Source organism: Falco cherrug, chromosome 3 (assembly GCF_023634085.1).
Source record: "Falco cherrug isolate bFalChe1 chromosome 3, bFalChe1.pri, whole genome shotgun sequence".
Taxonomy (NCBI): domain Eukaryota; kingdom Metazoa; phylum Chordata; class Aves; order Falconiformes; family Falconidae; genus Falco; species Falco cherrug.
The window spans coordinates 121,099,582-121,168,575 of NC_073699.1; the positions used below are offsets into that span (position 1 = coordinate 121,099,582).

General features: G+C 59.7%; 2 protein-coding genes across 2 annotated transcripts; both read left to right on the top strand.

Moving 5' to 3' along the window:
- Positions 1-2,927: 2,927 nt before the first annotated feature.
- LOC129735630 (translation initiation factor IF-2-like) lies at positions 2,928-4,928 on the top strand. The gene is made up of 3 exons (XM_055704888.1): positions 2,928-3,066; positions 3,829-4,227; positions 4,379-4,928. Exons 1-3 carry the CDS (start codon positions 2,928-2,930, stop codon positions 4,708-4,710), a joined length of 870 nt encoding a protein of 289 aa, XP_055560863.1. The 3' UTR covers positions 4,711-4,928.
- Positions 4,929-5,002: 74 nt separating this feature from the next.
- FOXO6 (forkhead box O6) lies at positions 5,003-43,866 on the top strand. The gene is made up of 2 exons (XM_055706176.1): positions 5,003-5,437; positions 38,931-43,866. Exons 1-2 carry the CDS (start codon positions 5,003-5,005, stop codon positions 40,341-40,343), a joined length of 1,848 nt encoding a protein of 615 aa, XP_055562151.1. The 3' UTR covers positions 40,344-43,866.
- Positions 43,867-68,994: the final 25,128 nt, after the last annotated feature.

Below are 68,994 nucleotides of genomic sequence, written 5' to 3' on the forward strand. Positions count from 1 at the left end.
TTAATACCTATAGCATACCACGAAGATCGGTCAGAAATTTTCCACCTGAGTCGTATCACATAAGAAATGGAGCTGTCAGCTACATGGGCCTATTCCTAAAGTGTCTGCTGGGGTTTTCAGCAAAACTACATCCTTCTGGACACAATGATTTTGGTTTTCAACTAAAAACACTCATTCTTGAAATTTCTCCAAATAAAAGTATGAAAATTTAGTCCCGCTGTAATGCACTTGGTTTGACATGATGTGAGTGTGAACATGGACATGAAGGAGGGGACAAGCCCTGCTGCTGTTGGACTGCCTGTGCCCCTTTCACAGACTAAGGATTCAGCACGAGACACTGGAGAATCCAACCCTGCGGCATGCAGGGGTGCGTCCGCCCCCCCTTCCCCAGGCAGGACGACGGCAGCTTTCCCTGCCCACTGCAGCTCTGGGAAATGACTCGGGTGCCTGGCAAGCTGGTGACCCGGGGATCTCCTGGAAACCTGCCCTCTGCACAGGGCTGAAGGAGAATGTTGCCTGGAATGGTTTTCCATCAGGGAACAGGGTTTTATTGGAATCAGATCTTTCCCTGGGAACTTGTCAATTTTGCTGCCATTTTCTCCAGGAAGAAGTCTAGCAGAATCACTTTGACTTTCTTGTTTCAGCAGTGTCAAAATGTTTATTCCGATCATGTCAAAACACCAAGTTCATTTCAGGAAAGTAAAAATATTTCATTTTGACTTTATCATTTCATTCGCTTACTTCCACTTTATGTTCCATGAAAGTATTTTTTAATACGTGCCGCTTGAGATCCTTTTGCGCTGCGACATCCAGGCACTCTGCGAGGAGACAACGCTGGATCATCACACGCGGTGTTTCAAAGGCCTGAATTAGCATTCGGGCGAATTTTCATTTCACAGGACATGCTGCACGTGTGGCTTTGCCTCCCAACGCGGAGCAGACACTGTGCCCGCTGCTGGGGTTTGCTTGGTACTTGCCCCCTCAGCTCTGTGCAGACATCTGTGGGAGAACCTGTCTGCTGATTCCTGTTGGGATCAGGGGGCTGGTGGGGTGGCCTGAGGTGAGGGTGATGGGCCGTGGGGTGAGATGGGCACCCAGGATGTGCTCCCCTCCTCCTGGCTGCTGCCCGCTCCCCTCTCACCCTGCCAGGCTGCAGTGCCAGGGGAGCTCCCTTGCAGCAGGGTACTCCATGTTGTGATGCTGAAAACTGGATTTTTCCTTGGTGGCAAGACAAATCAGTCACAAATGCAGTCCTTGGAGCCTGCCACTGATTTTTTGCATGGGCAGGTAGCCCCGTCTGCCTCCAGCGTGGTCCCTCCTCTGCTCCTGCAGCCCCATCACCACCCACGGGGCTCTGCTCTGGACCCCGGTGCTGCTGGGCACCCCCAAGCAGGGATGGTGAAGGAGATGGGGGCTTCAAAACAGCCCATGCAGTGTGGCGAGTGCCTGGCACCTGGGTTGGGGCATCTGGGACAAGGGAGCGCTCCGGGGTGTGCGGGAGAGACGTGGCAGCCCGGTGCCCGCCAGCTCTGCTCCTGAGACTTACCATAAAGCGGTGGATGAGCAGCAGGGCCTGCTGCTTAACAGGGACGGTGGCAGCGTGCAGCTGGCTTAATAGAGATGCTCCTGCCTGGTGCCAGGCAGTTAAGTGATAATTAACCAGGTGCTTGGGAAGGTGATGCTGGAAGCCAGCCCCACGCTGCTGCTGCTGCGGGGTAGAGAGCTGAACCCCCACCTCTGTGCACCCCAGCCCTGCGGGTGCCTGTGCTGAGGCCACGTGCACCCAGAAACTTGCTGCTCTGCACCCTCGGGGCTGGGCAAGGAAGCCAGGGATGAGACCCTGGGCAAGGCAGGGATGGGAGTGCCAGGCAGCTCTGGTCACTGTCAGGTGTGAGGAGCCATGAAGCCATCCACTGCCTGCCTGTGACCTTTGCCACCAGCAGCCACCCCTGTCTGCAAAGGTAAATGCTGCTTTACAGGTGGGGAAACTGAGGTGGCAGGTGAGCAAGACCAGCACGTTTCTGCAGCGTTATTGATCAAGCACTGGGGAGACCTGGCAGCGTGGGCAGGGAGGTCTCAGTGCCATTGCCCAAGGGATGAGGTGGCTTAGGGTGACCGTAGGGCGATGCATCTGCTGCAGTGGAGGAGAAGAAATGCTGCGGGAGAAACTGAGCAGCACCGGGCAGGGAGAGGCACCGGCAGGAGCAGTATGGGCAGGGCTGTGCGGGCTGGGACCCTCCTGCTCGGCTTGGCACTGGGGAGCTGAGCCTGGGCTGGAAAATCAAGGCTTGGAGGAGCAGGTAAGAAATGTGGGAGGGTTTCGGCTAATAAAGGCAAGAGCAAGGTAAGAAACTCCGCCAGGCTCCAAGTGGGCAAAAGGCTGCTGAGAGAGGCGGGAACGATCCTGCTTCTGGGCCCTCGCGGCAGGGGAAGGAGACTGTGGGTGTAAACCATAGCAAGGGAAATTTGGGAGAGATCCCAGGAGAAACGTTCCGGGAAGGAGGGAGGCAGAACGAGGTGTGGAGGCTCATGCACCCTGGGGTCTGTGGAGTCGGGGGTGCGTGGCCAGGTGGGCATGGCTGGGGCTGGCCCGGCTCAGCCCGCCTGCACCAGCTGAACCAGTCGCCACGGGGCTGGGTCAGCAGGTCCCCCGGTGTGGCCAGGGGTCAGGGAGCACAACACCCCAGCCCCCAGCCGGGGGGACAGCGGGGGCACCCAGAGACACCGCTGCCCCTTGGCCGGCAGTGCGGAACGGGGCACGTGTGCAGCCTCTCCTGGGTATTGTATCGTATTGACCCTGTCATTGTACCCTCGGGGTCCCTTCCACGCCGGACCACCGGACCAGAGCCTTGAGGCTAGCGGAGCTGCCTGCAGCCGCGCTGCCTGGGGAGCCTTGGCCCGGCCCCGGGCACCGCAGGGACAGCGCCATGTGTGACACTGGCACTGAAGACTCCATCAGAGGCATGGCTGGTGGCAGCAGGGTGACAAAGCCCCGGAGCGACCCAGGGCGCTGGGTGACAGCGTCCCCAGGGCCATTGGGGCAGGCGGGCAGTCGGAGTGGGCAGTGTGGGGCAGGCAGGCAGGCAGCAGCCCCTGGGGACACACAGGGGAGACAGGCTGCGTGGGGAGGGGGCAAGGGGGGACACAGCTGCTGACACCCCTGTCCCCGGTGGGTGCAGTGAGGCATGTGTCCCCAGTGGGTGCTGGGGTGGGTGTGCGTCCCGGGGGGATGCACGCCGAGGGGCAGGCGGCCAGGTGGGTGCAGGCAGGGGTCACGAGTGTGTCCCCAGCGGGTGCAGCGGCAGAGGCGGGTGCGAGGGCAGGAGCAGGGGGTGCCAGGGCACAGGCAGGGCAGCGGCCCGCGGGCGGGGTAAGGTGGGCTGCGGTGCCAGGGGCTGCCCCCTGCCCTGCTGGGCCTGGCGGGGAGCTGGGGGGGCGGCGGGGAGCTGGGGGGGCTGCGGGCCTCCACCCCGGCCCCGGGTGTGCTTCGTGGCTCTGACCTCATGGTCATCACATGCCCCCGCAGTGACGTCACGGGGAGTCACCGGCCCCGCCGGGACCAATGAAGGGGAGGGGCTCGGGGGCGTGCCTCCGAGGGCGTGGTCTGTCAGCGGGGGGCGTGGGATCGGGGGCGTGGCCCGTAGTAAAGGGGCGTGTTCCTCCGCGCGGCCGCGGCGGCGGCGTTGCCCGGGGTGACGCGCGGATGCAGCCGGCACCCCTGACGTCACCCGCCCTCCCCAATCCCCCCCCTCCGCCGAGCGTCCCGCCGGCGCCGCGCCAATAGGCGGGCGGGGGGGGCGTGTCCGCCGGGCACCTCCCGCCAATGAGGCGACGGCGGCGGCTCGGGGCAACAATGGGGGGCGCCCGGGGCGCACGTGGGGCCGGCGGCGGTGGCGGGGCCGGGGCGGGGGCCGGGGCTGGGGCTCCCCCGCTCCGCTCCGTCCCGCCCGGCGCCGGGGCACTCCCCTCCCCCGCCCTCCCCCGCCCCTCCGGGCCCTCCCCCTGTGTCACGGCGGCGGCCGCATTCGGGGCCGGGCACGGCGGAGGGAGGGAGGGAGCAAGCGAACGGCGGCCGCCCCGGCAATGTGGCCCGCCCGCGCCGTGGCGGCAGCGCGGCGGCGGCGGCGGCGGCGGGCAGGTGCGCGGCCGCTGAAACGGAGCGGGGGGGCGTAGGGGCGGGGAGCCGCCCGCCGCCCGCCCGCCGCCGCCCTCGCCCGGCGCTGTCAGGTGCGTGCCGCCCCGCCAGCATGGCTCCGCCGCGCCGCCGGACTTAGCGCCGGGCCGCCCGCCGCGGCCCCCAGCCGCCCCGGGGGGGAGGCTGCGCGGCCGCCGTGCCGGAGGCTCCCTGCCCACCTCCATCCCGCTTCTTCCCGCCCAGGTGCCCCGGCGCCGGAGCACGCCGGTCCCCCGGCCGAGGATGCCGCCCGCCGCCGGTCTCTCCGGTTCATCTGTTGCTGCCTGACCGCGCCGTCAGCCCGGTGCAGCCTCCGCCGATGGATGCGGCAGCCCCCGCGCCCTGCCCGCCCGCAGCCGCCCCGCTGGCCAACGTGCCGGGAACAACTCCGGAGCTCCGCGGCCGGTAAAACAAAAACAAAAACAAAACAAAACAAAAAACAAAAACCAAACCAAAATCCACCCCCCCCGTCTCGCCCGGGGCTTGAGAGGCGACCGACGAATATGCAGCATCCTCCCCGGCTCGTCTCCCGTTAGCCTCACGCTTCCCGGCGCGGAGCCGGGCACAGCCGCCTCCTAGAGCTCCGCCGGACTTCGGGCTGCGCCCGCCAGGACCCGGCGCACGGAGCGGCTCCTCCTCCCCTTCTCCCGCTCCATCCGAGCTTGGAGCCCTTCTTCGCACTCCTCTCCCTCTCGTGTTTTTGGTGGTTTTTTTTGTGGTTTTTTTTTTTTTCCTTTTCTTTTTTTGGGTGGAAACCGACCGTAACTCCGGGGAGGGGGTTGTCGGGGGGGGGGGGGGGGGGGGGGCGGGAGAGGCGGGGAGGGGACCATGGAAGAAAAGCTCCAGGCGCATCAGGTGGAGATCGACCCGGATTTCGAGCCGCAGAGCCGGCCCCGGTCCTGCACTTGGCCTCTCCCCCACCCCGACTTCGCGGCGGAGGAGGAGGATGGGGGCGCGGCGGGGGGACCCCCGGCGCTGGCGGCCGGCGGCGGGGAGGGAGCCGAGAACGCGGCGGCCCCGGCGGAGCGCAGACCCGCCGCCGCCCCCCTGCCGCCCCCCGGCGCGGACGTCGGGCAGCTCCGCAAGGCCAAGACCTCCCGGCGGAACGCCTGGGGCAACCTCTCCTATGCCGACCTCATCACCAAAGCCATCGAGAGCTCGCCGGAGAAGCGCCTCACCCTCTCGCAGATCTACGACTGGATGGTGCGATACGTCCCCTACTTTAAGGATAAAGGAGACAGCAACAGCTCGGCCGGCTGGAAGGTACCCGACCCCCCCGACGCGACCCCCCGGCTCAACTTCCCCCCCCCCCCGCCCCACTCCCGCAGGCGCACCGGGGCTTGGATGCTTCCCGTGGGCTGGGAGGTTTGGGGGATCCCCGCTTTCCTCACGGTCTAGGGGGTGTGTGGGGGGGTAAGGGCTCGGTTAAGTTTTGGGGTATTTGCCCGTTGGAAGCGGGGTGAGTGTGGCCTGCTGGCCGGGAGCAGAGCCTGGAGCACCATGCCGCCAGCCCCCCCGGCACGGCAGGGGCAGGGGGGTGGCAGCAGGCAAGGGGGTCGTGCCCGCTCTCCTCTGCCGCGTGAGCACCGGGGTATGGTGGTGACAACCTCGCTGCCACGGCCCTGCCTGCGGGGACCCCAGGCGTGCCAGGTCCCAGAGCAGCAGTGGTGTGCCTGGGGGGCGGCCCGAGGGAGGGCTGTCCCCCAAAACAGGTGTCTCCAGGCTGGCTTTTATCCAGCTTGGCTGCCCTGCCTTCCACAGGGCTGTGTCCCCCTCCCCGGGGGGCCACGCAGGCAGCATGCGGCCCCCAAGGTTCCACACCGGCATCCCTGGGCTCTGCTCCCGGGTGGCACTGTGGGCTTGTGAGAAATCCCTGGTGCGGGCAGTAATCCCCCCCACGCTTGGGGCGAGCAGGCGATACATCGTACCCACCTCCCCGGAGCACTGGGTGAGGGCACGGAGGGTGTCAGGTGCTTGGGGGGGGGGTCACACCAGCCCGTGCCCCTCCGGCTGACGCTCGGCTGGCTTTGCGCTGGGAAGGGGGAAGCAATTGCCTGTGTCCAGATGGTGTCAGTAAAAAGGAGACGGTTTCTCTTAAGCCCTCCCCTAAGCCCTGTCACCTCCAGTGTGATTAGTGTGTAACGAGGCTTCAGGGGCTCCGATACCAGCCTGCGGTCCTGGCAGGCATGCCCTGGCTCCGGCGGAGGCGGCCAGACTCTGGCCTGCCTTGGGGGGTCCTTTTGGGGTGCAGACGGGGCCCTTTTGGGGCAGGGAGGCCGGACTCTGTCTGTCTGTGGCACCTGTGGCCAGGCCGTGGGAGCTGGCGTTGTGTGGACGCTGGGCATCCTCTCCACCTTGCCTCACTTGGGAGGGGTGGGCAGGGGGCAGCCGGTGTCCCCCCATGGCAGACGTTCACTGGGGCATGGTGTCGGGGGCTGTGGAGGTGGCAGGAGGTGGCAGTTGCGTGGGGGTCTCTAAAACATCCACCTGGGGTGAGACCTGCATGGCTGTGGGTGTGCATGGGGGGAGAAGGGTCCCCCCAAGTCTTGCACCCAGCAGGGACAGCGGGCAGCACGCACTGATGGGGTCTGGGGACATGCTGGGGAGGTTTGATTTGGGCTCTGGACTGGTGGCCAGGAGGGCTGGGATGAGGAGTGAAGGGAGTCCCAGGCAGCTGTGCCTGTCACTGGGGTCTGGGATGTTTGGGGATCCCCCCAGGCGGGTGTCCCTGAAGGGCAGCCCGGGTGAGTGAGGGCGAGGGCATGGGGCCGTGAACAGGGTCTGTGTGCCCAGCTGCGGCCGGGCAGGACGGGGAAGGGGGCTGCTCGTGTCTCCCAGTGCTGGCACACGAGCCAAAGCCATGGAGCAAAGCCCTCCCTGGGCGGGAAGGACCCTGGCTGGGGACAGCGGGGACAGCAGCCATCCTTGTCGCGGCCTGTGCTGGGGGTTGATCCAGCCACGGCTTGCACGGGACAGAGGAGCGAGCCGTGTCCTCCCTGGGCGTGCCAGGGCTTGCACAGGGGACAGTGGCAATGCATGGGTGTGTCTGTGCGGGTGTGCAAGGTGGCACAGGCTTCCCGTCCCGCCTACACCAGCACCGGCTTTTGGCCCCTGGGCAAGGACAGGCTGTGACAGCAGCAGCATTGCGTGCCCGCATCAGCCCTGGAGAGGCAACCCTCGAGGGCATCCTCCCTGGAGAGCTGGAGTGGCCTTCCCCCGCGGCAGCTGTCACCCGGGGGTCCCGATGCGTCCCAGACCCACGGGAGGGCCAACACCTTCTCCTTGGCAGAGCCTCCACCAGGGAGCGTGTGGGAGCAACCTGTCCCTTGCCCCCCACGCTGTCCTGGTGTCCCCAGTTGTAGCAACAATGCCTGGTCTGCGTCCCCACACCGGCACTGCCTGAGGTGCCACCAATGGAGTCCCATCACCTGGTGCGGGGTTTGGTGGCTTTCTCGAGGGGGACTGCGTCCCTGGAGGCTTTGTGGTGTGTGATGTGCAAACAGGGAGGACAGCTTTGGTGTCGAGCTGCTGTTGGACCCGAAGGGGCATTGGCAGGGGCTGCTCACTCGGGTGGGTTTGCCTGGGTGCACCCTGGGGTGGGATGCTCTCTGCCCTCCTGGCCCGTCGCCGGTCGGAGCAGCTACGCCGTGGCTCTGCCTGTGTCCTCTGGGCTGCACTGCTGCTGCCTGCTCCCTCCTGGCAGCCCCTTGCCCCACATTGTCTGTGGCTTAAACCTCCCAGCCCAGCGCTCGGCTGGTCACAAGGCAGACGGGAGGGCTGGGGCTGCCCAGCAGAATGCCCTGCCTGCCCCGCCTACCCACTGGGGTGGGCGCCCTGGGGCCTTTCCTGGTGCTGCAGGTGCCTGATCCACAGCCTGGGCTGGCAGTACGAGGGCTGGCAAGAGCCCGGGGCAAGAAGATGCAGGGGTGTTCCCCCTTTGCTTGGTGGTCTTGTTCGACACCAGCATGTCAGGGTTTAAATGCCCTCCTGACAGCCCCATGTCTCTCCTGGCTGTCCCCTGTTCTGGACCCCTGGGTGACCCCTGTGCACCCCTCACCAGGGCAGGCTGGCAGCTGCTGGTGCTGAGGGAGCTCCCAGAGTGCTGGGCAGTCAATTTTGTGGTAACAAGCTGCTGGTGGCTTATGAAAGAGCCCCTGGAGATGCCACGTCCTTCCTGCCCCAGGCCTGGGAGAAGCGTGGTGGATTTAAAGCATTTCATTACCCAGCACAGCAGTGTGGAAGGGGGGTCTCGGGTAATGGACTGCTGCTCCTTTAATTAGCTCCTTCACAGCCTCCCCATGCCTCGGAGAGCGGGGATGATGGAGGTCTGGGAGGCCAGCCGAGGGCACGGCATCCCCACGGGCACAGGCTGTGCTGCTGCTGGTGTGGCAGGACCCTCCCTGCCCTGCTCCAGCACTGGGGGGACTTTCCTAGCAGGACCCCTTCCTGCATCCAGTGGCTGTGGGGGTGTTGCACCCGCACCTGGCTGCGGTGTCCAATGTGCCCATTGGTGATACGTTCCCCCAGGCTCGTTAGTTACCGCTCAGAGGGGAGGGATGCTGGCACGAGGTGCCTTCTGGGGTCAGGCCTCTGCTTCCTTGCCAAGCTGCCAGTTGCATCGCATGGTTTTATGGCGAGGTAGACTGAGGCACAGTATCTGAAAGCCTCAGCCGTGCTCGACCAGGACCCAGCTCTGTCTTAACGGGGAGGGGGGAATGCTGTGGCCGCTGGGATACCCATCCCTCTGTGCTCCTGTGCCGTGGTGGGCTGGGTCGGCATGTTGGACTCGTGCACTGGGAGCTGATGCTGATGCTTCCCGATGCAGGGCAGCAGGCACCCGTTGACTGACAGTTCTGCTTAATTAGGGAGTTGTTATTTTATCAATTCCAAAGCGCTTGAAGTTTTCTGCTCCAGCTCACGCTTTCCACTTGTTAATGGGAAACCAACACCCTTCGTCAAAAAGGCAGCAGCACTGATGCATTTTAAAGGTTTCTGCTTGCTCCGGTTTGACATCCAAAATATAACAATCAAGCAATCAGCTGGTGGATGCCTGTTTGATGTGGCTCTGACAGTGCTGAAAACCTTAATTTTCCAGCCCTCCCCTACACCTCCTCCTCCTTTATATTGCTGGGTCGGAAGCGTGGCGGCTGTTCCCAGCATGGGGGACCGGAGCTGCTGGCTCCTGCTGGCCTGTGGGAGCTGGGAGCACTGTGTGCTTGGTGCTGGGGGCTGCCATGCAGACACCCTGCCACCACCCCCAAGTGTCCTTGACCCCTTGCAGGGCAGGATGGAACTGAGCTAGGGAAAAAAAGGGGTGGAAAGAGTGTTTGGGTAGGAGCGTGGTCTGAGTGCCCTGCGCTGCCCAAGGGTTTGGTGTGTACTGGGGTGCTTCACCTCCTTGCTGGGCATGGAGACCCCAGGGGGGCAGAGCCATAGCTCTGTCCGGGAGCACGACCCCACAGGGCATGGCAAGAGCATCCTTCAGGGGAGCTGCTCCTGGCTGTGCGTGCTCTGTCCCTGCTGCCACCCCCTGCCCTTCCCCTCTTAGATGGTGGCTAATGCTTCTGCCTGGAATGTTGCCTGGTGTGGCTGGAGAGGCTCAAAACCAGCACCTGGGACTAATGGGGACAACTTCCCCCTTGCGGAGGGCAGCCCGGGTGCCAGCGGTGCCGCGGGGGGATGGCACAGCGGCGAAGGGGGCAGTTATGGGGCAGTTGGGGTCATGTGGCTCTGGGGGCACACAGCAGGCTTGCTCCTGGCCACACTGGGATGAGCAGCATGTGCCACCTAGCCCTGGGGGGTCTCGTGGGGGTCTGCATGGGGGCTGCCCAGCCAGGGCTCATTGTGGGGCGGTTTGGCTCGGCTCGTCATCCCCATCCTCTCCATATATGGAGATTTTTCCAGCAGCATGGAGAGCCCGATGCTCCCGGAGAGCTGCCCATGGCCCGGAGCAGAGGGGCTGGGAGAGCCCGGCCGTCCCAGGGGTGAGCAGGGCTGGGAGGAGCTGCTGGCTTCTTCACCTCAGGAGAAGCCCTCTGCTTCATCCCCCAAAGAGCCCCTGGATAAGCCACCCCGGCTCTCCAGTCCCCACAAGTGAGATGCCCCTGAAGGTCCCCCTGATGTAAGGGGACCCCTCCGGCCCTTTCCCACAGCACAGGCAGGGTGCCCCGGGATGCTCAGCTGGGGTACCCGACCCTTCAGCATCCCAGGGCTGGAGCAGGGGACTCCACACTTGTCTCCAGCTTTGCATAGGGACAGGGGAGCCCACTCACTCCCTGCTCCAAGCTGCTGTGATGTGCTCTGGTGCTGCTGGCGGCATGTCTGTGAGGAATCCCCCAGGCTCCTCTCCTCCTTCCTGCCTCATTTTTCTCTCTCCTTTTGGAGATTTTCATCTTCATTCTAATTCCCGCACCCCACACCCACCCCCCCCCCATTCTTCTGGAATCACTTTTCATGCAGCGCTAACTGCTGAAGTAACACAAACCTGCTAAATGGTCCGGCTTTATGATAGCATAAAAATGATACTACAGCAGTGAGTGGGGCTTTATTAAACCCAAGGGAAAGGCTCCAAATGAACAGCTTGCTCTGATCTTAGCTTTCCCCCCCACTCTCCCCCCTTTATTTTTAATAACTGCTGGAATATAAACTACAGTTAAGATCCTATGGACTAGAATAGCGCTCGCAGCCCGGCATTATCTCCGTCCGTCCCCACGCACAGCTCCCTGTGTGTATCCCTCCCTCCTGCTTGCTGGGTGCTGTGATGGGAGGACCAGCATCCTGGGCTGGGAAACGAATTTCCTGGTGTTTGGCATTGTGCTTAAAAAAACTCAAATATTTTGCAGGGGGGCTGTGCCCCCAGTGGGTCAGGCCAGGTGTGATACAGGAGTGAGCTGGAGATCCTTGGCCCGGCTTCCCATCCCGGTGGGATCCTCACCGGGATGCTGCCAGCTGTGGGAGGTCCCCTGGGCTTAGGGAGCGGGTTGGACACCTGTCACCACCGTGTCCTCGCAGAAGCACACTGGAGGGGGATGAATCTCTCCACTGCTGCAGCAGGGTCTGGGCACGGTCGGACTGCCAGCCACAGGCTGCCCCCTCCATCCCCGAGGTCCACCCCAAGCCCCACTGCCCCTGGGTCTCACGTGGGGATGCCCTGGAGCTGGGTGTGGGGTCTCCCCCTCGTCCTGCCACTCCACAGCCCTCCTGTGCCCATGGTGGTGGGCTCACCACTCCCCGATCGCATTACTTATAATTAGCCTGACACTTCCCGTTGGCTCCTCTCTCCTGCTGAAGGTGCCTGATTAGTGCCGAGGTGAAAGGCACTTTGGGTTACAGAAGGACACGCGGAAAGGCTCGCCTGTCTGCTGCTGAAGCTCATTTTGGACAGCATCTGTTCATTATTATGTGGTGCCTTGGCTGGGCGCCAGCCAGGAGAACTGAAAGCCCCAGCACAAAGCTTGCTTTCACCCGCTGCAGAGAGGAGGAGGGAGCCGATGTTGGGAGGGGGTATGGGGACCCCCCAAAGCAGGCTGGTCCCTTCCCTCCCAGTGATGGTGCTCCAGCATTCTGGAACATCCCTGAGCTGCTGTCTGCTATGGGACTGGCCATGGGGTGTCCAGCCCTGCCAGGACCACTGCTCTTCTGTGGGGTGGGGGGCTGCCCCAGGGGTGTTAGCAGCAGGATGGGGTGATGTTGGGGTGTGCATGGCTGATGCCTGCTTTTTCAAGAGTGGGCTTACCCTTCCCATCCCCAGCACCCCACTGGCACCCTGTGCGTCCAGCTGTGCCCATCGGGGCTATGCCCTGTGCCGGGGCTTGGCAGCAGGGAGGTTCCTGGGCTTTGTTGGCCCTCTGGACATGGGTGCCAGGCTTGAGAGCACTTTGCACCCAATGAGCCAGGGATGCAGCAGCAATGCAGCGTGGCTCACTGCTCTCCTGGAGCCTGGGGGGCAGAAGAGGTTTCCCAGACAGCCCTGGCTGCTGGCAATGGGGGTATGTGGGGCGATTGCTCCGCCACCTTGATACCCTGGTGCAGGCAAACCCTGCTCTGTGCCTGCCCACAGAGCAGGGCAGAGCACAGGGAGCTGCAGGCAGCAATGCCGCAGGGCATCCACTGCCTGTGCACATGTCTGAATTTGCCCGTGTTCCCTTGCACACTTGTGCGTGTGCATTTGGGGCAGGGCATGTGCACACATGACTCGTGTGCTGGGCTTGCCACGTGCACTGCTGTGTGTGCTCACACCTGCACGTTGTAGTCAGATGTGCATCAGGTGTGCAAGGGCAGTGTGGGGAAGGAGCCTTGAGCCCACCTTGGGCTGGCTTGCACCACTGCACGGCCCTACTGGGAGCATGGGCTGATGGCAGCATCCCCCTGTCCTTGGGGACCAGGGAGGGGTGACATGGCCTTGCCATGGGGCGGTGGGTACTGCAGGGGCTGGGTGCTTTGGAAAATATGACACTGGGTCAGTGTGTGGTGGGGAGCCTGAGCTGGGGTGCTGAGCAGCCACCTTGGATTTACTGGGAAGGGAGGGGGGGAAGCCAACCCCAAGAAAGAGAAGAAAGGCGAGGGTTGTTTGGAGCTGCCTGCCACCTGGCGCAGTGCCAGCCCAGGGACGCTCTGGAGCAGACATGCCAAGCTGTAATTGCAGACAGGCTCATTTCAAGAGACGAGACGGTTATTTTTAACTTGTGTTAAGGTAATGCACTGATCTCCTGCCTGCTGGTTCAAAAGTTCACATCCCCCTCACCCCAAACCCCGGTCTGCGCACCCACCCCATGGCGGTACCCCTCAGCTGGGCTCTGGGTGCCCCCCGGGGAGGAGCATCCCCTTGCCTGTGGCCTCATGACTGGGCAACTTGGCCCTGCCAGAGCTCTCGCCCTCCCCAGGGCAGCCTTTGTGTCTCCCGGGGAGTCTGGCTCTGCTCCTGTGGGACTGGGAGGAGGCTGCCGCAGGGGCCAGCACCGGGGTATGAAGCAGACAGGCGCTCACGAGGCTGTGGCAGCTCCGGGCCCAGCCTTTGCTCTGCTGAGGGCCCGGGGGGATGGTATCGGGGATGGGTGCTGCATGCCAGGGTGCCAGCTCCTGCTCAGAGCCAGCGGGAAAGCCTTGCAACGCTGAGCGGTGGCATTGCTCACGCTCCAAGGTCCCCAAGCACTCTGCAGCCACGGTCCCATGTGCTGGTGTCCACGCTGCCCCAGGGAGCGCTGGCATCTCCTTCAGCTGCAGGGGTGGCAGGGCAGTGCAGGGATAGTGGGATGCAGGTTCCCTCCTCCTTGGGCTCGCTGGGCATCCCCTCGGTGGAGGGCTGAGCCTCTGGGCCACCTGTCTGGGTAGACCAGCCAGGGAGCCTTGTGCTCCCAGTGCCGCTGCTTATTCCACGTGAAGGACTGTGCAGCTACCTCAGTCCTGGCTGCTGGCAGTGGGAGAGCCCAAAAGCCAGGTGCAGGGATGTGTCAGCTCTTTTTTTTCCGCCCTTAAAACATACCGGAAAGTACCAGGAGGGCTTGGGTGCCCTCCGCTCCTCGGGGAGCAGCTCTGCTACCCTGAGATGGGATGTCACTGGCTGCATGGGACCCAAACGAGGTCCCAAGCTAGGGAGCATGGGGACGAGCCTGGTACCTGCTCCCCCAACCCTCTGCCCAAACCATCTGAAGCAAAAGTGGAGCAGAAACGCTCCACACCATGTCAGGTTTGGACCTGTAATAACTGTAATTAATCCTTTGCACACACACACCCACACACACGCACACACCCCAGCCTCCCCCAGGAGTTCAGCAGCTGGGAGCCAGCAGGAGCAAAGCCCCAGGGAGCGTCCCCCTGTCCCCAAATGCCCTCTTGCCCTGGTTGGTGGCATCAGCAGTTTGCCAGATGGCCAGGAACTCCCTGCGTGGCTGAGATGTCTTTTGTCCTCGGCCATCGCATGGCCGGGACTGCGGCCGCAAGTGCTTCCCTGCTCCTTCCCGCTGCCATGGTTCAGCATTTTCCTCCCCTTGGATGTAGCTGCTTTCAGCAGGAGCACCGAGGTCTGGGGGCACCTGAGGGGACCTGAGAGCTGCTGGCCACGTTTCCTGGTGTTCCGCTGCACACCCAAGCTCATCGCTGGCCCCTGTGGCAGCGCATCATCTGCTGGAGCCAATAAATCAGGGGGAATAGCCCGGCTGCGTCAGCGGTGAATTGTGGAGCCGTTATCTGTAATGAGTTCAACAAGGGTGGCACGGCGGGAGCCGCGGGGGGAGCCTTGCCAGGGTTATCGCTGGACTGGAACCCTGGCAAAGCAGGGGACATCTCCTAGCCCACCGGGGTGGCTGGCTCCGCAGGGGGGTTTCATGGCCACGCACGTGGCTTTGCCGCTCCACTGGGGTGGACCTGTGGGGCGGGAAGGGCTGCCTGCCATCCCGTCTGCATGGGGGATGGGAACGGAGGCAGATGGGGGGACCCTGTGGGTACCATTGGCTCCATACTGGTGGCCTTTGGTGCTGGTGGCAGCGGGCACCGTGTCAGTGTGCACTGAAGTTTTGAGCATCCCTGGAGCCTTCCCTGGGCTCTTGGGTGTGTTTGGTAGCGTGGGATCGGAAATGCCTGGTGCGGCCTCTGAGGATGGGAGAGCTGGGATTACCGCAACTGGGACCATGCTGGGGGCCACGCTTGGGACAGCGCTGGCTTGGGACCATGCTTGTGTCCTCCCTCAGCAGCGGGTGCGCTGGCTCCTTCCCCGGCAGGTGCCAGGCACCAGGAGCCATCCCATCCCGCTGTGTGGCCGGTCGGCCCTTCGGAGGGCTGGCGGTTGCCAGGAGCAGGTCTAAGCAGGATGAAGGGCAAGTCCCCGGCTCCGCGATGGCCCACCGGCGGGTTCGGGCAGCCAGGCTGTGTCACCTCCTGCCTGCAACCTGCCTGTCCCGCAGCCGGCCTGTGCACCCTCCCTGCCCCAGGTGGAGGGCGCATGCAGAGATGCAGGGAAGGGATTAACAAGCGTGAGGAGCGACAGGCTCATAAATTTTGGCTTTTTTTTTTGAGACTGTCAAACCTATGCCTGTCCCAGGGATGTAAGACAGCATTTTATTGCTGCCTGCTTGATGGTTGTTCCCTTCTCCTCTGTGGCTGTGATTTATCTCTGCACTTTGCGCTGATTGGATTAGAAGTTTAAATGCTAAGGGTGCATAACAATATATTTTTCTTATTAATATTAAAAAATCATTATTGGATTTTTTATAGTTCTGTTTTGAATTGAATCCCCTTGCTTGATTTATTCTCTCTCCCAGAGTAGAATTTAATGCTAATAGGAACAATCATTGCTTTGTTTTGAATCTTTGACTGTTTGGAAAACTTTCCCTGCAAAGGGAAATTACAGCATTATTAAGAGTCCATTAAAAGAGGGTTTGCCCATTCCTGGGTATTACCTGCGAGCTGGAGAGAAAACAAAAAAGCAAAGACAAAGAGTCTCTTTTGCAGGGCTTTTTGCTTACACCCTTCCCTAGGTGTAACACAATTATTGTGCCAATTATTATAATCAACTCTATTGTATCACAGTTATTAATTGCAGGACCCGTCCGTTCAATTTCTTGCAGGATGCTGGGTGGTGAACGCGTGTGCGTGGCGGCTCAGCGCGACTCATCTGTGCTCACCTATGCATGGGCGAAAAGCAGGGCCTTGGCTGCCCACGATGGGGAGTGATGGGGACTGCGAGGCTCCTCCGCTTCTTGCTGGATTTCATATCTTTAAGGCAAATACAAGAATCACGATGGTGGTCCCCTGCTGATACCTTTCTTATCAGGGTACCAAGCGCGGGATGGAGGGTGCTGGATTTCCTCCCTGTGCTGCCCCTGGCCCTGGTGCGGATGCTGAATAGTGCCTCTGCCCACGCCTGGGGACCAGCCATCATCCACCCAGTGCCGTGCCAGCCCTGTGACCCAGCACATCGTTGCAGTTGTGCCTGGCGTGCCTTGCTTTTGGGCAGCTGCCTGCAGCCCGCCGGGCTCCAGCAGGCAGCGGGGCTGAACACGCCGCCCTGAGAGCAGAGGCAGGTGGGGCCAGGCAGGGGCTGGGGGAGGGCGTGATGCCAGGCAGCTGGAGACACGCCTGGGCTCCGCGCACGGCGCTGGGGTGGTGCAGCGGCGATGGGGAGTTGCGCCAGGCTTGGCACGTGGCCGGCAGGGTTGGCAGGGGGAACGCAGCCTGCCCAGGCACGGCTGGGGCAGGCCTGGTCAGCTGCGGCCCCGAGGAACGTCGAGGTGGGACAGGGAGGCTGGGGTGTGGGGTGCTGCTGGGTGTAGGTGGGAGCGGCAGGAATGTCAGCCTGAGGCATGCGGGATCAGCCTCCCTGCAGTGCTGCACCGTGCCAGGCCACCACCCGGCTCTCCGCACCCCAAAACCTGCAGCCTGCACCCCTCACTCTGCTCCCCAAAGCCTGCACCTGTATCCTGCACCCTGCTCCCCTCACTGCACACCCCGGATTCTGCCCCCCAAAGCCTGATCCTGCACCCTGTGCCCCGAACCCTGCACTCTGCACCCCAGAACCTGCACCCTCCACCCTCCATTGTGCTCCCCAAACTCATCTCCCTGTGTCCTGTACCTCATGCCCTGCATGCCCAACCCTGCACCCCGAAACCTGCACGCTGTACCTCACACCCTGCACCCCACCTGCCCAGACTCCCACCCAGACATTGCTTAACGCAAACCTGTACCCAGTCCCACTGTGCACCCCGTACCCTGAACCTGCACACCCAGAAACCCACCTGTGCTTGCTGGACACCCCATATCCACATCCCACTGCCCTCCTACTCCCACCCAGCCCACCCCATACCTGGAGCCCCCCTACCCACCCTGCTAACCTGGGGCTGCTGGGGCTGGGTGGGGGTGCAGGCAGGGGGGCTGCCCTCACACACTGCACCATGGGCTTGGCTTTCACCAGAGCTGTTGGCTCCCTGACCTCTGCCCCACACGTCTTGCCCTTAGTGGGGTCCACACCTTGGAGTCACAGCTTGGGCACTCTCACCTACTCTTCAGTGGGATTCCCAGTTGGCCCAGTGCACCCTGGGCACTGGGAAGCTCCATCTTGCTGGGCCACTGTGCATGGGTGACAATGCCCTCAAGCCCTGGTGTGCTCAGCTCTGCCTCCCCGACCCCTCTGTGCTCTGTGGGTTACGGGTGTCACTGCAAAGTGTGTCAGCTGAGGGGGTGACCCCTGTCCCCCCTCGCCCCATGGCACGCCAGCACAAGCAGTTTGGATCATGGGACTGGGAGTGCAGTGCCATCCCTTGGGCACCATTCTGCTGTGATGGGGTGGGGGTCCCTAGCACACCTCTGTGTCCTGGGGCACGCTGGTGTGATGGGTGTTTGGAGAGTGCTGCCACTCACCTGGCTTTCCCCCAAGTGCTGCCGAGCCTGCAAAATAGGTTTTTTGCCATCACTGACAATGCTGTGGCAAACGCATGCAGCAAGACAGCAGCCTCAGTGTAATGAGAAAATGCCAGACGGGTGCGTCAGCTGCCAGGCCGAGGGGAGTGAACCCAGCCGCACTGTGGGGTCTGGCTCACCTGGCGATGGGGTGAGGAGGTGCTGCCTCACACCCCTCTGGAGCTGCGGGCTGAGCCCTTCCTTGCATGCCGTGCAGGGGAGATGCTCATGCAGAGGTGGTCTGGCTACCTCCCCGCTGCTGCTGGGACAGCCCCACAAGGCACACACGTGCCCCCCTACCCCGCGCTGGCAGGTGGCACCGGGCACGGCCCCAGCGTGGCTACTGGTACCCGCACAGCATCCCCATCTTCCGAGCGGCATGTCCTTAGTTGTCCTCCATGCGTCAGGACCATCTGGCTGAGGTTTCCAGCACCCCATTCATGGGCAGGCAGTGCTGGGATCCCGGTGGTAGGATCTGCTCGCCCTCCATGCGTATTTTTTGGCTGACCCTCTCTTGTTTTCCCTCCATCCTGGAGCCTGAGTGCGCCAGCCAAGGAGCGGCTGTGCGGAGGCTGTCTGCCAGGCCCCCGAGCCGGCTGCGAGGCCGTGGGGTTTATGGCAGTGGCAGCCCTGCGCTTGGCTCGCGGTGGTGGCTGCGGGCTTTGAGGCGGGGACCTGGCATGGGGGGATGCGGGGGGAACCCCGGGATGCGTGGTGGGGCCCTGGCAGGTACCTCTGTGCCCGTCCTGCTGCCCATCCCCAGGAGGCAGGGACACGTCCTCATACCCGTGCAGGGTGCGGGGTGTGACCCCACAGCTGGGATTTGGGGGGTGAAGTGGGAAGACATGGGGTACAGTGCCGTGGAAAGGCTGAGATGCAGTGTGGGGAGATTTGGGGTGTGGGACTGTGCAATGTGGGGCGCAGGGCTGGGACACGTGGGGTGCTGCAGCTGCCACAGGGCAGCAAGAGGAGACATGGAGCAGCAAGGGGAGACACGGTGTGCGCAGTGCTTGCAGTGGGCCCATCCTGGCTTCCCAAAGCTCCCAGTTTAACCAGCAAGGCCCCAGCAAGGTACCCAGCTGTGGGGGTCTGGGGCAGGGCCCCATGGCCCCCCAGCCAAGACCTACAGGTGGCTCCTCAGCAGGGGGGCAGGATGCCCAGGGTCTTCTGCCTCGCTGGGGCACCCCCACAGTGGCACAGCCCCAGGGAGACGGGGCTGGCAATAGCCTTGGTCCCCAGGACTCCTCTCCTGCCCCAGCCCCTCTCCATGGCATGAATCCTGCTCCTGCCTGCAGAGAGCGAGTAGAACCAGGGGGCGCCTATAATTATCATCGCACTCTGAATAATTCACAGCAGCATTACTCCAACAAAGCTGCTCCCTGTCCCGGCTCCCTGCCACACCGCCTGGCAAGCAGTGGCTGGCTTTGGGGGTGCTATAAAGGGGGGGGGGGGGGGCAGGCTGGCCGGGGTGGGACAGAGGGGTGTCTGTCACCTGCCACCTGCTGCCAAGCGTTGGTGGGCAGCACAGGCAGGGTATGGAGGGGTGGGTTGGGGTGCATGGCCCTGGGGGCTTCACCATCTTCCGCACTGCTCCCCCATGCTGTGTGCCTCAGTTTCCTCCTTGTCACGGTGCCAGGGATGCTGGGGTGAGCTGGACTGGCCAGCAGTTTGTATCACTGCCTGGCTCAGGACACCCCCTCTTTTAAGGGGGGGTGTCTCTGCACAAGCACACAGCACCCTGATCCTTCCAGCCATTTCTGCGGGGCTGGATTTGCCCCAGGGGGGAGTCAAGACCCCATCCAGCCAGGATCTGGCTGTGGGTCCAGGAGCTCCTGGCCCTGGGTGGCTGCGAGTCCGGGAGCAGTGAGGGGTTAAATGCAATAAAGCTGATGTGAAACTTTTGGCTGGGGAGCTGCAGGCAGAAAGTGCATTTGTAGCCGCAAGTGGCCGCCTTGAAGACGATCCAGATTTGTCTGGGAGCCGTCTGCTGCTAAAACCCTTTGATCCACTTACTTCTCCCCGGGGAGCTCCCTGCAGCTCTGGTGCTAATGCCGCCGTGGCTACAGGGGCTTAGCTGCCAGACGGATGCAGGAAAGACCCCCCCTCCTGCTGCCAGGGAGGAAGGCAGCCACAAAAAAAGGGGACCAAAAAAAGAGGGGCTTTGGGTCACAGGAGCCATGCCACCAAGCTTAATCTGTGGGGTGCTGAGGGTGGGAGCACTGTTCCTAGGGTATGGGCAGGGATGGAGGGGTGGGGGGAGCATTGCTGGGTGATTGCCGTGATGCCAGGGCGTGTGGGGGGTGCTGTTATGGGGAGGGTTTGTATCGTTGATGGCTCCCCAGACCTGCAGGTCTGGGGGCTCCCAGCACAGTGGCGGACTGCACCAGTGCAGGGCCACACGTGCAGCTCCGTGTGAGGACATACCGCTCAGCAGCCAGGCCCACCGGTGATTTTGGGGGTGACAAGGGTCCAGAGTGGCTCTGCTTGGGCGAGTGTGTCCCTTCTGCCTCCCTGCCAAGCCCTGGGAGCAGGATGCACCCTCCCTGGGCTGGGAAGGTAGTGGTGGCACATGTGGCTGTAGGGATGCTCTTGGGGATGCGATTCCTATTCCTCTTCATCCTGCATGGCCCCATGGCCTGGGTTTGTGGGGCAGGAGGACCAGCCTCATGCCCAGCTGTGCCTGAGCATTTGGGCTTTATCTTGATGTGTACTTGTACCCGTTCCCAGCATGCGCGGTGCTGGGATCCCAGTGCCAGCCATGCTGTGCCAAGCCAGTGGGTGTGGGGATGGCTTTTGGGGTCAGTGAAGGTTTTGGGGGGTGGGGAGCTGGGTTTCATACCATTTGGGGTTGTTGGCTGGTGGGGATTTTTTCTTCGACAAAAGCATAGCAAATTTGGGTCAGCTGGCCCAGATAGCAAAATTGGCTGAAAGGGGAAGACAGGAGAACTGGCAGCGTTGGGCAGCCAGGAGCCAGATCCTCTGGGGGTTAAACAATATATTGGCAGTTCTGGTTCTTAGCAATTACTTTGCTTTTACTATAGGAAATGTTTAAAGACCAGGAAGCTGAAATAAGCTGCTGTACTGGACCTCAAATACCCATTTTCCAGTGGGTGTCAGGACTTGGAGGATGCGCTCGGCTCTCCTGCGTGGGCAGTCCTGTGTGCTGCCCTCACCAGCTGCCTGTTGTGTGTGGGTTTCTCCCCTGTGGCAGTGGGGATGGGGATCCTGCGGGGTCCCGGGAGGGCAGCAGTGCTGTAGAGCTGGGACAGCATCAGCATGGGGAGCAATAGGGCTGGCATGATGTGCTGAGCCCTGCAAGGGGGAGATGTCCTGTGGTCTGTACCCTGCACCCCATGGAACACACACGGGTGAGGTATAGATTGACCTGTTAACCACAGGCTGCAAGTCTGTGCACGCAGCAGGACGAGGCTGTGGGCAGGAGAAAGGGCACAATGTCCTCCTCCCTGTGGGGGGGTGGCATTTGGGAGTGGGTGATCTGGAGGGTGCCTGGCGCTGCCTGCGGTTTCACAGATGCTGGGCTGCCCTGCCAGCAGGACAGCATTGCCTCCACCGCTGCCAGCAGCCCTGGCCGCATTTGTGGGGAAGGAAAGGGCCATCAAAGTGGTGGTGGAGCCACGGGAGAGGCCAGGGGACGGTCACGGCTGGGGACAGTCATGGGGGGCTCACGGAGGGGCTGAAGGGGTGGGTAGGAGGTGTGAAGGCAGGCGAGCGGGGACCGAACAAAAGCTGCATTGAGTGACAGCGCCCGGCTGCCCCGCCGCCAGCAGAGCAGGAGCTTGGCCAGGAAAAACAGGGCCTGGAGTGGGAGCACATCGTGTCCCTGGCTGGGGCCGCCGGGGCTCGGTACATTCTGTAGCGGAGGAAGCTGGCGCGGGGACGGGCTGGCTCGGCTGCCGCGGCGCAGCTGACCCGGGCGGGGAGAGGCACGGGGGGCTCCCCCCTGCGGGCTGCACCCTGCGACCCCATCGCTCGCTGGGGCTAATTGTGTAACGAGCCCCGCTGAGGCCAGCCGGACCCCCGCTCCCCCCAGCTTGCTCGGGGGGACTGGAGGCTCCTCGGTTCTGGGTCAGTGCTGGGGGAGGAGGCGCTGGGGGGGTGCTGGCTTGCAGACAGCGATCGGGCGTCGTGCCCAGGAATTCGAGGATGGTTTGCAGGCTGTGCTGCCCAGGCAGCAGCGTCTAATTCAATTAAAGCTCAGTGTCACGAAGCTGGGAGGCCGGCAGCGCGTGGGAGCTGGGTGGGGGCCCCACGGGGAAGGCGCCCGTCTGAAGGGCTGCCAGGTCCCCCAGGAAACAGCCTGGGCGGCAGCGGGATGGGGATGTCCTGTCCCCCACAGCTTCCACTGGGAGAGGTGGCATGCTGGTCATGGGGTCCTACCCAGGCTGGCACTGCTGGCAGGTGCCCACAGCCCAGGGACCCCGTGGAGGTGTCACCCCCAATTAGGAGGTACTGAGCTGGGGCCACACAGACCCCTCAGAATGGGCTTCCAGGAGATGGGAGTCGGGAGTAGCCCAACTGCAGCGCCGTGTGGCTTCCTGTCGCTTCCACATCTCCTTGTGCCCCAGCATCCTCCACCCCCCTCCCAGGCACTGCACCCCAGTCCTGCTGCAGTCCCCATTCCCTCACCCCCGCAGGAGACACCTAAAATTAATGACCAGGTGGCTGTGGATGGGGTTCAGACCCCTGCAGTTCAGGTGCTGGGCATTGTCTCCCCACCTGGTGGTCTGGGCACGGGTTCCTCCTGCCCCTTTCTGGACATTTTGTGACACACACCCCCCAGACATCATTTTTTTGGTGGCTTTGTTTCCAAGTGTCTCATTTCTCCAACTGAAAGACAAGACCCTGATTGGCAGCATGGACCCGAGGAGGGTCCCAGGGCCACAAGAGCCTGCAGTGGTGGGCAGCAATTGTGCAGGCAGGGCAGGATTTCAGGGTCTCTTGCTCCGGAGAGACTCATCAGCGCTAGAAACCAGCCCCAAGGATGCTGCATGGCCTGACCTGGAGCGTTCCAGCCGCCTCCCAGCCCTGCTTGCAGCGCCCATCGCTCAGGGTCAGTGGCCCTGCGGGGCTCTGGCAGTGCTGGGGTGGATCCAGCTCCTCCCTCGAGCGGCACCGGGACCAGCTGCTCCGGCAGGCTCTGGCTGATGTAATTTTTACCATTACAGGTAAAACTGCTCTGCCTCGGGGGGCAAACTCCTCTGAGACAGACAGAAGGGGGATTGTTGTGATCCTGTTGCTTTGCAGCATCCTACAGGGAGCCCCGCTGCCTCCCCAGGTGTGTCTGCCTCCTGCTTGGGCTGTGTGTCATTGCTGATTCATTTTCAGAGCTGTGCTGGGGGGCCAGGGGCCACACTGTGCATTTTCCTCCCACCGGCAGCCCCCGTGGTGGCTCTGCTGACTTGTTACCCCTGGTCCTGCTGGTTTAGTACCTGGGCTGGAAGCATCCCTGCAGCCCACTGCTGCCTGTTGCCTACGGCCAGCGTGTGTGCAAGTGCAGCCCAGAGACCACCATGGTGGGCTGCGGCTGTGGCTTTCCTGCCACCCTGTGTGATCACGTAGGGCTTGGAGAGGGGGGCACCCTGCCCAGGGTAATGATGCATCCCCAGTGGGGGCAAGCAGCTGAGATTTACAGCCAGGAAAGTTTGGGGCATTGGAGGAAATCTTGGGGCGTTCCCCGTGCTTCTGAGGCATTGGAGAGAAAAACAGAGACTGTGATTAATCCAAAGGCAACCCGGGAGTGCTGTTGGATCCCTGGGGTGGGATTGCTGCCAGCCCCCTGGCAACCCCCTGAAGGATGGTCTGATGCTGGGGAGCTGCAGGCAGGGGAACATGTCCCTGGGCATTGCTGCAGGGGGACAAAGCAAGCAGGCAGCAGCAGGGGGAGGGTAGCAGGCAGCACAGTGCTCAGCCAGTGCTGGGGCACAGCAGCTCCTCTCTGCCTGCTGCCACCAGCCCAGCCCCAGCAGCCCCAGGTGAGGTGGCAATGTCCCCAGGGGGAAAATCCCTTCCTCATCACCCTGCCAAGTACCCCGGGGGGTGGCAAGGTGGGGATCAAGCCATTGCCCACCCCAGGGCATGTGCCTGTCTGGCACAGGGCAGGGACCCCCTTGGAGGAGGAGAAGGTAGATGAGGCTGTGGTGCATCACCCTAGCTTACCTGCGGGATGTCGCCCGCCGTTTCCCTGGCAACGGAGATGGCATCCCGAACACCTCAGGCAGAGTTTCCCTGCCTCCCCTGCGATGTCATCTGCGGTTTCCCGGGTAACCCAGCATCCGGGAGCTGGCTCCAGCAGGCAGGTAGAGGACCTCAGCCTAACCGTTGCCTTCTGCTGCACCCAGCTGTTTGCCACCCTAAAGCAGAGTGCTGGTGGAAGAGCCATGCCTGTGTGGTGGCCTGTGGTCGCCTTGGGTGGCTGTGGCTGGGTGGTGGGGACAGGCTGGCAGGCCCCAGGGTCGCTCTTTCCAGACCCAGGGATGGGAAGATAAGGCAAATGACCCAGCAGCTTTGGGGGAGCAGGCAGCCCTGCCTGTCAGGCACACAGCCCAGGCCATGCTTTGCTACCTGAAGATGCCTGATGGGTCTGCCTGGTGCTGGGGAGCCCCATGAATGGGCAGCTTTGGGGTGGGTGGAGAAGCACGGCTCAGGGAGGCTAGGGGCTGTGGCTAGGCTTGTGGAGAGTTGGTGTTCCCAAGGGAAGAACAGGCAAGAGAGGTTGGAAATTTTCCAAGACAGCCAGTAACTCCCTTTCCTGGTCACCTTTGAACAACTGGTCTTGGCAGGAGGTGTTAAACCTCCACGAGGGCACTGGTGAGGCATGTTGAGCATCCCACTGTGTGCTGGGGCTGTTTTCCTCCAGGTGATGCCCTTCATGCTGTGAGCTTGTCCTGGGGTGAACGTACTGAGCAGAAAGTGTCCTGGCAGCTGGCGTTGCCCCCCTGGCTCTATAAACAGCTTTGCTGCTCATCCCCGACGGCTTTGCTTCATCCCATCCCAAGTGGCAAATCCCCCTGCGCCCAGTTCAAGCCTCCAAGAGACCAGAAGAAGCCCGGCTAAACCCCATTGCAGCAGGTTTAAGCACTGGGTCCTGGAGCAGGGGAGGGGGGGAGCCCCCAGCTACTGGCTGGGAGAGCACCCTGGGATGGTGGCAGCCCCAGGTGCTTTCTCCAGCAGCAGATCAGGAGCCTAGAAATTCCCTTGCTGATGCAACGGTCCTCAGTCCCGGCTGGGCCAGCTGCAGGGGCCCCAGCCTGGGTGCTGAGGCTGCGGGGGGATTTTGTATTTGGATGAAATCGGAGCCTGCAGCGCAGCTGTCGCCAGGATTTCCCCATGGATCCTGTGCTTTTCCCCACTCACTGTGGCCGTGGAGGTGAGCACAAGCAGGGGCTGTTTGCTGGGTCTTTTTTTTGGGGAGCCACGGCCCTGCTGGCAGCCAGCTCCTCTCCTGCATGGCCCCTGCTTGGGTGCATCACCTCAGGCAGGACTGGCTCGCTGTGCCCTTGCCTGTGCTGCCCTGTCCTGCCGAGCCCTCAAAGCAGGGGGATGTCCCAAGGGGGTCCCCCCTTGCCAAACCCACCAGTGGGGCTGTGCTCACAGCAGGGTGCAAGCACATTGGCGCAACCCTGCATCGTGTCAGCGTGGGGTGATGCCAGGAGTGTGTAGGCTGCCCCGTGCCTTGCTCAGCTGTTGAGGGGCTGTGCAGGAAGCCCAGTGACCCGAAAAAGGGCTCAGCGGGCACCTGGAGGCTGCAGGATGCTGGCGCTGCCTCTGCACCCTGTGGGTGGGGAGCATCAGGCTGCCGGAGCCTCCCTCCCCGAAGGGTTTTACCCTGCCCTGCCATGAATGGCACAAGCCCCTGCACTTGCTGAGGCATGGCGGGGTTGCAAGCCCACCTGTGCACAAGCACACAAGCTGATGTGCGTGGGGGAGGCCTGCCCTCCTCCTGGCTCCCTGCGCTGTGAGTAAGTGCAGGCTGGCGAGACCCCGGCACGAGGAGCTGTGGGGGTGGGGGCGGGGAGGGGGGGCATAATTAGCAGGTGCAAAGCAAGCTGCTGCTGGTCGGGTCAGCTGAGTCACTGCACAGCCGGCATGCATGCCGGGACACGTGCCTGGGCGGGCGGGCATGGGTGCTGTGAGGCACCGGGTGGGTGCTGGGGCTGGGGGGCTGTGTGGTGGGTGCAAGGGGTGCGTGTGGTGGGGCTGGGGGTATACAAGTGCGAGGTGAGTGCATGCTGTACCCCTGTGTATGTGACTGAGAGAGGTGTGTGACACCCCGCTGCAGGCTGGTGACATCGTGGGCAGGGCTGTGCGACTGACTGGAGCTCCTCCAGCCCTCGGTCGGTGGCTGTCCTTTCAACTCCCCCCCCCCCCGGGAAATGAAGCTTTTTCCATCTCCCCTCTTGAGAGCACATTTGGTTTTGGCTCCTGTCCAGCATCAAGTGGGGGCTGGGAGCCCCGGGGGAGCTCGCTGGCTGCCACGGTGAGACACTGCAATGGGTGCTCCTCGGGGCTATGCAGGGCAGAGCAGGGATGGGACCCCCCCATCCATCTTCACCTCCAGGACCTTTTCTTGCTCAGGAGCCACCCCCAGCTCTGAGCCCCTTGCCCTACACGCTGTGACAGTGACCCATAAGAGCCTCCCCCTCGGGGAGACCCACAGGGCACCATCACCCCCTGGCCATCTCCGTGGGTTCTGCAAGCTGTGAGCAGGCGGCAGGGCATGAGGTCTGGGGAGGGCTGGGCTGGCCCTGGGGACAGCTGGGGCTCTGGGGCATAGCAGATGTCCGGGGAGGGCTGATGCCTGGAGCTCTGGCCATGGAGCAGCTCTGCCAGCAGCTCCCTCTGCCACAGCCCCCTCTGTGCCTCAGTTTCCCTTGACTGCAGGCAGTCCCGGGCTGTGTGGGTGGGGGCAGCATCCCTCTTCCCTGCAGCCAACGGGGGCTGGAGCTGCAGAAACGTCCCTGGGGGCTGTGGTGACCTTGCTCTGCTTGCATGACTTTGGCTTGCCGAGCGCGTGCTGGAGGGGCTTCAAGATGTGATGAGTGTGTTGTGCAGGATGCTCGGGGCAAGGGGTCCCTGGCTGCCCCCCCGGTGTCTCGCCGTCTCTCCCAACAGGGTCTGCGTGCAGCTGGGGACTGCGCAGTGCAGCCCCGGGCACAGGCCGGGGCTTTCGGCTGCCTGAGCGACACTGTGGGCACGGGGCTGAGCCCTGCCGGGAGCTCCTGTTCCGATGCCTCTCGCCCCGGGGTCCGCGTGTGCGTGCGTGAGTGTGAGCACACAGCGGGCAGGTGGCTGAGCCTCCCTGCCTGCGTGGGATGAGCAGGCAGCAGTTCGCCTGCTGTTGTTACCAGCGCCCACCTGCTGGTGCGACCTGGGGAACAGGGTGGCTTTCCAGGGGCTGTTTCAGAGGTGCTTGATGTCCCTCAGGTCCCGACAGCAGAGGGTACCACTCTCGGTGGTGTCTCAGCTGTGCTGGCATCTCCGGGCAGCCTTTCCCTTGGGGAGGATGTGGCGATGGATCAGGACCCAGTGCCTTTGGGCTTGCCTTGGCCAGGAGGGACATCAGCGTGAGGCCGTTTCCCACTGTGTTTCTGGCCGTGCAGGGGCATGGTGACAGCTGTGACTGTGGCTCGTGCCACTGCCTCCCTGTCCCCATTCTCACAGGGTGCCAGCTCCAGGCGTGGTGCATTCGCCCCTACTAGGTGGGCGACCACGGGGGCCTCTGCTTCCTGCAGTGGCCGGTTCCTGCCTGTCCTGGGTGGGCTGTGCTGGTGGCACGGGGCTTTGTGCCCCCTATCTCCTGTGCATGCACACAAAACAATTGAAGTTGAAAATAGAAAAAAAAGGGAGTTGTGTGGGTTTTGGAGGGTTTCTGTGCTGCAGTGTGCACTGGTGTGGGGTGCGTGGGCTGGAAGGGCTGGTGTGGGGCCAACTGGTGCTGGTGGAGGGGACGGGGCTGGACACAACCCCCAGCCAGCACCGGTGGTGCTGAGGGATGTGCAATCTCACAAGGCTGAATGAGGAGGGGTGGCTGGAGCCAGCCCATGGCAGGCATCGCTGTGGGCTGAGGTGTGGAGCAGCGTCCTGCAAGAGGGACAGCAGCCTGGGGACAGCAGGGATCACGTGGGAGCCGGCCAGGACAGGCAGGGGTGCCCTGTGCTCGACCAGAATAGGTGGACCCAACACTACTGTTGGCTGGAAATGGCTCATTATTTTCACAGGTGTGTTTTAAATAGTGCTGCTTGCAACATTTCTGCACTGTACAGCAGGTCCCCATGACGAATATTTTTGCCTCTCACCCAGAGGCATTGCATCACTGAACCCTTCCCTGCCCCACCTGTGGGACCTAAAACCCTAAAACCTGGAAACTAGTACAAATGCTTGTTTGCTTGAACAACTGGGATTTTTTTATCAGAATGAAACTGCTCTATGAAAAATCTTTCAGCCAAGAGCATTTGGTGGCAGGGATGTCCCCACTGTCCTGGCAACCCATCTGGTCCCCACCCACCTCGAGGTTGAGAGCCCCAGTGCTCCCAAGTCTTTGCCATCTGCGCTTGCTGGTGGCAGGATGAAATCCCTTGCAGGTATTTGAAAAGCAAACCTCACCTTTCCATGCACAACCAAACCAGCCCCTCATCTCCAGGGGCTGCCCTGGGATGCATCTCCATGCATCTGCCCAGGGTTTGCTGCCTTTGCCAGGGAGTTTGCAGACCACAGGGAGCCTGTCTCTGCTCTAGCAGCCAGCACAAACCTGCTGGGGTCCTGGATGGGACACAGCGTATTGGAAAGGGTTTGGCTTTGCTCCCTGGGCCCCTTGAAGGACCCATGGCCGGGGCTGGAGGGCACAGTACAGAGGGACTCACTGCTCCTCTGAGCGTCCCTGTGGAGCTGGTCCCCAGGGATGGCATGGGGCCACAGGGCAGGCGGGGAAGACCTGAAGCAGAGCAAGTCCTCGGGGGACACGTGTGCCCCCATGCATGGCTGCGTGCCCAGCTTTCTGTGCTTTTTTGGGTACAATCCAACTCTGATGTAGATCTCAGGCTGAAAAGCAGGGCAGCCTTGACCGAACAGATGGGAGAGGACAGGGCTGAATGCAAAACCCTCTGGGGTCTGGGGTTTCTGCTGCTGCTCAGGTCAGCGTGATGCTGCACGTGGTTGTACATTTGGACAGGACAGTGGTATGAGGGTGACGCATGGCTGGGACCCGCATCTCTCCCAGGCAGCCAAGTGACCTAAAGACAGCATTTCATGGTACCCCACAGGATAGTCATCTCCCACGGGTGCCCAAGCATCGCTGCGTGAAGCAGGATGGTACAGGCTGAGCCTCGCTGCTTCCCTCATCATCTTCCTGCAGGCTGCAGGTGATGAAAAGGAGGCAGGTGGTTTCTCTCCTGGGAATAGTCAGCTCCTTTGCCTGGTGGGGTTTGGACCCCCCCATGGGGGCTTGGCATCCTGCTTGGGGTGCCTTCTGCATCCCTCATGGGCGCTGGGTCTCCCCGGCGTCTCTTGATGTGGTTCGATCTGCCTTGCCTTTGGGTCTGGAGCAGCTCTGCTGTTGTGCTCTGGGTGTGCTCAGCGTGGGTGCAGGCAGGGCTGCCTGCAGGTGTTGGGGCACATGCTGTCCCCAGCCAGCCACAGTCCTGGTACTGGGCAGCGGCGGGGCAGCCAGCAGGGAGTTAAAGCGGTACCCGAGGAAAAGGGAGTGTGGCTGCTTTAATTATTTGGCTGCGGTGAGAACTTGGTGTGGAGGAAATTGAACCCAGGGGAAAAAATACTGTAATTTCATGCAAAAATTACATGGCAGCTCTGAGTGATTTACGGCAGCTATTTTGGTGGCCAACTCTGGGGTGTAATTAGAGTATTACTGGATAAGTGGCTGATGGTGGAGAGGGTCTTTCTGAGGCATATCACCTGGTCTCACATGTTGGAGAGGGGTCCAAGCGGGCTGGGACAGGAGCTGGGTGGGGGTGTGTTTTGTCCCAAAAGGCAAGGAGGCTTGATATCTCAGCTGGATGCAGGCACCTTGCATTGCAGCTTGCCGGCACCCTTGGGACCCTCGAGGGAGGCTCCAGGTCTTACCCAGCTCTGGGGTGGTTTGGCGGGGGGGGGGGGGGGGGGGGGGGGGGGGGGCAGGGGGAACAACAGCACAGCCATGCTGTGTGGGTCTCTTGGGCAAAGGGGTGTGCCAAAGGGGCTCAGTCTTGCTGGAAAACTGTGCTGGGGGGATTTCTCAGCACATGGCTTGGTGCCGTGGCGTTTTCTGGGAAGCTGGGAGAGGACGTGGCTTGCAGCTGTGAGCATTAGGTGCTGTGACCTGGGATGCTGGGGCTGGCTGGACACGGTGCTGGACTGGGAGGGCAGGTGCTGCCTGGAGCCCTCATGGGGTGCTGTGAAGGGGGCAGAGTCTGACCCCATGCTCACCAATCCCCTGCTACTGGGGCTGGGTATGAGCAGGGTGAGCAGCAGGGCCTGGCACTGGTCCCCTGAGCAGTGCCATGCCCAGCAGCACCGCAAGGTCCCCCTGCCATCTGGCCAGGGCAGGTGGCCCAGCAGCCTCCAGCTCTGCCGCAGCCTGAAGGCGTGAGGGTGGCCGTGCCAGGGCCAGCTGGCTCGGAGATGCACGACACATGGCCACGGCTCATCTGGTCCATAACCCCCCTTCCTTCTTTTGGCGTCCCATCACAGGACAGGGATACAGGGCACATGTGGGGCTGGGGGCAGCAGGCTCCTGGCTGTACCCTGCCTCCCCCCAGTCCCGCACTAGCACCGGTGTGCCGCCTGCAGGCCTGGACCCCATAGCCAGAGAGCATGTGGAGCCAGCCCATCACCTTGGCCTTGGGGCATGCTGCAGCACCAGCCAAGCTCTGCCTGGGCCATGTCCCTTGGTGGCACCTGGTGCTGAGGTGAGCCTGCAGCTGGGCTCCATGCACCCACTGCTGCATGATTGCACCCGTGCAACTCCTGCCTGCTTGCAGGGGGCTGGGAAAGGCTGGGCTCCCCCAAAATGTCCCTTGCTGGGCTCAGCCCTGTGCTCTGCACCCCAAAAGTGCAGCCTGTGCTGTTAGCAAGGAGGACTGCGGGGACAGTGACACCATGCCTGCTGAGCCCCCGGGCTCCCATAGGAGGATCCCCAAGCTCCCTGGCCCTGCCTGCTCTCTGCCTGCTCTCTGCCCGCTTCCCCAGGAGGTGAGCATGCCTGCTCGTTATCTTCAGCTACCCTGGTGTGATCTAATGAGCCCTTTGGGAAGCACGTAGGGCAGGACAGGCAGTGCTGGGGCTATTCATGGAGCCACAGAGGTGTCACTGTGTTACATATCACCCAGGGGCTCCTCCTTGGCCCCCGCACCCCACTGGCAAGGCCTGGTAGTGCTAAGGATGGAGGGTCCCAGGGCTGGGAAGGACCCCCTGGGGTGATGACTGGGGCTGCCTGGCAGGACAGGGCTTGGGACACACTGGAGTGAAGGGACCTCTCCCCCTCCAGCCATACTGGGGACCGGCTCTTCTGGCCCCTCCTGTCCTGAACCATCTTGGAAATGGCCATGGATGGAGGAGGAGGTGTCACACGGAGCCCAGCAAATTCACAGCAGGTTTTGGGGCTGTGATGGCCCCATCAGGGGAAGCCCAAGGCTTTGGCCAAGAGAGGAGCAAACCAAAGTGAGCAGTGTCTTTGAGCAGGCTGGGGGAGCTGAATTTACCATCCAAGTGTCCCTCCGGCACTGGAATCACCCAGTGCCAGTCCTGATGCTGTTCCCATATGCCCATTCCCTTCCCCCTGGGCCGGGGGGACCCATCCCCTGATCCACCTCACTGTGACCCTGTGGCTGAGCTGGTGTGAGCCCCACCAGCCATGGTGGGAAGTGGGGAAGGTGTAGGTGCTGTGTGTGTCCCCTCTCGACAGTGGGGAAAAGCTGTGCCACAGAGGATGGGTGTTATGGGTGCTCCTTGGGGTCTCAGCAAGTTGCCCGGGGATGGGGACAAGGGAGGACCCGCTGAGGCAGGGAGGATGCTCTCGGTTTTAAAGGGGACATGGCGGGGTGGCAGCTGGCTAAAATAAACCGGCTGCCATGGCAACGGCAACACTCCCATTGCAGAACTTGGTAGCAACCAGCTGTTTGGCAGCAGCAGTAACCAGGGCTGGGAGAGGGATGCTCGGCTGCGCCTGCCACCTCTGCTTCAGTGGCACTCCTGCCACCACTGGGATGGTTCCAGCCTAGGCATAAGGAGTCTCCTGATGTGACTGACCTGCCCTCTGCCAGCTCCATCCTGGCCGGGAGCTGTGCAGGGGGACTCACCCCTTTGTGCAGCCCTGGCGTGCAGAAAGGGCTGAGCCAAGCACCCACTGATGGCTTGGCACCCACCTGGGGCTCCCTGTGCTGAGCCAGGGCGCGTGGAGGCTGCAGAGTGGGGGTGTCCCCGTGGGCATCCCTGGCCAAGTAGAGCAAGTGCTGGGCATGGGGGGCTGCCTGGGGGGCATGGGGAGTGGTGTGTGGTTTGATTTGCATCAGTCACTTCTCCGGTGGGTTTGGGAATCACTTGCAGAGCTTGTGGTCAGGAAGGGGAGGGAGGCACTGTGCCAACTGTGAACACACTCAGCTGCCAAGTCCGCAGGGGTGGCGTGGGGCAGTGCTGTGCCGGCTGGTCTTTCTGGGGGGGCTGCACTGCGGGTCAGACCCGCTGTGAGACACAAGGTGTATAGCAGAGGTGGGCCAGGACTGGCACAGGGCCAGGCAGGGGATGGGCTTTGCCCTGAGGACCCATCCAGCCAGGTTCCTTATGGATTTGGGGGATTGGGATGGGGCTGGCAAGTCCTGGATCTTCTCCTTCAGGAGAGGTTGGTCTTAGTCACACCATCACCTGGCCCTGGGGAACGGCAGAGGGATGTGGGCAGGGGGGCAGGCAGGTGTCCGCCCCGGGCTGTCACAGCGTGGCCTCACAGCACAGGTTCTCAGCTACAGAGCACAAGCCTTACTGTGCCCCACAGCACCATGGATCTATGGGGCAGGGCATGGCTAGACCCCCCTGCCCAGTCCCTGCCAGGCTTTGCCCTTGCTCTGTCCCAGGGGGTGGCACAGAGAGGGGCCATGGGGGGCTATGCAGGGGGGGCTGTAACATGGGGTCCCCTGTAAGACCCAGCTGCCTCTCTCCCCACTACCCCAGCGCACGCCTAGGGGCTGATTAGCGTTCCTAATGAGATGCCGGCTGGTCTTTGAGCTGGCTGTGATGTGTGAGGAGGCGGGAGATGCTCTGGCCCTGCCATGCTGAGCAGCCTTCAGGCTCCTTGCGTGTCAGCCACCTGCGATGGAGGGCCCGGGATGGACATGGCCAGTCACGCCTCTAATGGGCATTTGGTTCAATTAGCAGCATGTCAGACCGGCTCTGCTCAGGCAACGCACTGACCCGAATACGCTTGCCTCCGCTCGGCAGCCGCTGGCGAGACCCCTGCGGCGGGGAGGCAGGCACCGTCCCTCTGCCCCCACCGTGCCCTTTCTGGGGGTGCCGCGCAGCCCATGTGGTCCCCCCTGCCCAGCTACAGCAGTGATGCCCCGGGGAAGGACAAGCTGGGGAGGGCGACAGCCCCAGGTCCCCAGCAGGGAGATGTCAGACAGGACCTGGGCAGCAGCTGGGGTGCAGCGAGCTGGCTGCATGGTGCCTGAGACAGTGCGAGGGGCTGGGGGGGTTATGGGGCATTGCAGGGGGGGCGGGCTGTAGGATGCTGCAGGGTGCTGCAGAGAGCTGGCTGTAGGACGCTATGGGGCACAGCGTGGGGCAGTGCAGGGAGCTGGCTGTGGGGCAGCTGTGTGGCTACAAGGCACTGTAGGGCTGCCTGGGGCAGGAGCAGGCAGTACAGGGGGATGCTATGGGGCGGTGATACTCTGGCGTGCTGTGGGGCAGTGCAGAGCGCAGGTGGTAGTTTTGGAGCAGACATCCCAGGCACGTGGCAGCTGCTGAAAACTGCCCCGCCGAGCCCTGCACTGTGGGTTGCTTCTTCCCAGCAAGCTGGCGTGTGCTGCCCCAGCCCCAGGGGCAGTGGGGAGATGGGGAGATCACGGGGGCTGCTCACAGCACAGAGGCCAGTGGGGATTCACAGCCCTCCTGAGCCCGGCATGCAGCTGGTGCCGGGCTGGTCCCCTCCTTGGGGAGCCCGATGCAAAGCTGGCAGAACCTTGTCGCACGTTAGGCTGGATTTACAGCCACCCAGTGCCCTGCCCCAGCTTTCTCCTCTGTGCCGCTTCCCCCTGCCTGGAGCCTGTGCTGGGTTCACCCGCCATGCACAAGGGCTGCTGTGAGGTGGGCTGGTGTGCCTGCAGCCATGGGAGGTGGTGGGGGGTCTCATCCTGCTCCCTGCCTTAGGCATGGCACGGGGGTCCGGCTGCTGTCAGCATGGGGTGTCTGTCCCCGTTGCGAGTATCTGGGGTGCCTGGCATCACTCTGGTGCGTGGGGCATGCTGCCATGGCGTGCCAGCTGCCATCTGCTCGCCAGGCAGGCGTGGGCCCTGCTCAGGATGCGGTGCTTCGGTGCCAGGGCTGGTGGGCTGCGCACAGCCACCAGCTGCTTCAGGCAGGACAGTGACACCAGTGGCAGGGAGCAGGGCTGGCCATCCCTGGGGGATCGTGCCAGGAGGCCACAGTGATGGCCATCGTGCACTTAGCTGCTGGTGCAGTGCCATTTCTTGGGTGAATAAGATGTCTTTGGGGGCGTGACCGGTCACTGTCCCATGCCACTGCCACCCCCTGCATGGCATCCCCTGGGATGTGGCACCATCGGGGCTGTTGGCAGCCTCTGCCCCCTGGAATATTTCCTCCAATGCTGGCAATTTTTATGTGTGAGAAGTAAATAAGCATCAATTAACCCCTGGAGCCATCCTCGTGCTGCTGGAGAGCAGCCGGCAGAGCGCTCGTTAGTGACCCTGTCACTGCTTCCTCCTGTTAACCAGCCTGCAAATCTCCGCCAGGTAACGGGCTCATTAGCTGCATGGACCGGCAGCTGATGGACCTGCACACCCTGTCGCACTCTGGCCATGGGGCTGGGGCTCGCTGGGAGCATGGGGGTCTCTGCGAGCACGGCTGGGCTGGGCTGCTGTTGGGAGGGGGAGGAGGCTGGGGTTTGGGGTTTTGCTCAGAAAAACCCCAGGTGATGTGGGAACAGCAGGGAGGGGTGGCAGCCCAGGGACAGCGATGGAAGACAGCAAATGGGCACAGGGGAAGTGGCAGGGACAGGGGGCTAGTCAGTGGGACCCCCTCATTTGCTCTGCCCAGCTCTGGCCAGGACCAGGCCTTGTTCAGTCCTGCTCTCGCTTAAATTGCACTCGTTTCCCCTACCCCATGCTCTCCTCAGGGCACACAGGTGGATGCCCAGCCCCCCCTTGCACCCCAAGACTCGTGGGCACCCCAAGGCTGGAGGAGTGACTCCCGGGCCATGCCACTGGGGTGCTGCTGCTGGTGGGTTTTGGCAGGGGGCTTGGGATGTTGCGAAGGGTATCGCTTTGCCCGGCATCGATGCCCATCTCGGGGGTCCACTGGTGCCCCGCCGGTGCTGGGCGCTGTGTCTGTCTGGTCAGGACAGGGGAACGCTCCTAGAAGCAGCAGCAGCCCTGCCAGATGCAAATTGATAGTCAAGTCACTCATCCAAACAATGGGGTCCGGCTAATCCTTTTACAATGGGACTAATTGCTAATCAGACCGATTTCACACTGGCTGTTCCCCTGACAATGAGGCTCCGTAGAGAAGGGCTCCTGGGGGGGTGAGGAGGCTCTGTCGGTGCCCCCAGCTCCCACGGGTGCCCCCATCCCTGTACCAGGCCCTGCAGCGGGGCCAGCCCCTAGCAGATGGGCACTGGGATGGCACCGGGGTCTTCCCAGTTGGCAAAGCCTCCAGCAACTGGTGGCCGGGTGTTGGCACAGGCTCCAGCCTCATCCTCCCTGGGTGTCAGCCAGGGCTGAGCAGGGCTTGGGTCCACCTGTGGCACCTGGCAGCCCTGGTGCCACCTCCAGCTCTCGCCTCTGCTACCCAGAGCATCCTCTGCCCCTCTGCAGAGCTGTGAGGATGAGGGCTGGTGCCTGAAATGGTGGATATCATCCCATGGCATGGTCTGGATGTGCGCTGGGGACTGATGCTCCTGGCTTTGCACTGTTTGGGTACTGCAGAGCTGCGGTGCTGCGTGAAGCCAGGATGCTGAGAGGGTCTCTGCTTTGGTGAGGGGCCTGAGCTGTTCAGAGCAGGGCAGTCCAAGGCAGGGGTGACATAGGGCAGATGGGCGTGGGGAGGGAGACACAGCGAGGGTGCAGGGCACGGCCAGCCCTGCAGAGCTGCAGGCTGCTGCAAGCAGTGGTGCTGGGCTTTGGGTCGCTGGGCAGAGCAGTGTCAGAGGTGTTGTGAGTACCCCAGGACTGGCCCCAGCCTTTGCCTGCTCTCCCTACACCCTACCAAAATCTGCCAGGCACTGGTGCACATCCCTGCCATGGCAGCTGCTGTCAGGGAGGTTTTGCCAGCCCTGATGTCCCCTGCACATCACCACACTGCCAAGGGCTGACCAGAAGCTGAGCCCCGCGTTGTGGGCCATACGATCGTGTGCTGCTTCCTGCCAGCTCAGGGCTGGGTGCTGTGAGATGCTGGGTGCTCGTGGGGCTGCGGGGATGGTGGCAGGTGAAGCAGGTCCCTGCCTTCGTGGTGATAACAAGCTCCTGGCCCGCCCCGTGCAGCCCGCTGCCCTGTGCCGTGCACCCCGAGCAGCGGCCAGCCGAGCACGTCAGGGTGCTAATGAGGAGAGAGCCAGGCTCCCTGCGCCTTACATTTAATTGCTGCTGTCTTTTGGCTCTTAATGAAGCTCCCATGCAGAAGGCGCAGCAGCCTCCCCTCCCCTCCTCTCCCTCGGGCAGCCTGACCCCGCCAACCTCCCCCCCCCCCCCGCCAGCCCTGTCCCCTGCTAGACACCAGCTTGGATCCGTGGGTGGTGCTGGGTGCCTGGGTGCCCTGTGCTGGGGCTGCAGAGTGGGAGGCAGGCAGCAGCAGAAGAGGAGGAGGAGGTTAGCATTGTGCTGAATGTCACCCCTGTCCAGCCATGGTGTTCCCCAAACCCCCAAACGCAGCCCCTCTCTCCGTACGCTGCACTGCAGCTCAGTCCCTGCTGCTGAGGGTGGTGGCATCTCCTGCCTCCTGGGCTGAGCAGAGCTGGGGAGCGCCGGCAGTGAGGGACTGGGCCGTGCAGGGGGTCCCCACTCCTGCGAGGGGCTCAGCAGCGGTTGGGCATCCCCAGCCCACTGGCACCTGTGTGTGTGTGCAGGGCAGCATCGCGGGCCTGAGCTGGCTGGTAGCTCTGGCTCTGCAAATGCGGTGATGGCCATGTGCTCTGCTTCTGTCCCCTGCCACTTGCACCGCAGCTCAGTCGCATGAATGGGAGCTTGGGTCATCCTGTGGCTCGAGGAGGGGGTGTTGAGGGGTCAGGGATAGCTCTCCCTGCCAGGCAGGCTGGCCCAGGGCTTGGCTTGCTCTACCTGAAGGTGATGAGCATTGCCATGGGCAGCCACCGCTGCGGAGGGCAGGGCGAGTTCCAACCTGTTCCCTGAGCTATGCTAGCCGTGGCCTGCCCCCCCTCCAGCTGTGCACAGGGATGTGCAGGAAGGGGTTAACGGCTAGCCCATACCTGCCGTTGCATTTTAAAGATGTGAAATTAAAGCCCGTAATTTATTCTCCCCACACACGAAGGAGCAATTAGTTCTAAACACGGCTTAATCAGTCAGCGCGAGATTGATTTCTGTAGACTTGGATTTGGTGGCTGCTGGCGAGGAGCCAGCCTGGGAGCAATCTCCAAATAAATGAAGTGCAGAGAAGTAAGCCATTACATAATATGATAGATGAGGCTGGAGCTCACTCGCCTCTTCATTAGTATTCCACTGTACGCCGGCAACAGCACCAAACTTTCTCCCTGGCACCTTGGTTTCTTCCCCCTCCCTGTCCCTCTGCCCCTCCTGCAGCTCAGCAGGGGCAGGAGGAGCTGCCTGCCTCCCGTCAGCAGCCCCTGCTGAGCCCTGAGCCCTGGAGTAAGGGTCTCTACACCGTGGACTGATGCTCTACCCTGGCCTCTGCGTCTTGCCTTTGTCCTCTGGACCCTGAGGAAACCAAGGCGCAGGGAGCTGAGTGGCATCCCATGAGCTGCAGAAGATCAGCAGCAAGAGGCAGATGTCCTCACCCCCTCTCTTCTCCTGGCTGGAGCTTTGAAGGCATCTCCCCAGGGTCACCCCAGACTGGCACCCCACGGGGCAGTGACAGCTGGGGATGCTTGCGCTGGGACGTGGCCCCTGGGCATCCCCACTCTGGCCAGCAAGCCGCTCAGAGCCACAGCGCCAGGCAAGAGCCAAGAGGGCAGGAGTATTGCTGTCCACACGAAAGCCCCTTGGGGCGCTGGAGCCAGAAGTATCTGGGGAGAAAACCATCCGCAACCAGACCTTGCATGGGCAATGGGGGTTGTAGTTTGGCTTGCAGCCCCCCCCGCGCTATGGTAGCTGAGCCTCTCAGGCAGGGTGCTTGCCTTCTGGGCCCTGCCACCAGGGCCAGCCTGCAGGGGATGACAGGCATTTTGGGGACAAGATCTGGCTTACATGGTGCTGGCACAGTGCTTTGAGCTGTGGCAGTGCTGATGCATGCTGCACAAGGCATGCTTCTGCCTCCCCAGTGGTGAGGGAGGAGGAGAGCAGTCACAGAATGATGCTGGGCAGGGAAAGTTGTTTGGAGCCAGCTCCAGAGGGTTGGGTGCCTGGCGGTGTGTGGGCAAAGGGGGTCCCTTTGCCTGTGGAGCTGGTGGGGTGGCTGGTGGTGGGGAGAGAGGGCTGGGATCTATGCAGAGGTGTGCGTGGGCAAGGCTGGGCTGGGAGCATCCTGGTGGGCTCTGCTGGGCATGTGGGTGGCTGGAGCTGGGAGGGGTGGAGAAGACTTGGACCTGTGCACAGCCCTGACTCCTGCCTCTTCTTCTGTTGCCTCCTCACCTTTTCCCTCCCCAGACTTCTTCCAGGGAAGAAGAGTCCCCTGGGACCTGGTGCAGGTCCCCGGAGCACATGCTAAAGACCCCGCCCCACTCCCTGCCATGACAGTAATTGCAGTAACGATAAATAGCTGACAGACGCAGCAAAGGGCCATGACCCATGGGCTCCTGGAGGTGAAATGCCCGGCAGTGCTGTGGGAGAGACCCTCCAGCTGAGCCCTGACTCCTCTGGCTCAGAAAGCCATGGAATCCTGGGGGGTGGAGCGCAGGTTCCCCTTGATACCCCTTGTACCCCCCAGCCCTGCAGGCATCCCCTTGTGCCTGGGGTGCTGGAGCCGCTGCTGACCGTCCCCTCTGTCCTTGCTGTCTCTGCAGAACTCTATCCGGCACAACCTCTCCCTGCACACCCGCTTCATCCGTGTGCAGAATGAGGGCACGGGCAAGAGCTCCTGGTGGATGCTGAACCCTGAGGGCGGCAAGACGGGGAAGACGCCCCGCCGGCGGGCGGTCTCCATGGACAACAACAGCAAGTTCCTGCGGATCAAGGGGAAGGCCAGCAAGAAGAAGCAGCTGCAGGTGACGCAGGAGCGCGGGGAGGACAGCCCTTCCTCCCAGCAAGCCAAGTGGTCGGAGAGCCCCACGTCGCACGCCAGCGATGAGTACGATGCCTGGGCTGACTTCAGGACGCGGGCCAACTCCACGGCCAGCACGCTGAGTGGGCGCCTCTCGCCCATCATGTCCAACCACGAGCCAGATGAGCTGGAGGAGGATGATGGTACCCCCTCCTCTCCGCTGATGTACCCCAGCCCCTCCAGCACCATGTCTCCTTCCCTCAACGCCCGCTGCTCCGTGGAGCTGCCTCGGCTGACTGACCTGACTGGCACCATCAGCCTGAACGAGAGCCTCGGGGAGAGCATGCTGGAGGACCTGCAGGACGGCTACACCATGAGCCCTTCGCAGCAGCTCCCCCCAGCCGCCCTGCGGCAGCGCAGCTCCAGTTTCACCTTCAACTCCAAGTGTTCCACCATGGGGGCTGCCACCAACACCTACTGCGGGACTATCTACAGCCAGCCGGCCATGAGCCTCATGCGCCGCCTGCCCATGCAGACCATCCAGGAGAACAAGCAAGCCACCTTCTCACCTGTCAGCTCCTACAGGAACGCCTCGCTGCAAGACCTGCTTTCCTCCATCTCCTACGCGCACAAGGAGAGCATGGTCCCGGGGGACCTGCCCCTGCCGCAGGCCAGCCCCATGGTGCCGGCCCGTGGCCACAGACACAACCCGCTGCTGTGTGGGAGCGGGGAGCAGGGTTTGTCCTCCTACCCATCCCACTCGGGCTCTCTCATGAAGAGCAACGCTTTGTACCACCCGTCACCAGCCGGTCACCACCCTGCGGTCAACACCAGTGCCTTAGCTAATCCTGTCAGCCTTATGAGCTTGCCCAGTGACACGTGCAGCATGACAGCCGTGCCGCACCACGGGCATCTGCATTCCTACGCTAATAACCAAGGGGCACACATGAGCTTGCTGGATTCGCTGCAGGGCCCCTACCCGGGGGCTGTCCACCCCCCTGTGTTGGGCCAAGACAGGTTCCCAGCAGACCTGGACCTGGACATGTTCAACGGGAGCCTGGAGTGCGATGTGGAGTCCATCATCCTGAATGACTTTATGGACAGCGACGAGATGGACTTCAACTTCGACTCAGCTCTCCCGCCGCAGAACGGGCTCAATGTGCCCGTGCTGCCCGGGGGTCCACAGCCCACGAACCAGAGCTGGGTGCCCGGGTGACGCCTGCCCCAGGGTGGGGGCTTGCCACTGAGAAGCCACGAGGGGAACACTGAGACTAACTTTTTTTTTTCCTTTCTCTTCTGCCTTTGTTTGTTAAGATGGGCTAGAGCTGTCGATCTGAGCTTGAGATCGAACACAAAACACAAACTGTAGGGTCAAATACTGAGATGGGGTAGGGTCCCCAGCCCGCAGCCCACACATGTGCCCAATCCACTGGGTCCTCCTGCGAGCATCCTCTGGAGGACGCAGGGCAGACGGGCCAGAGAGGCAGACCAAGCCAGGCGGGTCCAGAGGGGGAGCAGGAAGGGAAAACCATTCCAGATGGTCCCAGTGCCCCACTGCAATGGTGCCAGTTTGATTTGTCCTTGGGCTGGGTGACGGAGCGGTGACAGCTGGTGGCATGGGAACCACTTGTGTGGGCATCCCACTCTGGAAAGGGACCCTTTTCTCTGAGTCACCTTGGGAAATGAGTCTTCTGAGTAGTAGTGTCAGGAGTGGGGACCCTGCCCCAGGTCAAGGGCCGGGGGGGGTCCTCACCCCCAAACCCTGGTGGAGATATGAGCTCTGTCAAGCCCACATGCCCAGGCCACCTCCACAGGGGGTTTCCTGGTGTGGGTCCAGGCAGGTTTTCCTACCAAGCAGGGAGAAGGGGGGGTTGGGAATGGAGGGAAGGGTGCACAATCTGCAGCCCTGGTGACAGCATCTTGGCAGCCCACGTGCTCACTGGGGGCGGGGGGTGCCACGTCATGCCTGCCCATAGGAAGGCTGTGGTACCCTGCCCAGAGCAGGCGTGGGCACACTCCTGCATGTGGTGCACAGCCCTGCACAGGGTGGTCCTGATGGGTGTGACATGCTGCTGGCCTGGGTCCCCTGTGCCGGAGGCTCAGGGGGAGCTCACAGGGTCGGGGAGGGGGGGGGGCTGTATTTATTTGATTTCATGCACTCTTTTGCCATTGAGTTTTTGCATTGGAAAGAAGAAAGGGTTGAACTTAGGGAGAGGAGAGAGGCCGTGGGCAATGCCGACGGCTGTGCCCTACTGCACGTCTCATCTTGGCTTGGCCATGGCTTTGGGTGTTGGATGATGGGGTGGAAGCTGGGGGGCTGTGATGTGGGTCACCCTCGAGAAGGGTGTGTGTGCGTGTGAGGAGGATAGGGATGTGGTGACCAGGTCTCCAGAGCCAGCATGGGGTCCACCCAGCCCCAAGCCTGGGTGACCCACGCTGCTCAGGGAGGTGCCACAGGGCTCACAGCTGGGCTGGGGGGCTCCTGGGGGGCCACTGCTGGTTTCAGGAGTGTCTCTAGCTAGCAGGCAGCATGCCTGTCCTGGAGGGCTTGCTGCCCATCCCCAGGATGGTCCAGGCGGCTGTCGGCAAGAGGGGTCAGCCCTAGTGCACCCATCTGCCAAGGGCCGGTGCTCCGTGGGGCTGGGGACCACAACTCACAGCTGGTGCTGCTGTCTCTGTTGGGAGCCCAGACCAGCCCCACTGCTCTGCGGGGCAGGAGTGGGCTGGGGTCCCACTGCCATCCTGCCCAGCGGTGGGGGCTCCCTGCAGCAGCTCAGCCTCGGTGCAGTGGGGTTTTTGGAGTTGGGCAGGCTGATGGGCAGCCAGAGTTGGTTGGTCCCGAGGAGCTGAGGGGGCTGGGAGGAGGGGCTGGGGGAGCTGCTGCTGTGTCTCAGGGGCTCTGCACAGCCTGTCTTCCTCCTGGGCACCACAGGCTTCCTCTGAATCCTCTACCCCTGGTGCACTGAACCAGCACACTTTCCCAGCCCAGCTCTTCCCTTCCCACGCCAGCACCTCCTCTACCAGGGTGCAGGTGCTGGGTCCCACCAAGCCATAGGGGAAGTGTGGCCGCTCGGAGCTGGGTCAGGATGGGACCCATGCGGGGGCATCTCCTGCTCCCCTCCTGGCCCACGAGTCTGTGGCAAAGCGTGATAGAGGAGCCCCATGTGCCACCCTTCACCTTCGCCCTGGGCACATGGTGGGCATAGTCTCTAAAGACATTCTTACAAGTTAATTAATTATGTTTACATTATTTGATCATGTACAGAATTTAATATATTCTATTATATATAATCTTTCTTGAATGCTTTTTTAAAAAGGATTATTCTTTGGTCAGGATCATTACTGCATTCGTTTTATACACCACCTCTCGTTTCAGGCATATTTAAAATCGTTGGAAACCGATTGCAAATGGCTATTTAATACCCAGCACCCCAGCTCCGCACACGGGGTGTGAAGGACTGCTCGCAAGGAGAGGCAGGGAGGGCAGCTGGGGCTGCCCTGGAAGAGAAGGGGGGCCCTGCCCCCCAAGCATGGGAGAAAGGGAAGGAGTCCTGGCTCTTCCAGGCATCCGACCTGCAGGCACACATCCAGCAGCACACCAGCATGCCGGGCAGCATGGGCCAGCTGGGGCTTACCCTGGCAGCCGGGCATTTCCAGATGGGATGCTTGGGCACAGGGACCCGCAAAAACCCCTTCGGTGTCACAGATATGGGCTGACCATTGTCACAGAGGGGAAGCCGCACCAGCAGTAAGAGAAAAGCCCCCCCTTGTCCCGCGCCTGCCCCGCTTGCCCCCGCCCACCTCCCCCTGCCCCACTGCGTGGAGCCCCCGGGCATCCACCCCTGGGGCACGTCCCCTTGCGAAGCTGTCTTTGTGGTTCGTGACCGTGGGGTTGTCGTGTGTGCGGTGGAGTCGTGTTGGTAAGCGTCGTGTGTACAGTCGTCGTGCGGTGCAAGGGACGGCGGGCAGCGGGAGGCAGGCACGGAGACACCACACCCCCCCCCCCCCCCCCCCCAGTGGCTGGGACCCCGGGGAAGGGGGGTGGTTGGAGCAGGAGGCAAGACGGGCTGGCCCCGCCGCGGCAGAGGGGGATGGAGCCAAGGGCCCCGGGGGTACCCGGACTGCGGTGAGGTGGTGGTGGTGGCACAGGGATGTTGGGGCTGTGCTTCTTGCCCGTGGGGCAGGCAGGTCCTGGGGGTGGCCAGCATGCCTGTGCCCCCTGCGGCTCCTGCTGCCCTGCTGCTGGCCCCACTGCGAGCATGGGGAAGGAGAAGCCAGGGCTTCATTTCACTGTCCGGTGGTGGCTCCAGGTTCCCCCTCTGGAAACATCTCCCTGAGCACAGGCCACCTCACGTCCCACCTCGCTCAGCTTCAGCCTCCCCGCTCCCATCACCTCCTCTCCCTCCTGGCCCTCCCCGCCTCACAGGACAGCCTCTGGGGACAAGGAGCATCCTCCGCTCCCAGCCCTGCTCCCACCCAGACCCAGCCCTGCCCGGAGCAAAGACCCGGTGTCAAGGGGACACTGGAGGGGCCCCACCGGTTTGCTTCATACGGCGGTTTTTGGTCCGTCCTTTCCCTCATATTTATAACTGTACAGACTGGGGGGGAGGGTCTCTGACAGGCGTCATCTCTCACCACGCATCTATCGTAGGCAATGGTAACTTTCTTGATTGTGCTATTAGAGTTTGTGTATGTGGCAATGTAAAGAACTGTGTATAGTGCATTGTACAGCATATTTTCATGAATAAAATTGTTTTAAATATTACATTGAAGGGCTGCTGCCTTCAATGTTTATGTGTGTCTGGGCTGACAGGAAGGACATTGCTGGACCAGTGAAGCTGGGGGCACCTGGGGAGAGCCACCAAGGAGAAGATGCGATGTTTGGTGGAGCTGAGCTTGCACCCAGCATGGGGACGGTTGGGCTGTGGAGGTGTCTGTGAAGTCCTACCTGGACACAGCCATCTGGACATCATCCTGGGCAGTCTATAAATATACGTATTTACTGAGATTTGCCAATATTTTCTGAGACTGATGGCGTGCCACAGTGTCACAGCTGCCTGGTGCAGTGGTGAGTGACAGTGTCCGGCTCACGGAGGTGCTCATTCCCTGCACCCGCTGCCCCAAGCCCCTTTGCTCCCTGGTGAGGTTCCCTGCCTGCAGCTCCCAGCCACTGGCCTGGAAATCCCCTTTTTCAGCAGCTGTTGGAGCTCTTTGGACTGAAACTTCCCCTTCTCCCTGCTCTGCAAATCAGGCCGATGTCCACCCCCTGCCCCCACCGGTGACTCCGCAGCAGGACCTCCCTCCTCACAGTGAGCGCTGCTGGGACACAGACAGCCCGGCGCATCCTGCCTGTCACTGGTGGGATGGGCCAGGGAGAAGAATGCCCTGCAGAGCCCTGCAACAGCAGTTTGTGCCCGCTGCTGCGCAGCCAACCCCATGATCTCCAAAATGGGTCTTAAACCAGCCCACATGGTAGGTTGGGTTTTCCCATTTTTGTGAGAAAACATCACACAGCGCCCAGGTGATCGTTGCTGTTCTCTGTGTCCTCAGCAAACCCCACTCCTCACCGGAGAAACTTGTAATCCTGGTTTTAAAGAAAAGAGAAAAAGAAAAACAACAGGAAGAAAGACGTCAAGTTGGTTTGACAGGATTTATTTTCCATAAATCCTTGTTGATTGGCATTAATTATATCAACCTTTCTGGTTCTTTATTCATTGCATTCCATATCAGCCATTCCATTACTTTGCCTGGGATCAATGTCAGGCTGACAGCCTTGAAATTACCCATGTCGTCCTGTTTCCCCTTTGAAAATATTAGGCCAACCTCCACTTTTCTCCCAGGGCCCTGGAAATTCCCGTGTGCTCTGCACCATACCAAAACTCAATGGCAGTGCTCCAGGATGTGCTTCAGCCAAGTCTCCTGGCCCGTGGTTTTCCCTCCTGGAAGACAGCAAACCCCCAGTGCCAGACATCCCTGTGAGCTCCTGAGCAGAGCCTGGTTTTGCTCCCCAAGGTTGTCCTCCTTCCAGATGCTCAGTAGAGCTGTGCGCTGACAGCTTCTGCCTGCTCTGCACGCACTGACCTTCTCCCAGTGCCATCTCCTAATGCCACCACCATCACCAGGAGCCCGGCAGGCTTAGCCTTCGCACAGCTCTCGGTGCACTGACAGCCCTTTTGCAAGCACGACCTTACAGCCTCTTGCAAGGGTGGGATTTGATGCTGTGCCAAGAGTTCGGACAGGATGGGTCAGTGGCCGTTCTAGTCAGAAATGCAGTGGGAACGCAGCCTGGCTCACTTCCCACCCAACCTCACTCCTGCTGTGGTGACACCCTCACCCCCTCCACAGCAGCACCCTTCCCAAGGAGCAGGCTGCTCTTCTGTGGTCATTTCAGCCCAAACATCCCCTCTCCCAGCTTTCCTTGACCTTGCGCTCAGCCTTGCTCTTGTTCTCAGCTCCAGCTGCTCCCTGTGCTCTCAGTCTCCCAGGTCTGCCCAGAGCTGGCCTCCGCCTCCAGCTCTCTGTGCCCTGGCAGCTCCCATGTCCTTCTGCTCTTCCCTGCAGTCCTCCCTTCTGCCACTTTCTCAGCCTTGTTGCACCAGACAGGAAGATGAGCATCACAACACCAGGGTAAAGAATTGCATCCCACTGATACCTCATTCATGGTGCATGTATACCCTGGATGCAGCGAGCTCATCATGCAGATTTGGGTGTCAGTGATGTCCTGGTGTCCTGGTCTGTGGACATACCTTCCTAGTCATGAGCTCAAAGCCACCATGCCAATGGATAAACCATCAACCAGATATACTCCCCAGTGTGACTCTCAAGCTATAGATGATTTCCATCTGACTGTAAAGGCGGACTGCTCTGCACGTATCTCACCCTTTGTCCTGCTCTGGGCATCAGAAGGAAACTGTGGTGCAGGTCCTCATGGCAGCTGTGTCGTCCTGAGCTGAGAACTGAGAACTACCGCTCTGTCAGCTCTCCTTGTGCTCCAGTCTGGAAGGATCCACTGTGGAGGTCCTCAGCTAGGGCACACATCAGATGGGGGTGAAGGGGATACCAGACGGCAGTGAGTTGGGCAGAGACCTGGGCTCAAATTCAGCTCAGGTCTCAAAGGGGAAACCTCTGGGGATGCATAACAAGGCTGAGAGATCAAAGCTAATCCACCAGCTGATTTGTCTGGTTCACACAGGACTACCCTGTCCGGCCAAGGACCCCTTTGAGAAGTTGCTCAAAGCCCGTGGTCCATGAGAGCTTTTCCTTCCCATCCCAGCCGTCACTGTGAGCTGGATGAAGCCAGCAAGGCAGAAGAAGGTGGCTGGCTTGGCCCATGCCTGTGCAGCCTGGAGAGTACTGACTGGTATCACTGGGAAGGAGGTGCTCTTTAGCGAGTGTTGCCCAAGACCTGTCCTCCAAAGGATGTCCAAAACATCTCGGTGAGGAGGCCTTCCAAAAGAGCAGGAGATGCATGTAGACCCCTGCACACCCAGGCAGAGCTGAGGGGAGGGATGCGGGAAGGTGGGCTGTTTTAGAGGGGAGCAGGATAAGAAACGGATGGGGCAGGGGCAGTAGGGGTTCGGCAGTGCTCCTCGTGACCTCCTCAGGAGAGAAACATTCTGGTATGGGGAGCTCTGGGATGTGAGGAGCCTTTATCCTGCCCACAAAAATGCCTTCACTGGGGCTGTACTAGGTGCTCTGCCATGTCCCTTCCCGCCCCCAGAGCATGCAGGGGAGGAAAGAGAGCTCAGCATCCCCACCGAGACCAGGGAACAGGCAGAGGTGGAAATCCAGCATGTGCCCTGCTGTCCCCGCTCTGCTGCCCTGCACCAGCTCTGCTCTGCCCACTGCCTTCGCCTGCCTGCGAGGCAGGGATGTCCCTGCAGGGCGAAGAGGCACATCTGGAGTCATGCAGAGATTTTCCTCCATTTACAGGCTGTGGCTGGGAGAGCAGGAGGGTCTCCAGCAGCTGGGGGCTGTGCCTCTGACCCTTCCCACCCCATCTCGCCTCGACAGAGCCAGGGCCAGTTTCATCTCACTGGCGTTGGCTGCAGGCTTGTCCTGAGAGGATACTTTGACATATTTTACTATTATATGTGATAACTGGCACTTGAAAGGCTTAATTGGAGCTGCAAAACTGTGCCACTTTCTACTGCTTTGAAGACAGCAATCCCTGCCTGGTCATGAATACTCCCTCCACTGCACCAGTGGCCTCCCCATTGCCCCTGTGTTTGAAGGCTCCTGGATGACCTGGAGGGATCCAGCCCACAGGTGTATCACTACTTTATCCCTGGAGCTGAAGGTCCTGGGGAGGGGACAGGAGCTCCTGTGAGTGCTGGTGGGACAGGAGCCAAGCCTGGGCACAGCATCCCCCTCCCCGCAATCCCACAGGCAGATGTACCCACAGACGCCCTCAGAGCATGCGGAAGAGGATAAGGACAGAAGGCTATAGACAAATAAGGAGGAAAGCCTTCAGGAGCATGTGTCTGTCATAAGATATTCCCTTGCAGAAATCTTGGAAACCTTAGAAAGAGTTTTTGCTCAATGTTATTAATTAAAGCAAAAGAATCCCCATATGGAAAGAGAAACAGTCAAGTTATATTTTTGCTAAATACGCGGCACCATATGGTAACATACAGAAAATTGGCCACATAGGCAGCCTAGAATATATGTTACCATATGTTCATATGTACTTTATAATTTCTTTGTTTTTGATAGAGGGCATTGTCTTATGGGGCAAAAATGAGCAGCCCACCCCAGGGAGAAGGAGAAACATCACAAGCTGCTTTTGCTGAATTAAGCCCAAGGAAGCAACCCAACCACCTGGCCTGGGGGCTGCCTGTGCAGGCAGGACGGATAAGACAGCACGAGGGCAGTGTGAGCTTCCCTGCTCTGCATCCTCCACCATACCTCCTCGGTATGGGCTGCACTGCTCATAACCTGCGTGTGCAGGCTGGGGAGACCTAAAGGAGGAGGAGCAAAGACCCTCCCTTTCATGTTGTCCCCAAGAAACCTTCATTTCCCTACAGCAAAAGCAAGAGGAGAGAGCGGGAAGGGTCTGCTGGGAAAACGGTGGGGACCTTGGGAAAATGCAAAAAGCCTCCATCCACAGCCCTTGAGCACAGCACAGGACCCCGTGTGTGTATGCATGTGCACAGGGCTGGGGTGCTGCTGGCACGTTGCAGCAGCACCGATTGTGCAAACGTGTGTTTCCCCGGGGAGGTGGCTGCAGGAGGAGGGCTGTACATTTTGCATGGGGTGTGGGTGAGCGTGCACCCACACTAACACACCCCAGATGCTTTTGCATCAGCTGTGTTGTGTCTCGCAGCCCCCCGAGGGGGTTTTGCTGAGCAGCCAGGACAGGAGGCAGCTCAAAGTGAATCAAGCTCCAGCCGCAGGTGCCAGTGACTGCATGTGCCACAGCCAGGGTGTGCACAGGGCTGGCTTTGGGGCTGTGCCCACTTGTGCTGAGCTCTCACTGAGCTTGCCCCCCCCAAACAATCGGACCAGGGATCTCTGAGCAGTGTGTGCACGCATTTGTATGTGCACAGGCACGTGCAGGCACAGGGAGCTGTTATTTACCCTATGGGGAGGTTGTCACACTGGGAGACAGACCATGGCATGGCATAATGTCCCCAGAGACCAGGTCCTCAGAGACCAGACACTCGGGTGATCCCCGGCAGTGCAAGGGTACAGTGCTGCCTCCCCGGTGTCCCTCTCAGGGGACAGGCCAGCCGTGCCCCTGACGCAGAGCATGGCCGCAGAGCTTTGCTGTGCAAACATGCCCCAGCGTTTGGCCCTGCTCAGTACAGCTCTAATCACTTCTGGTTTTTTTCCTTTTTTCTTCAGCTTCGTTTTCCCCTCTGTCTACCCTTAATCTTCGTCCAAGGACAGGCTGGAGCTGTGCCTTGCCAGGCTGCTGCAGCTGGCATTGCGCAGTGCTGCCCCTGCACAGCCCCGGCCCCAGCACCCCCTCGGCTTCGGAGAGCCTGGACCCTGCAGCTCCTCACGAAGCCATAATTTAACCCACAGCCCCAAGAGCAAGTTTTCAGGGCTTGTGGCCGGCTGATTAATAGTCAGAGAGTCTGCGGGCTCCTGGCCTTCCTGACTGCCCTGCGCTGCTGCCGCTGCAGAGGTTTTAATGCAGGGCTGCAGAGAGCACTGGCTGGGACTGCGGGGAGCTGAGCAGGTGATGCGCTCTGAGCAGAGGCAATGCATCCTCATTCCCAAACCCACCAGCACCCTGGGCTGAACCCTCAGAAGTCATACCCGAGGGGAACTGTGGGACCACAGCCAGGCAGGCAAGGAGGAGGTCCCCAGTAGCAGACACCTTCGTTGCTGTCACGACTGGATTTTTGGTCCCAGGTCTGTTTGCAGCTCTGGTGCACAACCCATGGCTCAGCTCTCTGCTTACAAACATTCCTGGCAGCTGCCAAACACTTGCTGTAAATACAAAGCCCCTCTCCATGCCGAGCACCAGCCCCTCTTGCCGGAGGTTGCTTGGCTCTCCTTGTGCCGCCTGCCGTGCCCTGTGCTACGTCCCTAGGTCCTGGAAAAGTGAAGACTGCAGTGAAACTGTGTCCCATCAGGGAATAAGGGCTGCTCCTGTCTGAGTGGGAGCTGAGGAGGTGACACCCGGTGTCCCCATCCCATCCAGCATCCTGGGGGCTGCACCCACTCCCCACTGCGTTGCTTTCCTCTGGCCACAAGGCAGGGCCAGTGCCAGAGCCCCGCTGTCTGGGAGCATGTCGTGAGCTGTACGGTCTGGCTCCTGCTGCTGCAGCTCAGGAGATGCCAGGAGATGTGGGCGGCCTGGAGGCTGTCTGCCTGGCCCAGAAATGCCTCATGGGTTGTGACAGGCTTGGCTTGTGCAAGGGAGCTTGCTGGTTGTGGGCTGAGACCCTGGGCCTTGTCTGCACCCACCGATGTGCAGGAGATCCGTGGGTGTCTGGGGTGGATGTGAACCCTAACCCCCTTGCGGGATGCAGGGTGAGTACAGGAAGGGGCTCCTACCCCTGCAGCCACATGGGCAATGCTTTTAAGGGGATGAGCTTTTCCTCACTGGCTTCTTACAAGAAGGAGGATGGGCTGTGCCTGGAGCAGGGGGGCTGCAGCTGGCAGAGCCACTAGGGGTGGGATGGGGTGCAGGGAGCTGTGCATGGGGAGTGTGACCCCATGATGCTCAGACCATGTGTGCCCATTGAGGCAGCCTCAAATCTGCAGCCATGCCTGGACACGGTCCCTCCAGGTGGCCAGAGCGGGGCACCTCCAGCCAGAGCAGGGAGCTGGGAAGGACCCTCTGCGGGGGGGCGGCCGGGTGTCGACCTCCCCGGAGAAGGGAGAGCCACCGGAGGAGAGGGAAGCAGGGTGCAGAAGTAGCCGGGGCAGGGCAGAGACCCTGTGCCCCCACCGACCCCTCAGACCACAGGCAGGGGGAGGCAGACCTCCCCCCTGCCCTCATGCCTGCCTCGAAGGCCAGCAGGACCTCCCTCTCTGCTGGGGCAGCCTCTCCCCGCACAAAGCACAACTGCGAGCCTTTTGTGCCGAGGTCTGGGTGGCTACCACCGCCCAGCCAGCCCTCACCACCGCCCGCGGCGAGCCGGACTCCACACACGCAAATGCAGGGCTTGCTTCCAGCCCCACTTCTAAGCCCCCCTTCAGCTTTGGAGGAGCTTCATTAAAAGGAAACACAAACCAGAAGCAGAAGGAAGCACTTTTAAGTTGCTGGCAGCTTTGCCTGTCTATGAGTTATGAGGTCTTGCTTTATTCATGGAGCAGAAAAAAATGCTTATCTCCTCAGAGTCCATTATGTTTCATTTGGAGCCCGGGTGCAATCGGTGCTTTGGCAGAAATATCCCCCTGCCCCGCTCACCCTCCCGAAACTTTATCTCCCTATTTCATTACTGGGAGTTGTGCTTGCCCTGGTTTATCAGTGGTGATAGAGTGGATTGCTGACTTCTCTGCTGTCCTAGCAAAAATGAGGATGGAGACATTCTGCTCCAGGTTCCTGCTATTTTCAGAGACCTTGGCTGCATGATTTATTCATAAAAAAGCCATTATTTATGCCAAAGAAAGAAGACAGAATGGGTTAGCTTTTTAAGTGCTTATAATGCATTATATGGTACCTTAGCCTGCCAGACATCATTTATAATTGTAGAATCCCTTAACCTCCTTTTTCTCTTTTTCCTACCCTTCACATCAGTGCGGAGGGTGATAGCAAACTCGGTAATTAGCAGAAGTTGACAGATGTGGCAAGGAGAGGTAAGGTGAAATATCGTCGAAGGAGACGTTTCTCCAGCACCTAAGTGAAGAAAGACCCTCCCTCCTCCCAGCCTTGATCTCCCGGCATAGGCAGTGCAGGGAATTGAACGCTGCCACGAAGGCATTAGCTCATGGACTCTGATTCTGGTAGCTGTCCAAGTTCTTGGCTCCCAGCTTCTGTCTTTTCCGATGGCCTGCAGGTATGCCAGCCTGTTCTCGTCTTAAAAAGGGTCCCAAGAAACCCATCCCTGCTCTCACTGGAGGCCAGCACCGCCGGGTGCTCCAGGTCCCTCCTGCTGCCACCAGCACCCTGGGCACTGGGGCTCCTGGAGGAGGTTGGCCCAGCCCTGGGACACCCCAGGAACTTGCTGTCACAGGTGCTGTGAGCACCTGTTACCTGCTCACCCTCACTGCAGTCCCGGGGGTCTTCAGGCACCAAGTCCCCCTTCCTTAGCTCTTGCACCATGAAAACAGATGTCAGGACAGGATCAGCCAAAAAAGAAACAAACTCCAAACCTATAAAATGTGATGGAGTTAAAAAGCAGGGGGGCTGGGGGCTGGGCAGAGCTCAGGGTTGGTGCAGCAGCCGGAGCTCAGCCATCCTCTGCGAACAGCATAGCGGCTGCCGGCGCCATAGTCTCTCACCACCGAGAGCTCTTGGGGTTTTTAGCCCTATAGCCGAGAGCATGTTGGACTTGGTCACCTGAGCCCAGCGGGACAGGTCCCTTCCAGCCAAAGCGCTCCTTCACTAGTCCTACCATCGCCCCGCAGTGAGAAACCGTCCTGGGCAGCACCGACGTGACCTTCTGCCTTCAGAGCTGAGTCACCTCATGCAAAACAAGGCACCAGGGAGGATTTTAAATATCTCTGTGTTCCTGGCTCTGTTGGTCTCACGTAGCCTGTTTCCCCACATCACTGAATCAAGGCTGAAAGCAGTGGGAGAGGGGATTACATCCTGGGTCTTGGAGGAAACCACGGCATTCCCAGTATAACCCATTCTGAGGTGGATGCAGAGCTGGTTTAAGAAGCAGCTTCAATTCACTGTGTTTGGGAGAGGCTGCCCTGTGCTGGACCCAGCCTTTGCAAGGACACAAGGAGGGGAGCGGGTTGTCCCAGCAGCGTGGGCAGTGCCAGGGAGGGACGGGGATGTTTCCCCAAGCTGTGGAGGTAGAGAGGTTTGCCTGGTGCTTTCCCCATGGGGTGCAACGTGATGGCCAAGGGGACAGAGCGCCTCACCACCCCAGATCAGGGTGGGCATGCTGTCTGTGCACATTCCCACCTGGCATGAAGCACCCACACTATGGACTGCAAGACGAAACACAAGAAAAACAATTAGCTGTTTGGAGGTGAGAGGCAGCCTTCCCCTCCAGCTTCTCGTCTAAGCTGGTTTCAAGTAGGAGAAAATCCCCATTAAAAGGTAGTGCCATTTCCAGGATCCTTGAGTTCAAAAGCAGAGACAGAAATCTCAGCTCTGATTTTGCTTTTTAAGCCTAAGATAAATAAAAATGTAAGAGACGGGAAATAATGTAATGTAATCATCAAGGAGAAGAGAAACCAAAGGCTCAACTCACACACACACACAAATATAAACACACACACAGAACACATTTTAAAACCAATTAAAATCCCTTTGCAGAGAAAGCTCTTTCACCCACTCTCTGGGATACAGGCTATCTGCTTCCTTGGCGCACTGTATATGAATAATTAAAAGCTAAACATATGTTAAAAAATGCAAACAGTACATGATCCTGGAAATTTTCTCTCCTTATTATTATTTCCACAAGAAAGCTGTTAAATGGTTATAAAACTCATGAAATACGCCAGCCTTGGCTTCTCGTGCGATTCCCTGCTTTGGCCAGGAAGGAGTTAAAACCATTTGGCAGAGACTAACCCATTAGGCCTAATAATTATGAAATTATAGAGGTACTCAGGTGACTGTTAATTTCACACATACTGTTCAGCTCTGTGGCTAATGAGAGCCTGAAGAACTCAAGTGCCTCATCTTTCTTGTTGAATGGTGACCTGCAATTAATGAGCTTCTGCAAGAAAAGGCAGCATTTTGCACTTGGGGCTAATAAGATGGCTTTTGTGCAGCAGCATTGTGATACCAGGAGCTTTCGAATGAAGATTAAGAACTTTTCCCCTTATTTATTTATGAGCGCTACGCAGTCCAAGAGACCACACATGCAGAGAAGCAGCCCTGGTGTGAGTCTTGGAAGAAACTTAAGAGCACAGTTGCTCCGAGGCAACGGCAAAATTCCTCCATCTCCTGCACTGGGTAGTAATAAGGCGGAGATAGAAGGGAAACGACTGCAGAGCAATCACCCATGATGGGGAGGAACCGTGCAGGTGTGGTTCAAGGAAAAAGAAATGGATAGAGACCCCTCTGTGCCCCCACTGGCACACACATGCAGGCACCAGGCACGTGCTCACCCATCCCCACCACAAAGAGAAAATAAGTCCTCACGGCCAGGAGTGACCAAGCCCAATGCCTGTCTTTGCCGCAATCTCCAGTTCAGGACCTGCACTGAGACCCTGAAATCAATTCCAGAGGTGCTGACATAATTTCTGCTCATTTCCAGCCTTGCCTAAGTGCTGTGAAAACTGGATGGCTGCGATGTGCATGCAGGAACCTCCAGGACTGTAGATACCAGGCAGCAGCAGCCCAGTTACCCCACCAGACAGTCGCAGCCTAAACCATCGGCCGGCTGCAGCTCTCAGAGTACACGCATTTGTTAGAAATGGGGATTTCCCTACCCTCACTCTGTCAGTGTTTGTATAGTTATTCTTGGTGGCAGCATTATCATAATCATTATTATTAACACCAATTTTATCTTTAAATCCTGCTTACGTTGACATTTGCTTTGTATACACACATAGGAAGTAATAAACCCCTACCAGCCGAAGCCGATGGGCCTTTTCAGGGTGCACACTCAATTACCCACATTTGAGCAGCTCAGAAATACCTCCTCCGACAGCCCTGACTGTCTCCCCCTCCTTTACGTGGCCATCTGAGTCTTGACCTCACTCAAGCTGGGGTTTTAGCAGAAGGACGAGAAGCTGGCCCAGGACACAAGTGTGCAGAGCAGCAAGCTGGGATCCAGGAGACCGGGACTGCCTCCCTGATCCTTGTTCACTGGCCGCACATGGGTGGGGAGCCCATCCTGCAGAGGTCCAGGGGTGCCCAGCTCTGCTTTGTGCTCCTGCAGTTCCCTGCCATTAAAGCCTGTGGCCTCTCCAACCTTCTGGAGACTCCAGCTGATCTGCAAAGAGTTTCCCAGATAAAAGTCTCATGGAGGAGATTGATTGCTGAACACCTTCCCCAGCAAGGTCTGTCCTCTCTTGTTGGGCAGTCCTGGTTCTCCATGGGCACGCTCTTCTCGTGCTGTTTTGCCAGATGAGGTGAAGATGGTGGGTCCTGGATGCTTCTCAGTCCATGACTATGCTCAAAAGGCTGTGAAAGCTCTTGGTCCTGGGTACTGTGCTTTCTCAGGTGAGTACTCCTTGCTTTGAGAGATCTCTGAAGATGCTGGCTGTTTCCTCTGTGCCTTCAGAGGGTGAAAACTGCACCTCACAGATCCTTTGAAATAGCCACCCCCTCCTTGACAGCCCTCTGCCATGGCTGATGCAGAAGAAGAATAAAGAATAATCTGTGGAGGAGCTGCTGAGCATGCTCCAGCACATCCAAACTTTTCTTTAAAAGCTGCCATGAATAGCTGCTCCTTCCTTTGCCCTGGTTTCTGTGAGGCTGCAAACAGGGCACACAGATCTCTGCCTGCCACGTGTCTGGTAGGTGTCTTGTCACAGTAATTGCTCCACCATTATTTCTACAGTCTGATCTGCAAGTGCTTGAGACAAGAATGAACCTCTGCCCATGGCACAGAAGACCCCATGGAACCCTATGCTGGCCAGACCCAGGAGATGGCCAGGGATAACCATCCAGAAGAACCTGCAGCCAAAGCAAGACCTCCTCTCTGCAGACAGCAGGCACAGGTCCTCCCTGTTCCTGCAGAACCTTCTGCTCACCCAGCAATATTGCCCATGTCCTGCTCTAGTTGGATACTGGATGCTCATCCTGGCCTGGGTGAGACCCCAGGAGCTCAGCTGTTCTGATGCCACCCTACAAGCCCCAGTTGCTTCAGCAAACTGCAAGGGGAAGAGCTGTTTGGGGAGGTGGGGGATGTCCCTGGGGCAGAAAGCCTGCTGCTGTGTCCAGCATGCCTGCTTGAGTCCTCCAGGTCCACTGGGTGAGGTGACCAGCTAGGCAGAGGCACTTTGCTGTCCAAGGGCTGGGGGCATCAGCAGATGTAAGTTCAGTGATGCCCATCAACTCCTGTTTCCCTGTTCTCGGTGAAAACCATCACTTTCATGCCCAGCGGGGACACCTGTGGTACAGCACCACACAGACACGCTCTCGTCACAACTGGCCCCTGTGGCTCTGCTGTGGATTTCTGCTGTCACTGTGAGTGTGACCATGGTCTTATGGGCGACCAGCCACGTAACCATGGCTGTGCCACAGCAGCCAGGGGTAGAGCTAAGGTCACCACTTGGGTTTGAATGAAACAATCCCCCTTTCCAGAAGCAGTGGGTTTCACCCTGTCAATACATCCTGGCTTCCCACTGCTTCCCTGTCCCCACACTTCAACCTCCAGCATCACCAAACCTGAAGATCCCTGCAAGACCCCCTCCCAGCTCTCTGCCCTCACTGCATTCCTTCCTGGCAGTCTGCAGCCCCATGGGATGCTCGTACAGGAGACAGCCTTGCTCCCTCGTCTCACATGCTTCTCTCCCCTGTGTGACAGCAGCACACACTCTCATGTCTCCATCAGAGGTGGCTCATCCCCAGCCACCCATCAAATGCTGAGACACTGGTGCACGCTCTCCTCAGGGGCACACTCCCCTCTGCTGCTGTTTGGAAGCAGCCAGCCTGATCCAGCGAGATGCTCATCTGCGAAGCAGCAACCTGGGGCAGCACAAACTCGTTTGCATCCTGGTCCCCCTCCCCATCGAGGACCTCGTGAGATGACTTCCGCCAGCTGACAGAGAAAGAGAAGTGTCATGTCAGGGGGAGCCGTGCCATGCTGATGAGCTGGGAGGAGGATGTGCATGCTGTCAGGAGCTGGCACGTGGCTTTCCATGTGTGGCCTTCAGTTGTTTTGCCTTCTTACATTTAAAGTCAATCATGCGGCCGTGTACAAGGCACCCTTCACCAGAACAGGGAGGAAGAGGCACTGAAATGTATCTGACAAGGTGGGTGACAGCTGCCCTCCCGCAGAGCCTGGAGTGAGCTGGGGGAGGGAAGGAGGTCTGCTCCCTTAGCCCTGTTGGGATGGGGAGGGCTGAGGGGCGGCTGCCTCCTCCCAGCCCTGTCCTGTCCTCCTGGGTCTGGCCAGCATCCCCTCCTTCAGCTAGAGACAGCCTCCGTCATTGCCTGTCCCTTTTCCTGGGCTTGCATCTGGCAGAGACAGACGCTCCCTGGCTGGTGAGTCTCTCCCTCCTCCAAGAAAACTGTATTTGAATATTTGCTTATTGGTGCAGTGACAAAATAAGAACATCCATTTGAGTCTCTAAAAAAGTCTTGTTTTCTCTGTGGAAGAGCTGAAAGCCCAATGCTCATAACAGCATGATGGGGTAGAGATGTGCTCCTTTCCACCTCATGCAGTCACAGCTTAAAAATGAAGGTGTTCAGGCAGAGAAAAATGCTATTTTAGGAGTGTCTGGAGGTCTGCATGGGAGCCTTGCTTTAGCCCAGCAGCCCCTGCGTAAGCACCTGCTTTCCTGCTGTTGTGCAGGGGTAAATCCAGCCTCTCCCTGGCTGGAGGAGAAATAGCCACCAGTGTCCAGGCCCAGGACAGACCCAGAGGTTGGTCTGGTGGGTGATCCTGGGTGCAGAGTGACGAGCAGCAGCCCCTAAAGTGGCCATTCGAGTGTGCTGTCTCAGGTGGGACGGCGAGGCTGGTCCATCCACTGCTCACAACATCATCCTCTTCCCCTTCTTTTTTGGGCTCAGTCCATTTAGGCCACTGTTTCCTTGACATGTGGCACGCCAAGCTGATGGCTTCCCCAGCAGAACCCGGGGCAGAGCTGGTGCGTCTCGCAGGCTGTTCTCCTGCAAGCACATCCCAGGAAATGCTTGGCCATGCTGTCCTTAGGATTGCTTCAGCTCACTGTTGCATTTACCTTCACGTGAGCCCTTCCCTGTTTCATTCCCAGGCTGTTAATGAAGAGGAAATCATACCGGAGCCAGGAGAACCCCTCAGTCCCACGGGCAGCCGAGTCCTGCTGCTAGGTAAAGAACTAATGCATCTCCTGGAGAGCTTCCTGAACACTGTGTACTGCCTGACTCCTCTCCCATCCACATTTCTGGAACTTGCCTGGGAGAATATCTTGAGGAACCCTGTCAAAAGCTTTGCACATATCTGGGTACGTGACACCTTCTGCCTCCCCCTCCCCCAGGCCTGCTGCTCCGCTGTACAAGGAAATTAGATTGTGCAACACACTTTGCTCCTGACAAACTCAGGCTGGTTGTTACTCATTTCCTTGTTATCTACTACAGGCTTGCAACAGCTTGTTTGATTAATTGTTCCAGTGCTTTTTGGGCAATCAGAGTTAAGCTGACTGGTAGGGAAGTCCCAGCTCTCCTTCCCTGAGTACAAGCCCAGGACACATATGAATGCTGAACTTCAGGTCCATCTCCCCCTGCATTTGCTGCCCTTGATGGATTTTTTTTTCCCCATCTAGGTGCTCAGCCATGCCATTTGGATGTGCATTTTGCCTGGCCCTGGATCATTACCAGGAAGCAGCCCAGCCTCAGCAGCACTGCAGACCCCCTGTGCTCAGAGCTGGAGAGATGCCGGGATGTCCTGGGGGCTTTGATGCAGGACTGGAGTGGGGTGACCCCCTGCTTCCACCTCGGCAAACTCTGCAAATGAGGTGCTGTCACAGCACTCTCCAAACTCTCAAGCTGCAACAAGGTCTTTTACCATCTCATACCAGCATACTCTTCATACAGTCCCTCTGCTGCCTTCTCCTCATCTTGCCTCATCCAGGGTGAGCATTCTCTCTCTGCTTCTTCCTCTCCCGCTCTCTCTTCATTGGCTCTCAGCCACACTTGCACGTTATCTGCATCAGCCAACCCACCACCCCTGAAGCCAACCTACAGTTGTATATTATCGATGCTAATTAACCCAGCTTCATTCCACTACAAGGTGAAAGCAGCTTGCCCTGACTCTGCAAGGGCTCTAGGGCACCAGGGGGTCTTCTCAGCTTTGCAATAAGCTTATTGGCAACCCTTTGGTCCTCACGCCTCACTTTCCCCATCTGCATGACGTGGGCAATGAGCTGTTCCAAGGGAACAGGGTGGTGGACCCATAGGTACCTTTACCCGTGAAGTCCTTGTACCAGGAAGAGCTGCAATATGCATTTTCATGTGACCAAGGAACTGGATGCTGAAGAAGTGGAGGGAAGACAGGGAGGTCCATTAGCTGCACAGAAATGCACACAGCAACAGAGCCATCACTCCAGAGCATGGGCAAACACATCACTGGGGCTGACCTGTACTGGACTGAAGGAAGTCCACATGCAGTCGGAGGGCAGGAGAAAGCCTTGCAGCGAGACATACAGCGCCCGGTCTGCTCAGCTTATCAGAGGCAAGACTGAGAAGTGTTTTGATTGCAGCATGTAAGTGCCTTCATGGGGATAAAATACCAGGTACTAAAGGGCTCTTTAATCTGTCTGTGAAAGACAGACCAAGAACCAGCAGCTGGAAGCAGAAGCCATGGGAGTTATATTTAGAAAGGAGGCACATGGTTAATGGAGGCACAGAGAGGGGATCGAGTGCCCAGGGGAGACTCGGGCCAGGGTCGGACACCACCGGCAGGGGAGTGCAGAGGGGTTGGAGGGCAAGGGACTGGCTCTCCGTATGGGGGGGTCAGAGCAGTGGTGACAAGGCAGTGTGGCCCCAAGCCACAGATGGGGAAACTGGGGCTCAGTGGGGCAGATGTCTAAAACACATGCACGTGGGTTTGGGAGGGTGGGGTATCTGCCCATACCTATCGGGTATCTGTGTATTTAGGTGTGTCCCTCAGCATCGTGCTGCTGACACCCAGTGCCATCTGAGACACCCTGGGGTAGCCCACCTGGCCACCATCTGTCACACCAGAAGGGCACAGGTTTCTTGTAGATCCTCTGTCACATCTGCCAGCCCCGTGGAGATGTCTCAGGTCCCCCAGAGCTTCTTGAATTGCACCAGGCACCTCTGCTGAGTGGCAGAGTTACACCCCTCATTTGAAAGCCCTGCTATCAGCAGCATAATTATTCTGCATAGACACTCCCAGCACTGCTCAGATGAGCTACACCGTGTTTCATGTACCTCTCCCCAGGCACTTCATTATAACAGCCCAACACGAAGCCTGCTCTGATCCAAAGCCCCTGGTAGGCTCCCTCTGGCCTCCAGAGAGCTGGTGCAATGCAGTGCACGTATCACAAGTGTGGCCACTTCGCATTAAAGCACAGATGTTTGGGTAGTACATCTGATACTGAAGGATCAGTTCAGTCACGTAATGAGGTGCCTAAGTACTCAGGTAGCCCTGTCCCCTGTGAGTGACTTGGGGGTCTCAGCCCTGCAGGGTTCCTGTGGGTCAGGCACTGCTGTGAAAATGGGGTTGGCAGGGTGAAGGTCCAGATCCATTAACGCCTGAAGCACTTTTGCATCAGCGGGATGTAGGAGGAAAAGGCAACCCCAGCCCTGATGTAGGATGTCCTGCCAGCATCCTGGGTAGCTCTGTGGGAGGCTGGTTTTCCTGATTAGCAGGACCAGGCTTGGGAAAGTCCTCCAGAGCTGTTCATCATTGTGAGGGCACCAGGCATCCCAAAACAGCCCCTTGTGCTGCTTATCCAAGCACCATGTCCCCGAGGACCATGGGACCTGGCTGCTCCTGTCCTCCCCAGTGCTGCAGCAGTGCAGGGAGTTGAAGGCGGAGGCCATGCGTGCTGCCTGCCCTCGTTAGACACAGCCTTCAGCCCAGCCATGGCTTCATCTCCTCTGAAGGAGCTGCTGCTGCCTGAAAGGGGCAAACGAAGGTGCCAGCCTCTGTGGACAGTGCAAGGGAGGCTAGTCAAGCTGGCTGTGCTTTAGGGGACCGAGCAACCAGCCAATCCCATTTCTGTTCTTGCCACCAGAGATCCCAGCTGGTATGGGAGGGCTCATGTGAGTTGTGGGACTATGCAGTTTGAGAAAGCTAAATGCTGGAAAGACTTTAACTTTCTCTGCTAAGGGAAGATTTGTGTGCTTAGCAGCCAGAATGGAGCCAGGGAAGCAGCAGGAGCTGAACAAAGGGCTGTGCAGCGGAAAATGTGCACTCGTAGATACCAGTTCACACCTGTTAACCGCTGTGAGAAGCTGCCAGCAGCACCAGGAGTGCCATTTAAATGAACCTTGCACAAGCAGGTGTGCCATTTATCCATTGTCTGGAATCACCGAAACGCACGCACTGCATCTCTGCCCTGGCAGTCTTCCCATGGAAGTGGCTGCATCATCTCAGCTGGCTGCAGAGGGGAGCTGGGAGATGCCCTCAGCCCTGGTGTACCAGCCCAGGGAAGGGCTGCCGTGCCCAGGAGCTGCTGGGTGGCCATGCCCTCCAGAGGAGCGAGTTCAATGGCAAGCTCGGTAGAGAGAGAAGATCCTGCTCCTGTGCTGTCTTACAGCAGAAAAATGGAGATGGAGCTGTAAAAACCCAAGTAATCCCTCAATTTGCCCAGCTCGCAGTGGGCTGGGGAGGAATGGCAGGGTCACAAGCATGCAGGATGCTTTCCAAAACCACGTCAAGGCTCTGCATGTGTCACCAGCTATGTCCCTGGCCGCTGAGCTGGGAAGCCACCTGCCAGCCTGCCTGGGAGGTTTGGGGATGCCGTTTCCTGGCAGGTCTCCATCTGCACAACCTATGGTGTTGACAAGCCCCACTGAGCATTGGGAGGGAGCCAGTGTCTGGCTGCCGACCATCTCTCTCCTCCTTGGCTCCAGCAGCATACAGGGTTGCAAACTGCCGCTAAAAAATACTTGGTATGTGTGCATATGTCCGCTGGGGATACCCTGTCACCTTGTCACTGTGGTATGGTCATAGGTTGCTGCTCTGTAAAGCATCTTGTGCCAAGCATGTGCCTGTCACACAGTGATGCCAAAGAGATGCCTGGTTTTGGCTGCTACCCTCATAAGCCTCCTCTGGGAATCCTTGGCTCCTACCCCAGGAAAAAGGCCTTGTGACCAGACTGGAAGACAACACTTTCAAGCTTAAGAGCCCCGCCAAGGACCTCTAAACCTGCAGGGTGAAGACTTCACTGTAGGACAAGGTATGGCAACCAGAAGTGAATTACAGCTGGGAAAAGTAAATTTTCTTTTTTTTTTTTTTTTTTTTAAGAAAAGGTATTTATTAGATGGGGGGAACAGAGAGATGTTTGCAGTCAGAACAGCACCATAGCAAAGCCCTGGTGTGATCTTGCATGCCCAGACTCCTCCAGGCAGGTCTGCCCCAGCCTCCCCCTCTCTCAAGTGCTTGCTTTGATCCCCTCACCGGGGAGAGGTGCCTGTGTTGATGACAAGGGCTCCTTCCCAGTGCATGTCACTGCCATCCCCTCCAAAAAGGCACTGGGTCTCTCCCACTCCAGATATCAGCCCACTGCTTGGGAACACAGCTGGGTGGCATCTCCTGCAGCCACCCATAGTTAAGCCATTGGTGCTTTGAGACCCCACAGAGCAGCACAGAACAGGCTGGGAGTCCAGCACGCCGTGGTGACAGTGGTGACAGCGCAGTGGCACGGGGCCATGGCACATGGCAGAGCATCTTCCCTGGGGCGGCGGGTGGAGGTGAGGAGCAGGGCCAGGCAGCTGAGGCCGGAGGGGGCAGGGATCTGGGGAGGGTCTGGGCTGCAGCACTCCCCTAACAACAGCCACCTCGTGTGGCGCTTCCTGCAGGGCCCTGCGGCGGCTCTGACCCGCGGCTGGAGCGCGGCTGACCGCTGCGGGCTGCACCACTTGCAGATGCAGCAAGGGGCAAGGGCGCAGGGAAGGGGGGACAACACGCCCCGGAGCCCTGCTCCCTGCTTCCCAACACCTCCCCCCCCCTGCCATGGCAGCACCCCCTCCCCAGGAAGATTTCACTTAATAGCCCAGAAAGCACTGGGGAGACAGATTCACAGGAAAGCTCACTGGCCTTCCTCCAGCCTCATCAGCATGACAATTGCTCTCTGCCTGCTCTGGTTTAGATCCTACCCTTAACATTTAACCACTCCCCATTAATTTCCGAATTGCCACACACATCGCGGAGTCATTTCTTGCCTGCGCTGCTGCTCTCAATACCGGGCCGGGCTCTTCCCAGGGAGGCCGGTGCCGGGGGTGCCGCGGGGCAGACCTGGCTGCGGACCCCCGGTCCCGGGGGGGAGTATGGGAACAGGAGGAGCAGGGAGCTGGGGACCCGCCACTTGGCTTTGTCTTGTGGCAGACACATGGAGCACATTAGCAGCCTTTCAGTGGAAGTTTGATCGATGGGGAAGGCTTTCTAACTGACTATCAAAGCACGCATGGTATGTGAGAAGCAGACACCAATTAGTGATGTCTTTTTAAAGGCTGCCTTGTTAAGAGGGGAATAAGGGGAAAGAATGAAATTGGCCAGAAAACATGGAGCTATTTAACCTTAATTAGAAGAAAGGTGTGGGCTTTGTGAAAAGGCCATTTCTGAAAGGGGTTTTTCTCCCTGGGTATAAAGAGATCCTGCCTACTTGTTAGAGACTTGTTAGAGTTTATAAGACTGGGCAGGAGGCTAACTTGTAGAAATGCCTTTTATGCCACTTGAATGTGTGGCTTGCTTATTATAGTCTGCCATCCTGCCAGGGTGGCTGGTGGAGAGGAGAGGAGAGAGCAGCACTGCCAACTGGCTATAAATTTCATGAACATCATAAATGTAAGTGCTTTCTGGAGAGCTGTACAGATTGCACATAAAAGTCCCCCTTCTGTCCCTGTAAACTAAAAAGAGGACTTTTTTGGCAAATTAAAAATTGTAGAGTGTCTTCCATGCTGAGCTAGGAAGCAGCCAGGCTACAAATCCACAGCTACAAAGTCACAGCCGCGCAGGGAGGTCTCTTGCACACGCTGCACGGCAACACCGTGACTCAAGGGACAACAGGACCAAAAGCAAGGGGGCTGCAGCCAGCTCCGAGGACCCCAGCACCAGGACCTGGGGGAGGCTATGTCTGCCCCCCACTGCAAGGGCTCCCAGAGGGAGGAGGACTGTGCCACCTCAGTGCTTGTGCTGCTGCCAGCAGACAAGGCATGGCAGACCACGTTGCTAGATTGCATGCGGCTGTAGAGAAGAGAGGGATTTTTCTAAGAGCCGTGGGACTGAGCATTGCTCCTGGCTCTTCCCCAGTCCTCCTCATGACCTTGGGGAGGCACAGCACCTTTGGGGCTTGGTTTCCTGGCCCTCGGCCGGTCTGGAGCAGGCAATGCCCGGACACAAGATGTGTTGCACGCACGGCTCACAGGCAGCAGCCCCTCCAGCAGCTCAGGGGCTGTGTGGCACCGAATCAAGGAGAGCCCTTTGAGATGGGAACACGTGCTCTTCCCCTGCTGTGGACCCTGACACTGGACGTGGTAAATAAGCACAGAAAGAGGCATTTTCTCCGTCAGCTAAACAAGACTGTGCTTTATCCCTGTCACTGCTCTGCTGCGCACTGCTGGTCTGTGCAGCCCTGCCAGGAACATTCCCAGCCTGCTCCCGCTGCCGTCCTGCGCGGCTGTTAAAGACACAGAGCTCGGCCCTCGCGGGGCTGCTGCGGGCGTCGAGGATCCGTGTTCGGATGGCGCCTGCTGTCTGCATATCCAAGTGAGTTCAAGTTCTCACTGCACGTATCAGATTTTTTTCCCCTTGCTGTTTAATAAGGACCATAAATATCATCTAATGACTGCACAGAGCAGGCATTTAAAGCAGTCAGGGGACACACACACACACACAGAGTGCGATGCCCGCATCAGCCACCTGAGTCCTGGGGGCAACACGTTCCTGCACAAAGAGTAGGAGAAAGGGCTTCCAGCCTAGGCTAAAGGCTGTACAGGCTAGCAATTCCCCATGCCAGGGAGGGCAGGTGGAGGGGGCACAGCACCTCTTTGGTCTTGTTTGTTGGTGCAAGCCACCCTGCAAAGCTGTGATGACTGCAGTGTTTGCTAAGGGTCAAAATTGCTTTTGTGGGGCATGGCCAAGCAGGGCTGGCCAGACGTGCCCCATGCAGGCACGGAGCGATGGAGACCTGCCATCACCCGGCTCCAGCAAAACAAGCTGCACTAGGCTGAGGCTCCTTTTTAGGCTGCTGTCTGTGCACCATCAGCATCTGCTGGGATCCCGAGCTGGACCTCAGCTCTGCTTGGGTGTGGTGGACCAGAAGCACAGCCACCAGGCCCATGCCAATGGGCTCTGTCAGCTGGGTTGCATGCCCAGCCTGCAGTCAGGGGATGCCACATGTCTGACAGCAGTGTGAGCACCAGGCTTACCACCTCCAGGAGGTCTCTGTAGGATGCTGTCCCCTCCCTGGCTCCCAGTTGCCCCCAAGCTCCCTATTCACCAGTGGGGTACTAAGGGACTTTCTTATCTTTGGTCCCAGGTTTCCTGGGCTTTTAGAGAAGAGCTTTGCAAAATGCACCACACGCACATGGGCAGTGTTAACCCTGGGAGCAGTCCTGGGCTCTGTGGTCCTTAAGGTGGAAGGAACGTGGTGCTGTCCATCTTCAGCCAGTTGTTAATGATCTCTGTTCAGTGCTGGGCCCTTGGAGGATTATGCAGGGACATTTCTGTCCCCTCAGGCAGCTTCAGTCTCTACTTCGACAAGCTGTCCCTATTCAACATCAGCTCCTGCCTGGAAGCTTGCAGACGTGGGTGCAATTTTAGTTTGCAGGAGACCACAGTGTGCACAGCTCCCGGACACTTTGCAGCTTTGTTCCAGATGTGATGGCATTGCTATTACTCTTTCCCTCAGACAAGAAACTTGTCCTGCCATTACACCTCCTCAAGGGTCTCCCTGAACCAAATGGGAGGGTGCAGGTGCCAGGCCCTGGCAGCCCCTTTGCCTTTCTGCAGAGTGCATGTGCCTGAGATCCCAGGATTGGCAGGGAACTGTGGCTTCAGCCAAATAAAAACCAGGGCTCAGTGAGGCTGCCTGCTCCCACGTGACATGACAGTGTGTGAAGAAAGCTCCCTCGTGCTCAAATCCAAGGGAAAAGCATGTTTCTTGGGACTGAGTGCTGATTCCCTTGCAGCTGCCCAGCAGTGGCACATCACACTCGGGGTCCTTTGGCCCCTGTGCTGTGGATTTGGGCAGCTCCACTCTGCGCCTGGCTCAGGTGCTTCCCCAGCACGGGACTGGCATTTCCACTGCGTGCTGTAGTTCCAGCTGTGCAGAAGAGACTGTTTTATGCTGGGCAAGCAACCCACGTGATCCCATGCACAGGCACTCAGTCATCGGCACAACTTTGTCCTGAGATAGTCAGCTCTCGGGCTCAGAGGAGATGCAGTGTGGGCATGGAGACACAGCACGAGACCATTCCCAGGTGGAGGGTTGGACTCAGCATCCTGCTTTGGAGGCTACGGGGATTCTCTGGACATTGTGGGGACTTATGTTGGTTTCCCTGGCCTCAGTCTGCAGCAACATCCCTGAGCATTTTGAATTTACCACGTAGACACAGCTGAGAGGGGTTAAGCCCTGTGTCTGACCCCGAAGCAACGAGGCTGGGCTTGTCAAACCGGGGCTGTGCCAGGATGTGCCGGAGGTGAGTGCCAGGAGCCCACGGCAAACCTGCATGCCATGCCGTGCCATGCACAGCCCTGCAGCCACATGTCCTCCCCAGCCCCACTTTTGGGCAGCTCAGTGCCAGAGGGGACTGTTACCACCTCTGTGATGATGCTCCCAGATGCTGCAGCCCTCATCCCACCCCAGCGCTCCCCATTTAACCTGGAGCTGTGCATGTGCTGGGGGGCGAGTGGGTGGCAGCAGCAGAGGAGGGCAGACACGCCGGTGCCAGCCGCACCCAGCCGCAGGGATGGGAGAGGGTGAGGTCCCTGCAGCCCTTCTGGAAGGCAATCCTCCCCCAGCAAGGCTGCGGAGACCTGCCAAGGTTTAGGGGAATAAAAACAGCACTCGCAGAGGAGTTGCAATAGCCCAGCATTACGGGTGGGCAGCTGACTATGACCACAGCTTAGGACAAGACTGTCACCAGCTGGGCTCGTGTCAGCTTGTTCCCAGCTCAGGAACATGCTTTAGAGCATCCCCAGGGGAGCATGGGTGTCCGTGCAGGGCTGAGGATATTCTGAAACCGCAGCTGAAGCCCTATGCAATTTTTCTGGACCTCAGGAGCCTTGTGAACCCCAAAAGCTGCTGGGCTGCAGCAGCAAGCTTTCCTTAACCTGCGGCATGGATGGCTGCGACCCCCTACAAGCCCTTGCTGCAGGGGGATAGGCTTGCTTAGAGCATGACCTGTCCTCAGATGACTGAAGCTAAACCAAAATAACCCTGGTCCAAGCCAAGTTGGACTGCCAGGACAGCCTTTTGCATCAGTTCCCTAAATTAGAATAATACTGAAGTGAAGCTGGCATGGGGACAAGCCTGGCGCTGCGGGGGAGGCAGGAAGGACACCAACAAATTCCCAGGCCCCTTTCACAGCGGTGGGTCAGGCTTTCTTGGGGATGAAGAGGCTCCAGGTCTCTAGAGCCAGGGGACAGAGGTCAGGGCTGTGGCATGGCTGAGCCCTGCTGCGTGGCTCAGCATCCCCCAGCCCCTCTCCCAGGTGTGCAGCCCAAGGGCAGCTGCCTGCTCCCAAGTGCGGGCTGCCTGCTTGCAGGCGGGGAGGGTGCTAGTGCCAGCAGAAGTGGCTCTTACTCTGGAGCCTTGTGGCAGCTCTCCCACAAGGTGGTGGCTTTTTTTCCCCCACTTTGAGAGGGCTGAAACCTGATGGGCACGAGCTGGGATTGCACCGAGTTCTCCAGGCACCGCGGAGGGGCAGATCCTCCTCCAAACACCGTACCTGCCCACCTACCCCTTGCAATGTGTGTGTGTGAGTGCTGCAGAGAGGGGGTGCTCCTGCTGCCTGGGGTGAGCGGCTGGCACAGCAGGCGAAGGCTCACATCTCAGCAGTGCCCTGCGTGACATCCAAGTGGGGGGATCTGGCCTGGGGACAATCTATGTCTCCAGCGGTGCTTTACGCCAGCAAAGGGCATGGGGGGACAGCTCTTCACATGGGGAGGTGCTGCCTGGCATCGGGATCTGTGGGATTTGGAGCCAAGCAGGGGTGTCTCCCCAGATCAGAGGGGCAAAGCTGACCACCCCCCTTGTGAAGAGGATGCTGTGGGCAGGGCTCACCCGCTCTGTCCTCAGCCACTCAGCTTTGCTTCAGGCCTCTGTCCTGCAGCCTCAGGGCTTGACAGAGGAGTTTTGGGAGAAATGGAGTTTGGCTTGTGGTTTGAGAAGGTCTGAGAGTCCCTGCAGTGCCTGCCTCCAGTGCAAGGGAGAGTGTATCCAGATCTTTCTGGTTTTAGCTGTTACGTGAAATACATCTGTTTCCCCCCTTTCCTTCCACGTGCTGGGCGTCCTGCTTGGAGCCACACTGTGGCCCCGAGAAAGGCTGGATGGTGGCTGTCACACTCTGTCATTGCCTCTGCAATGACACGGGGCACTTAGGATGCTGCCTGGCCCCTTGCACACAACCAACAGGATGAGCAGCGCCCATCGGACCTGCGCCCCAAAAGCAGGGCCACAGGCGCAGCGTGACAGTGGGGATGCACGTTAACACAAACCAAACATGCTCAGAAGGGCTCTGCCATGGCTGGAGCCATGCAGCCGGCTCTGCTGCTCCGGCTGGCAGGGAGGCAGGAGCAGGCAGAGATGTGTAGGGGTAAGTCCCTGCTACAGCGGTGCCAGTGCAATGCACTGGGGTGGGAGCAGAGCAGAGTCCGACCCTAACACAGGGTTCTGGGTGCCTGTGGTTCCCCTCAGGAGCCCCCTAATTGTTTTGGAGAGTGTCACACTGGTGATGCCACCATGCACAGCCAGGTAAGATGCCTTGAAAGGCTGCATCTGGACAGTGGCTGAGGGACCACAAAGGTCAGGAGCAAATGAGTGCTGGGTGGGCTCCAGGAGCAGCAGAGGGTTTGCAGCTGGCTCACCACGGGGTCCTGCCACCCTGGGGTGGCACTGCAGGACCCCCAGCTCTCACAGGAGATGAGAGCCAGCTGCAGAGCACCAGTCCCCTCCCCGGAAAAATGCCCTGGCTTTGAAGCATGGTTCAGTCCAAGTGAGGACGAATGCAAAACATGAGGGTTTTGGCAGGAAAAGATTTCTGGGGAAATTCCAGCCTGGCAGAACAAAGACCTTGGCGTGCACAGGGAGGGGGGCCAGGTCCCTGGAGGCAGAGACCGGGCAGTATCATTGCAATCTTGCCCCCCTTGAGAGAAAAATAAATCAGCAGGCAGTTTTCCCCATGGAAACATTTCAGCGTTGGAAGAGAAGCCAACAAGCCATCGTCACCCACGGCAGCAGGCACTGCCATCCCGGATGCTGTGTGCAGGGCAGATGGA

Bases quoted from the DNA above. Each gene is read 5' to 3' on its own strand.
- LOC129735630 (XM_055704888.1), top strand. From the start codon at position 2,928: ATGTGTGACACTGGCACTGAAGACTCCATCAGAGGCATGGCTGGTGGC. The intron at 3,067-3,828 runs GTGGGGCAGGCA...CCCGCCAATGAG, and splicing joins GGGCAGTCGGAGTGGGCAGT to GCGACGGCGGCGGCTCGGGG. The intron at 4,228-4,378 runs GTGCGTGCCGCC...CTTCCCGCCCAG, and splicing joins CCCTCGCCCGGCGCTGTCAG to GTGCCCCGGCGCCGGAGCAC.
- FOXO6 (XM_055706176.1), top strand. From the start codon at position 5,003: ATGGAAGAAAAGCTCCAGGCGCATCAGGTGGAGATCGACCCGGATTTC. The intron at 5,438-38,930 runs GTACCCGACCCC...CTGTCTCTGCAG, and splicing joins ACAGCTCGGCCGGCTGGAAG to AACTCTATCCGGCACAACCT.